At 39.3% G+C, this 51494-nt stretch overlaps 1 protein-coding gene and 1 pseudogene across 2 annotated transcripts; one reads left to right on the top strand and one right to left on the bottom strand.

The window, feature by feature from the left end:
• Nucleotides 1-3297: 3297 nt before the first annotated feature.
• LOC127231692 (serine/threonine-protein phosphatase 2A 55 kDa regulatory subunit B alpha isoform-like) lies at nucleotides 3298-3951 on the top strand (annotated as a pseudogene).
• A 2554-nt stretch (nucleotides 3952-6505) lies between these two features.
• Nucleotides 6506-40450, bottom strand: Clpx (caseinolytic mitochondrial matrix peptidase chaperone subunit X). Of its 2 annotated transcripts, XM_051197777.1 has the most exons (14): nucleotides 40149-40449; nucleotides 31649-31809; nucleotides 29700-29817; nucleotides 25225-25379; nucleotides 23325-23484; nucleotides 21729-21770; nucleotides 16054-16230; nucleotides 15304-15468; nucleotides 14222-14310; nucleotides 12596-12760; nucleotides 10920-11219; nucleotides 9684-9776; nucleotides 8783-8889; nucleotides 6506-6954 (listed from the first exon to the last, which is right to left on the bottom strand). In XM_051197777.1, the coding sequence occupies exons 1-14, from the start codon at nucleotides 40225-40227 to the stop codon at nucleotides 6864-6866; spliced, it is 1902 nt and encodes a 633-aa protein (XP_051053734.1). In that variant the 5' UTR covers nucleotides 40228-40449; the 3' UTR covers nucleotides 6506-6863. The 2 variants fall into 2 exon arrangements, with proteins under 2 accessions (XP_051053734.1, XP_051053735.1); XM_051197778.1 differs by lacking the exon at nucleotides 21729-21770 and having other exon boundaries at nucleotides 40149-40450.
• Between the last annotated feature and the right edge of the window lie 11044 nt (nucleotides 40451-51494).

The following is a 51494-nucleotide window of genomic DNA, read 5'->3' as shown; positions in this document are numbered from 1 at the left end:
AACTCTTCTAACAGAAAAGGACTTGGGACCCTATTGGAGCTGGAGTTCCAGGTAGTTGTGAATCACTTGGTATAGAGGCTGGAAATTGAACTCTGCAATCGCTCTTAACTGCTGAGTCATCTCTCCCGTTCCAAACATTCATATTTTTGGAGATTTGCTTATCTACCCAGGTTTTGTTAGTACTATTCTTGACATAATCCAATGTGGATATACATTTTATTTAATCATTTTCTGAGTGACTTATTTCAAATGTTGATTAACAAAGTTGCTGCCTTTTTAACATCAAGTTTCTTCATGAAGCACACTAATAGCATTTTATATGTTTGCAAAAACTTCTACTTTCCAAGTTCTTCAAATCCATTGTAGCCAGAGTGGCTTTTAAACAAAAAAGGCATTTCTCTGTACAAAATCTACCAGCAGCTTCTTAGAGCCAAAGAAAGAAAATGGGGCGCTGGAGAGATGGCTCAGTGGTTAAAAATATTAGCTGGAGGCCAGGCAGTAGTAACACAAGCCTTTAATCCCAGCACTCCGGAGGCAGAAGCAGGCGCCAGATTTCTGTGAGTTCCAGGCCAGCCTGGTCCAAAGAGTGAGTTCCAGGACAGCCAGGTCTTCCAGAGGTCCTGAGTTCAATTCCCAGCAATCAACCGCATGATGGTTCACAACCATCTATAATAATGACATCTGGTGCCCTCTTCTGGCCTGCAAGGAAAATGCAGAAAGAACATACATAATAAATAGATCTGGAAAACAAATGGAAACAGCAAGACTTAATTTTTGCTGTGGAGAACAAGCTAACAGACGAGAGAGGCATGGGTTCAAGGAAGTTTTTGCTTATTTGTTTTGCTTTTGTTTTTCAGGCTTTTCTGTATAGTTCTGTCCTGGAACCCACTATGTGTACCAGACTGGCCTCGAACTCACAGAAATCAGATGCCTGCTTCTGTCTCTGGAGTGCAGGGATTAAAGGTGTTTGTCACCACCTAGTGTGGCTTCTTTGCATTGTTATGAGCGCTACTGCTACTGTAATTTAGATGGAGGTCAAAGGACTAGTGGGAGTTGGTTCCCTTATTCCATCACATGGATCCTGAGGACTTAACTAGGGTTGGCAGCAGGCACTTCTGAGCCATCTGGATGACCCGTTTTGCTGCTATCACCTGATCTGAAAAATATAAGAAAACTGATAAGATAGAGGGGCACACATTAAAGAAATGTTCTAAAGTAAGTTTCCAGCCATGTTTGCTTCCATTTATTTCCTCAGAGCCTGCACTTCTCAACAATGTAAAAAATGTACATCTAATCATGTCTAACTCTGGGTTGAAACTTTAATCACATTACTTTCTGTAAAAAAAGAAATTAACATTTAACCTGGCCCCCAAGGAATTTTTTTTTTTCTTTTGAGATAGGGCCTCACTATGTAACCCCTGGGGTGGCCTAGAACTGTAGGTAGACCAGGCTGGCTTTAAACTCAGAGAAATCTGCCTCCCTCTGTCTGGGTTAAAGGTGTGCACTACCATGCCTGGCACACATACAAGGTTCTGGCTGGCTTGTATTAGAAACAAGAGTCTTAGTCTGGATAAGGCTGGCCCCGAGCTCAAGACAATTCTCCTGCCTCAGCCCTCTGAATGCAGAGATTATAGGCATAAATCACCACACCAGGATAGACTTTTTAAATGTAAGGACAACTAATTCTATATATATATATATTAGCTGCTGTTTGAAATAAACAAATGGCACTTTATCTTCATCTTAGTAATCTTACAGCATGGCTAGAAAGACATAGGTGGGCTTGGGAAGTTTGCCAAAGGAAAGAATACTTAGATGCTGCTACAATAACTCACAAGGTAAGAGAATTTCGTCAGAGGCAGGAACAAAAGGACTAAAGACTTTCAGGAATGAATGGGTTTTGTGCATTTTTTATTCTTTTGGCTCTTTAGTCTTTTTGGTTGGCCAGTCACTGAGCTCCCAAATAAATCACACACAGAGGTTTATTATTACTTATGAATGCCCAGCCTTAGCTTGGCTTGTTTCTGCCCAGCTTTTCTTACCATAAATTATCTCATCTACCTTTTTCCTCTGGGCTTTAACCTTTTCTTACTGCGGTAAATCTTAGTTTACTCTTACTCCGTGTACTGTTGTGTACCTGGGTGGCTGGCCCAACATCCTCCCCTTTACTCACTGCTCTCCCTTCTCATTTCTCTTATTTATCCTCTCTGCCTGCCAGCCCTGCCTATCCTTGCTCCTGCCTCACTATTGACCACTTAGTTCTGTCAGGACCATCAGGTGTTTTAGACAGGCACAGTAACACAGCTTCACAGAGTTAATCAAATGTAGCATAAACAAAAGTAACACACCTTAAAATAATATTCTACAACAAAAAGGAATTACCAGATCCAAATTATTTGTGGAGTACTTCCGTTTTGGTAACAAAGACTGTTCAATTTAAAGACTGGTGAAGAAAGTAGTCACAGAGGAGGGGTTTGAGTTCCAATATCTTCAGCTGAGTGAGAATGTTAAATGGACATCTTAGGTGTACTGATAGGAATTTTTCTTTCTTTTTTTTTTTTTTTTTGAAAGTGGAGTCATCTGCTCCTGCCACTTCTGCCACCACCCAGGGAAAAGGAGCCGAAGTGAGGATGACCCAGCCTACTTCCCTTCCTCTGTGCCCCCCCATCAAGTGCCAGCTGCCACAATTCCCACCCTGGACCCCATATCCCCAGGTCAGGGGGCTGAGCCCCAGTTGCAGACCCCAAGGATCCTGACAAGGTCACCATTTGCAGCAAGACATGGCTGAAGGAGAAAATAATATTCAGTGGTGATTTTTGCAGGTGAAAAGAAACAGTAAATAATGATGTAAACAAACAAAATCCAAACATAGAAGATACAATGTTTACAGCACCTTCCAGAGAGCCACAAGCCAGAATCTGACTTCTTGAAAAGCTTATACACAATCAACAAAATTAATTACCCCACCAAAAAAAAAAAAAAAAAAAAAACTACTTCTGTGCTTTTGTCTAATAATGATGAAACAATGGGAAGTCAGTGGAAAGGACAAAATACCAGAAAACTATAACTTGGAAGAGGAAGATGGAAGGCACTGCACCACAACTTCCAGTCTTTTAGGAGACTGATCCAATGGTAGAGGGCAGTCCATGAGAATATTTGCAATACACCTATCACATCAATTCAAATTTCCAACAACAGTGATTATCAAACTTACCTGCAGATGATTTGTGGAATAACTTCTGGCATTTGGAAATTAGAGACAAAAGAGTTTTAATATTGTGGCTACCAAGCCAGATAATGTGGAAAAAAGCTCAGGTGATCACAGTAGCACAATTCTATCCCAGCAGCGTAACACATCTGTGTTCAGCAGTAAGGACTATATTAGGTTATGTGACACAAGGGCACCTGCACTCTGTGACATGCCTCCTAAAAACTGAAACCTGAAGGACTCAACAACAGGCTATTCTTTTCTGAAATCATATCCTCTATTGCTGATGTAAAATTCAACAATACGGGTTGCTAAATGATGACTAGAGCATTAGTCAGAATTTGGGACTTGAATAGAAAAACAGGCCGGTGGAGACATACTGTATAAATACTGCACATTGGACAAATCTGATTGTTAGTGGAATGGATCTTACAGTGTTGGCATGACTGGATCCTGCAATAATTTCTTCAGAATGACAGAAACACAAAGCAAACGATAAAAACCCTACAAATACCATGGAAAACACTAAGCTTCATATAGCTTTGAAGCTGTGTAAAATTTGTGTAATCAGCAAGTGAAAAATGAATTGTCGACAGCCTAGACTTCAAGAAAATCCTTCACATAGTCTGGCATTCCAAAGAAAACATAATTGCTGTACGAACTATAATCTACACATATTTCAACACAAAGTAAATTATGTAGGCCTTCCTAGCAGAGGGGTCACGTCCTGCTTAGTGCGATAGAACAGTCCACTGTGCCATTCTACAACACCCTTGGGAGACACATGGAGAAAGCTGTATGGATGCATCATAGGCTGTTCTCAATGTCTGCCAGCCATGTAGGGGAGAGCAGGGCACTTTAATGACTTCTTGCACCATTTTGCCTGGTGGACTAGACTGTTGCACTGATGTGTTCCACTTTTTATGCCTTCTGTTATGTCATCTTCAGTCAGGCTTTGAGATTTGATAATGTATCCTTATTTTTTTTTTCATTTGCATGGTACACTCCTCCCTTCTTTGAAAATTACATAGAACTCATTCTTATAGTGGATTGCAGCTGTCTCTGGCTTCCTGACTCCCCCATTCCAGGATCCCTTACTCTTGCCCTTTCCATCTGGCCTTGGTGGGAACAAAAACAATCAAAATGGGCTAGTTTGGGGTCTGTGGTAACGGGTGTTTTGTGAACAAGAGTTTTAATAAGAGTTGGTGTAATCACTTCTAGCCATGTCTGGAACTAAAACCAGAAGGGGAAATTACTACTGAATAAAAGTAATAAAGGATGAGGACAAAAAGATTAGTAAAGGAAGTCATAGCTATTGCCTATTTCTGAATTCCTGAGGCTCCCTAGTTTTATCTTACTTCGGAGATTTTTATTTTTATCCCCATTCTTTTTGACAGGGTTCCTCTTTGTAACAGTCCTGTCTTGGAACTAGTTCTGTAGACAAGGCTAGCCTTGAACTCACAGAAGTCTGCTGCCTCTGTCTCCCAAATGCTGGGTGGGATTAAAGACATGTACTACCACTGCCCTGCTACCGCCTATTCTTTTCTGATAAATTCCTAATTGTTCTCCAGACCCATCTGGATTAGTTACCACATATGGTGTTTATACACTTACGTGTATACCTATAAGGTCCTTGAAAAATTTGGTCAGTAATACCCAGTTCAGGCTCCAAACAGAACATTTAGGTATTTTCAGTAACATTTAAGATAAATATTAGTAAAAATAGGTTAGTAGGATCTACATCTAGGAACATGTATTGGAGGGGGGCCAGTCCTGAAACAAAGTAGCTCATATGATATCTGTGCTCTTTAAACTTGACACCAATAAAATTTTTAAAAAAATGACACCAATAGCTAGGCATAGTGACCCATGTTTTTAATCCCGGTTGTCAGGAAGGAGACAGGCAGTTCAAAGCCAACCTGCTCTATAGAGTGAGTTCCAAGACCGGCTGTAGCTTTGTATAGTGACTGCCCATTTCCAAAGAGTTAACCTTTACATTTTAAGTAACAAAAAGAAAAAGAAAATAAGAAAAGAAACAAATGGCCTACCAACTTTCCAGGCACACAGTCTAGGGCTATGTGGAGAAGAAGCCTGGTCTCAAAAGCAGAAGACCAGTCTGGCTGCTTGGCACTGTCAAGGCAGAGTGCTGCACCACTGTAGCACAGACACACCACCACAGTAGCTTTTCCTGTGTGTGTGTGGGGGGGGGCGGTTGAGACAGGGCTTCTCTGTGTAGCCCTGGCTGTCCTGGAACTCACGCTGTAGACCAGGCTGGCTTCAAACTCAGAGATCTACTTGCCTTTGCCTCCAAACCCTAGCACCACGGTAGTTTTTTTTATTCAGTCCTGGTTTTATCCAGGTGCCAAAACCTAAATTCCAAGAAAAATCATTGTTTGTGGCTGTGATTGTTTCCTACTCCATTTTAAGAGGAGTTTTAATCTTAAAAATGGAAATGATACTAAAATAATGGTATCAAAAAGCCCAAAACTACTACTATAGAGAGCAGGGACATCTGTTTCTGTTCCTTACTGCAGCTACCAGGGTTAAATGTGCAAAGATCAATGTGTGGCCCCATCCTACTTCATACCAAAAAACTTGACATCCCTTATAGAAAGCCAAAGTCTTCAATGATATTTAGTTTAAAAAAAAAAAAAAAAAAAAAGAATACTTACTGTTACCGTGATGTAAAGAACTTCAAATATGACTGAATTAAATGCATGTTATAAAAACTTGTAACATTTTGAAAGTAACAAAGGATACTTAATTTTGCAATTTTCATTTGAGTTTACCTCACCCTCATGTCTTTGTTTTGCCTTATAATACAAAGTAGTAATAAATGTCAGTGAGGACATTGCTTTGTACAGCCAAAAACCTGACAGATATCTAGCACCAATAGACAAAAACCAAATTCAGTACTTTATGAAAATTGTACACTATTAAGATATTTTTATTTAGTCTGGTACATGGCTGACACAGCATGATACTTAATGAATTAGTTGTCTATGATCTCCTGAATATTTAAATCAGACTATTAATTCCATCTACAAACAGATGGTACTAAAAATAATTCAAAGATGGCAAATAAGTAAGACAAGTCATCCAAGAGAATGGATCTGTTTTTATGGTACCAGCCAGAAAAGACTAAGAATAGACATTTCATCAAAATGTGGGGTTTTCAAGGTATTTTTCAATATCTGAAAACTACTTGGTCCAGTTTTTCTTTTTTAAATAAAAATTCTAATATTTCCAGGGAATGTGGGTAGAAAAAGGTACACTAAAGAATGGGATCCCAATACACAACTTTAAAGAATTTATTTTCTCATTTGTAGAGTAACATTATTGTAAAGTCCACAGTTACCTGCATTGCTTAAAAGAATTCCTAAGAATTTTGTTAAAGCATATTTTTAAAAAACAGAACCAAAATAATGTACATTTTTATCTCTAAACATTGTATCATTAAAGTCCATGTACTGTTTTCAGTATAAATCAATGTGATGTTACAATAATATACATGATCGGATTCTTTTTCTTAAAGGCTTCTGACCATGTATGATATCCAAGATAGATTCAATGCCTTTAATGCCAGACTGCGGAAACTGTTATGACCCTAAACAGAACAAGGGAAAACTGTATGTACAGGCAGGACTCTGACAGTTTAGCTGTTTGCAGCATCCGCTTGCCGAGGCCATCCATCCTCCTCAACTCCAGAATCATACTCCTCTTCAGAGGACTCTTTCGATGGAGCCCTGTAATGAAAAGCCATTTTTTTTTTTTCCAAACAAAATTAGGTGAATATTATTTTTTAGACTCAGATTAGTAAACTAATCTTTATAGCTAAATAACCCTTCAAAATAGAAAACTAGCATTTTTTTTTAAATATTAGAATTGCTTAGTGGTGAAATAGGGGGATTAAGTCATACAAGAGTTCAATGATTTCACTAATAAAGCGACTGCTGAAATGCACTGCAACTTATGAACCAAATCAGCCATTGTCTGCTCTCTAAACAACTGGGATACTGACATGCTCATCAATTTATGTGTTGTGTGAGGCAGCTTCTGTGCTGGGGGAGGTTTTGAGCAGCAGTAGTATAGAAATTAGGGAGAAAGCCTGCTGACTCCTAGGATAAAGCATAACTGTCAAATCTGTCAATTCTGTAAACAAGGTTTTGGACTTATGAAAGCCATTAAAAAGAGCTGAATGTGCTTAGTGCGTGCACACCAGTAATCCCAGCACTCAGGAGTTCAAGGCTATCATTACTAGCTAGTGACTTCAAGGCCAGCTTGGGTCCAAAAAATAAACACATAGGACAAGCCATGAAAAAAAAAATCATTCACCAATTAGAAAATTAGCATCAATATATTTTAATATCTGCATTTTGAATACCTAAAGTCTATTTTTTTGTTTTTTTTTTTTTCCACTTTTTGAGACAAGGTGTAAGCCTGGTTGTCTTGGAACTCTACCCATGAGGCACGCTGGCCTCAAACTCAGAGGATCTGCCTGTCTGTGCCTCATGGTTTTGTTTTGATACAATGTCTGATGATGTATTACAGCTTACCTCAAATTCATAGTGTAGACGGAGATTAAAATGCTGGCATTACCGGCATTCCCCTTATACACGGATATATGTCTCTTTTGTATACTGCTTGTTGCAGAAAAAGTAGAGGTGGGGTTGGAGGAATGGCTCAACAGTCTGTGATGATATTTTTGTTTGTGATCTAACAAAGCAGTTTGTGATGATACTTTGTTTATGATCTAACAAATAACGCTTTCCTAAAAATCAGAGTGCAAAGCTAGCTACTCTAGTTAGCCATAGAGGTCAGGTAGTGGTGGCACACACCTTTAATCCCAGCACTCAGGATACAGAGGCAGACAGATCTTTGTGAGTTCTAGGCCACTGTGAGCTACACGACAGTGATTCAGTCTATAGAGAAATACAGTTCACAAAAAGGTAATCTCAGCATTTGGGATTCCATGCCTTAATCCCAGCACCAGTATAAGGTGGGAGGAGACAGGAGCTCAGTGCAGTCTGAGGAGCAGTGCAGAACAGTGCAATCTGGAGGGACACACTGAGGACAGAATGGCCCCTTCAGGTGGAGGTGAGAACTCTCAAGTGGCTGGCTGCTTGCTTTCCTGACCTTCAGCTACAACCCCAATATCTGACTCTGGATTTTTTAATATTAATATCAACTAGAATTCCTGCTATAGTGGTCAAGAGCACTGACTGCTCTTCCAAATACAGAGTCCAATTCCCAGGACCCACATGATGGATCACAACCATCCATAACTGAAGTGCCATGGGATCAAATGCCCTCTTCTGATGCACAAATGTACATTCACACAAAGCACCCATATAAATAAAGTACATTTCAGAAAAAGTAGAGGCTAATTTTGAAGATCAGTTTTCAAAATTATATGACCTATTAGATTTTTTTTTCTTTTTTTTTTAAACACAAAATTCATTATTATTATCCTTACAAATAAAAAGCTACACAGGTTTTCAATGACAGACCGATAAGCTGAAGCAGTAAGGACCTTAACTTTTGGCTCTAATCTGGCTCTAGAGTATGTTTTACCGAATGTATCCTGGTTCCTTTTTTCCTTCTACTACGTCCTTGTCAACTTCCACACACACAATGTCAGAATTAGGAACTTCAAACATTGGTTCTAGTAACAGCTTTTCCTAAAGAGAGAAAAAGTAATAAATGAGGAGGAAAAGTATATTTAAAAATTCAATTTTAATCAATGAGAAAGCCTCCATATTTGCTTTATTAAAATAGCTTCTAATTACATTCAAGTCATTTTATAAATAAGTCAAGAGCTTACTGTTCTGCCTAGCAAGCACCATGCACATACACAGCCTGTAGTTTCACAATCACACGCTACTGCCTGGTGCCTGGTCTCTTCTATGACTGAGGGGGTCAACTCATAATCTCCTTACTTTTATGTCAATTAATCCTAAAATCACTTCTACCAAGTCCTTCCATTTCAAACTTTGATTCAAATGAACACTTACCTTAAGAAAACTTTAGAAAACCAATTTTTCCTAAAGGTAGGGACAAAGGGAACTGCTGACACAAATTTTCTAGCCATGTCAACTAAATCACCTGTTCTTCCAGTTTGCCTGGCTATGTCTGACCTTAGTAATAACCTTAAACACCAGGGACTCTAGGTTCAGCAAGAGACCCATTCTCAGTAAATAAAATGATTAAGGAAGACATCTGTAGGGGCAGGATAGCCCACATCTTTAATTCCAGCCCTTGGGAGGAGAAGCAAACACATCTGAGTTTAAGGCCAGCAAGGTCTGCAAAGTGAATTTCAGGACAGCCAGAGCGACATAGTGAGACCCAGTCTCAACACCAATCTACATGCATGTAAACAAATACACACATACATATGCTGGCAAGTGCAAAACACTAACTTTAAGATCAATAATAATCTAGGGGGTTTGTTGTTAATTTTGTAACTTCAACTTACCATTATGGACCGAAGACCTCGTGCACCTGTTTTCCGTTCCAGTGCCAATCTAGCTATGGCTTTCAAAGCATCCTCAGTAACATTCAGTTCACACTATATAGATGGAAAAAAGACAAATGAAAACATAAGCAAGTACTTGGTGATCTTTTCCTAATACAAATACATAGCATTTGATCTAACTATAGTGCCATTATCATTCTTCCCAATGACTATTTCACAGATAAATAAGTCCTAGAAAGCTAAGTAAACTGAGGCTCAGGAAAAGGCAAGAGAGATAGAGGCTAGGCTAGTGTGGCCTCTAGCTGACAGACCTTAGCCCCTTATGGATTAGACCTCATCATAGATGGTCTTTATGGCTATAGTGCTGGGGATTGAACACATGGCCTTGCCCTTTACCCTTCAGCTGTTCCCCCAGCTGTCTGAGTAAAATTTAAAGAGTGTAACACTCTTAACCGATTTTTAAAAAGGCAAATTTAAAAATCATTGTTTATGATACTTTAGACTGTCAACTTTGCTATGCAGTAGTGACACATGATTTTAATTCCAGCACTTGGGAGACAAAGGCAGGCAGATCTGAGTTCAAGGCCAGCCTGGCCTAGAAAGAGAGTTCTAGGATAGCCAGGGCTGTTATGAAGAGAAGCCCTTTCTCAGAAAAAAACAAAACAAAACCCACCAAAACAAGCAAACAAACAAACAAAACCCTAGAACATCATTCTCAGGCAGTATTTTTTAAATCAATTAACCAATGGTACTGTCACTATGATGAGTCACAAATTTGTTCCTTGGGCTGCGTATGTAGCTCAGGGGTAAAGTGCTTATATAAAACTCAAAATTTATCTGATTGGATGTGCTGGCTGGAGTGTAAGAACTAATAAAATGACTTAGGTAAATGTCTATAAAAATACACACAGTATGTGAACTGCAAAAGCATTCAGACTAGCAAAGCTGAAAGGACAATTCTATGTATTTGGCTTAGAAAGGCTGAGTGAGCTAGGCTGACACTTCTCTGTATATTTGTATTTTATGCTCCAGTAGTCATTTTTAATTCAGAAAAATAAAAACAACTTTCAAATGCTGAATGTAACACTTTGTGCCTTCTTAAACCTGTACTAAGTGAAGAAAGAATAAATAGGCTGGTATTCAGTTGAACAGGGATCTTTTTTAATATACTGGGCTAACTTAATAGACTTCTAATATCAAAAAAAAAAAACAAAAAGGAAAAATTAAAACCTTTACCTTATCCATGCTGAATAAGGCCTGATATTGAGGAATAATTGCATTACGTGGCTCAGTTAGTATTTGTACAAGTGTCTTTTCATCTAGGCTATGCAGAGGAACCACCACAGGTAACCGTCCCACAAACTCAGGTATCATGCCAAATTCAATGAGATCTCTGGCTTCCACATGACGGAGTAACCGATCTTTTTCTTCAATATCTTGATGAGTATTGGATTCTCCACTTCGATTAGCAAGGTCCGCAGCAGCTGCAGCCCTTCTGCCCTCTCCCAGATTAGAAGGTGTTCCAAATCCAAGATACTGTTCGAGATATGATAAGAAGTTATAAATAGTGGATAGATGTTGCAAAAGTCCTTTACATCTCTATGTCCCATATGAAACAGGGTCAGAGGTTAAGTACTTTGACCAATGCTTGTTTCTCTAGGCAGCAAAGCTAAGATTTGAATGCAGGTCTTAAATTTCCCATTAAATTCACAGCTAAATGAAATGGCCTAATTTTCAATAGGTTAAAGTTATGTGGCAAATCCTCTTTTGACATGTTAAAGAATCAACTTTAGCATTACTTTTAATTTTACATATGTCTACCACTAAATCCTTTTTAAAAGCCTGAAGAAGCACTAATAATTATTAATTTTAGAACAAGGGTCCTACCTTTATTACAGAAATCCAAAATACAAGCTTTACTTGTTATATTTCTCACACATGAAGGAAAGAAAATAGAGGAATCTCTATTAACTTATGCAGAATTTCAGTAGCTAGAACTAATAAATTGGCTAAAATAAGAACCTAACTATTTAGGTCTATGCTGAATGAAGCTTGATTACGTGGCTCAGTACCTGTGACCAGAGTGTAGGCTATGCAAGTACTACTAACTTAATACTTAAAACTAATACAGTAAGAGTTTAAGGACAACTTAAAGCAACTGTCAGAAAGTTATCTACAATACATCCACTTAGAAATGTTATGTAATATGCCAGTGGCTACTAGATAAAACACAAAAGCATGAGAAATACAGGGATGCTCTGGGTTTCTTGTCACCCACTAAATTATCACCATTATATTTTACTGTAACCAACTGACTACTTGGTGCTGGATGTGCACCCTGAAATACAAGCCCCAATTAAAATAATGGCTTTTTAAGAATGTTTTTACAAGAAACATCAACAAAACTCAGTAAAATCACAGTCCTTCCCATTGTTCCTTCTATTTGAAAAAGCCAGCAGTGATTTATGACAAATTTATGACAAATGGGCAACGAGACAAGCTGTTTGCTAGGCCACAGCTGCTCTAGTACATTTGTTCCTCCTGCAGTTAATCTCAAACAGGAGAAGTCCTTAGACAAAATATAAAGATTAAATTCATCAAGTTAGACTTCCAAAATGTTGGAACTCACTGAGCAGGCTGGTCAAATCATAATGATGTGCCCACCTGTTTCTGCTTCCCAAGTGCTGGGATTAAAGGCAGGCACCATTATGTATAGCTAATATCGGGGAATCTTACTACTTATTCAAACAAATAGGGATCTACTCTAAAATTTAAACAACTAGACATACATTAGATTTATTTAAAAAAAAAATTCAGTAACTGGTAACCAGTAGATAAGAGAACTGAAGCTTGAGTGTCCATCCTATGAAATTTTATGTTATCTCATGCAGAATTTCAAAGGAAATGCTTACTTTTTCATTCTTCCTCCTGCTGATGATTCTGTCTAAGCCATTAAAAGCACCAGATGCTACAAACAGGACATTTGTTGTATCAACTTGAACTGTCTCTCCACGGAGTTTTCGAGAATTCTTTTCTGGAACATTGACTACTGTGCCTTCTAGAAGTTTTAATAAACCCTGATAATGAATGAATTATAGTGTTATCATTATTATATACAAAGAATAGGATGTGGGTGAGAATAATACATGGTTATGGCCAATGAGTGTAACTAACAAAAACTCCCACATTTCTATGACCAAAATAAAAACCAGCTGCACTTATCACTTTGGTACTTCAAAAAAGAACTGCAATTCAGGAAATGGTCATCTAAGGATGTTGAGTTTGATGGTAGTATTCCTCTCCCCACCTAATCCCCTCCCCCATCCCACCCCTCCTCAAGTCACTAAGTAGCCCAGGCTGGTCTCAAACAGTGATCCTCCCACCTCAGCCTCTCCAAGTGCTGAATTACAGGCATGAGCCACCATACCTAGCTTGATGGAAACTCTTAATACAGAGAATGAGGGCTCTGTAAAATGGAAGTAAAAACAGTGCACATAATCAAACTTTCACATAAATTCTTTCATTTTAATTTAATATTATAGTCAGCTTTTGAGAGTATATTTTGAGATGCCTTCATAAAAAGATTATCCAGCTTGGATGCTCTGGACCACTGGAAGGGGGCAATTATCCACATATTTGATAAGTACAGTCATAATTCTTTATCTGTCCAAAAAAATTGGCTTGTCACAGCTAATTGCCATTAGAGATTAAGTTTATTAATGTGGAGAGAAAACAGATGGTGACTTATTATATGATTCTACAAGAAATGAAATGCTGTTTTATACCTTTTTTTTTTTTTTTTTTTTTTTTGGACAAATACCATGGAGGTCATCTCAAGCTTACTATGTAGGCAATGATGACACTGAACTCCTGATCCTCCTTCCAGGACCATGGAGGCCCAGGGATTACAGATGTGTGCCAATGTCTTTTCTTCCCTTTCCTTTTTTCTTTTCCTTCTCATCTCTCCTTTCCTCTACTTCTTTTGGTGCTGGGGATTGAACCCAGGGCTTTGAGCATACAAGGCAAGCCCTTTACACTATTGACCTTTATACCCAAAATTAAATAGGAGGATTAAGAAACATGGATGGGTTATTCATGTCTAGTCTTCAGTTGTCTAGAAATGTTTACAAGAGCCTTTGAAGAATAAAACTAAAACAAAGATTAATCTTATCTTTTTCTGTTTTTAAAAATACTTTAAATTTCCTAAGGAATGGACTTTCTTATTTAAAACCATTAATAACCTCTTTTTAAGATCTTGACCTACTTTAAATAACATATAAAGCTAGGTAGTACATGCCTGTAATCCCAGCATTCAGCAGGGTGAAGAATAATACTGCTGCAAATTTAAGGGCAGCATGGACTACTATGCAGGCCTTGTCTAAAAAACCCATAATAAATAAATAAAGTGGCATATGAATTTTAGGGTGGGAGAAATAATAAAACAATCTAATTGAATGTGAAACCAAACGTACAATACTTGGGAAGCTGATGTATTCCCTTCCTTTTAGTGGGCTTGAACAAAATATTCAACTGCTTACTTGCTGAACGCCTTCTCCACCTACATCCCGTAACTGATGAATGCCTGGCACACTGCCAATCTTATCTACTTCATCCAGAAAGACAATTCCTACAATTTAAGGAGGATTCTATTTATAATATGAAAAAGAAAGGCACAAGATAGTCTCAGTTTTAAAAGACTGGATAGCTACAAAGTAAAGTTAGTCTTTTTTGTTTTTTTACACTTAACATGTAAAGGTTCCACCATTAAGAATATCTTCTTCATTTTTTCATGAATTGATTCTATAGCATATAATTTGAGGATGATAACCAAAATGCTAACTGACAAGAGTCTATAGTCTACTCATCTATATGTGACTAATAAATACTTTTGGGGGGGGGAGGTAAGATACAGCATGAAGGAATGAGGCATTTGACAGAACTAGTAAAACTTCTCAGCTTATTCTTCCCTCTTTCCCCAAAATACACATTTATTTACTTAGTGTGTTTGCATGTATATGGAAATGCATGTGTCATAGCATGTGTAGTGGTTGGGGGAAAGCTTACAGTGTTGGCTCTCTCCTTCACCTATGTGGGCTCTGATGACTGAACTTAGGTCATCAAGTTTCCTGGCAAGTGCTTTTGTCTGCTGAGCCATTTCAGTGATCTATCACCTAGAGCCTTGTCTTAGAGCAGTGGTTTCAACCTTCCTAATGTTGTAAACCTTTAATACAATTCCTCATGTTATGGTGACCACAACCATAAAATTATTTCATTGCTACTTAATTACTATAATTTTACTGTAACAAATGCTTATTCAGTCTTGCCTTTGTCCCTGTTCCCAACCTTTCCCCACCCACAGCACTGGAAATCTGGAGAGGAGGAAGAACAAGAAAACCATTGGGAATATTAAAATCTAAAAGAACAGTAATAGTCTGTTTTTGCCCTACCTTTGCAACCATAAGACATAGCAAAGAAGCATGATAGAATGTATAATATAACATCAGGTGCTTTCCAATAATTAGAAAATGTTAGTTAGCCCTTCACTCAAATGAGAATTATACTACTATTTAATATTAGATTGTTTTCTAAACCCTTCCATAAGTTATACTTTACAACATACCTTGTTGTGCTTTCTCTACATTATAATTGGCATCTTGGAGAAGTTTTGCAATTACAGATTCAATATCTTCGCCTACATATCCAGCCTGAGTCAGAGTCGTACAGTCACAGATAGCAAAAGGAACATCAAGGCATTTAGCTAAAGTTTGTGCCAGCAGGGTTTTACCTACAAACAAAGAGTAATTAAAAAAAAAAAATACTGTCTTACAATTTTTCTACAAAAATAAGCTGTAAGTATATAATGAAACTTGAGACATTAATTCTTGTACCTTTTTCTACTATATTCAAATCTCATTTTTAATTGGTCCTTTTACAAAGTTAGAAATTTACATAATTAATGTGGTGCATGCCTTTAATCCCAGCACTTGGGAGGCAGAGGCAGGTTCCAAAGCAATACAGAGAAACCTGTCTTGAAACCAACCCCCCCCCCCAAAAAAAAAACAAAACTGTTTGTAATTAGCCCAAAGGGCCACACCATTATCTCAAAGTCAGTTTTCGGCCTAAATAGTGAACACTAATGATGTAGCCAGAACAACCTTAGACTTTTCTGTTTTTTGAAACAGGTTTCAAGTTGGCTTCACACTTGTGGCAATCTTCTGGCATCAGCCTCCCAACTGTTCTGATTATATGCATGCCTGAGCCAGAATCCACTATAGTTACAAGGTATAGGTTATAGTATCACTCTCTATTTAAAAACAACAACAACAACAAAAAAAAAATGAGTAGTAAGGTTTCCCCAAATATTATTTACCTGACCCAGTTGGTCCAAGCAGCAAAATATTACTTTTTTCAAGTTTTATATCATCATGAGAAGAATCCAATACCTCGCCTCCTCGTTTTTCCTGGGGCATTTGCTGATTAACCTGCTGCTGCATAGATGCTCCTAAGGCATTGCCATGTGGACTAATTCCAGCAATCTGAAGCAACTCTGGGGGAAAATATCAAAGGGATTACTAGAGCGCAGCACCTGAATTTACTTGGAAAATCGTCCATACAATCTTACATACCAAAAAAAAGCCACTATTGGAAACAACACAAATATGTCAGCACTGTTTTACCTAAAAGAGAATTTCAAATTGACAAGATTTGACAAAGATTCTTTGCCTCTAAAGAGCTGCACAATCTTGCACAATTTACTGATTCTGCTTCCTACTATAAAACAGCATTGCTGCCTGTCCTATTAACTTCAACCAATCAACTGTTGTTGTGAGGATACAGTATAACTGATTTCAAGATAATATGCAAAATTAAGATCTGTCTGTCTTCCTTTCTATGCAAATGCAAAGCTAAACTACACGGGGAGGGGGTGGGCAATGAATGGGACCAAGTATGGGAGGGCACACTTTTAGGAAAGCATAGGCTGGCAGAGAGCTCTTGTGAGTTCAAGGAAGTTGGGACCACCTAGTGAGTTCCAGGCAAACCAGAGCTATATGGAGAAAGAACAAAGAAAGGAGGAGGACCAGGAAATAAGAAAACTTGGGTTCTAGTCTCAATCTGGCTGACTCCTGCTTATGCAATCATGGAAAGTTGTCTAGCTTCCCTGACATGCTTCTGTTGTGACACAGGCCTTTTCTAGTCTAACCTTCCAATAAAAATGTTTCTTTTTGTATAGCAGGAAACCAAGTGTGTAAACCTCAGTATCAATAACCTCTTCTGAATAAATGATTTTTACTGGATCTTTCTGGGCCCTTCATCAGACAAAATACTTTACTAGGAAAGATGGTAACTGTTGGTGAAATCTTAGTTTATAAAATGAATGTTGATTTTTTTTTCTCTTGAGTAGGAGAATGAATTCACAGCTTTAAAGAGTATCTACCCCAAATTGCCCTCAGTTCTTGTTACTTAAGGTTTCTGTAGTTATTTGATACTTGCTAATAATTTTGGATTTTATATTTTACATGTACGTCTTGCATATATGTATACCATGTGCACGCCTATGACCTTGAGGTCAAAATGAGGGTACTGGATCCTCCAGAACTGGGATTACACATGGTCACCATGTGAGTGCTGGGAACTGAATTCAGATCCTCTGCAAAAGCATCAAGTGTTGTAAACCACTGAGCCATCTCTTCAGTCCCCTGAGTTAATTTTTAAGTTGCTTCTAAGAAATGAGTTAAGAATATCATAGTGTAAAGCTGGGCAGTGGTGGCACACACCTTTGATCCCAGAACTCAGGAGGCAGAGGCAGGCAGATCTCTGTGGTTTTGTAGACCACCCTGGTCTATAAGAGCTAGTTCCAGGACAGCCTCTAAAACTAGAGAAACCCTGTCTTGAAAAACCAAAAAAGGCTATAATCGTGCTGTCTAGTGATCATTTTAAACAGGCCAACAGAAGAGCAATAGTTCAGCAGTCACATCAATTATTTTTGTTCTATTATCAACCATCACTTTGAAAATAATCATGCTTAAGGCAAACAGTTACTGTAGTCATTAAGATTATTAATGCAATATATATATATACATATGTATGTATGTATGTATATATATATATATATATATATATATATATATATATATACACACACAGAATTCAAGTTGTAAAGTCCTTGAGAGTTAGTAATTCACAACATTATTATTTACATTAGCTAAAGAAAAGTCTGAGTTTGGCTGTTATTGGCAAAATTTTCATTTTAGTTTCTAGAAAACCTAATTAGGAACTATGGTGATAAGGGAAGAGACTGATTTTGATTTGGCTATGTCTAATGAAGAAAAATGATTAATTTCTTTAAAATTACAAGATATGCTGGACAGTAGTGGCACATGCCTTTAGTTCTGGCACTTGGAAGGCAGATCTCCTTAAATTCAAGGCTAGTTTGGTCTACAGAGCTAGCTCCAAGATAGCTAAGGTTCTTACAGAGAAACAAAACAAAAAAAATTACAACAGATAAATTATAACAAAGCTACATGACATATGTGTTTTATTTACTCAATCACTTAAGTTTAAAAAAAAATGAGGGAAGCAGTAGATTGTCCAGTAGAAAAAAGCCCTAGCTGAATAACAAGAAAAACCTTGTTAATCCCTGAAGCCCATCTGTACTGAGAGATGCCCTGGAATACACAGGGCAGGAGCAAAAACAAGAGAAAGATCCTGCTTCAGAGTGGCTCTGGAAGTGGTCCTCTGATCTTCATACATGCTATGTGGGTTCACAGATATATATAATAAAACAGGCAAATTATTAATTTAATTGGTAAAGATAATGTCTATTATTCTATCTTATGAGTATGTGCCCTACATTATACTTTGAGATGAGTCTACTTTCAGTTAGCCCTCCATTCCAGCTATTTCTCACTGTGTAAGTAATTCTCCACAATGAGAACTATGAGGTTAATGTGATGGTCAGAGGCATGAAACTCAACAGGTGTGTGACAATGGGTAAATTGCTTATATTTGTGTCCTCCAATTTTCTCATCTATAAAATAGGGGTGAAAATAAAAGTTTGTGTCTTGCATGTTTAGGAAAGATTAACTGATCACATACATATAAAACAGCATAGTGTCTACCTATAAGATAAGGATTATTTATTTATAGGAGCACTTTCTCTTATTACTGCTATTTTCTAATAGTTTCATTACTCATGCAAAGACTAGGAACATTGCTCCGTGGCAGGGCACTTGTTTAGTTAGTGCATGAGGCTCTAGATTCATTCTTCAGTACCACCAAGAGAAAAAAAGTTATTCATACAGTATAAATTCAAAATACGCTTTGTATTTGGCACTCTATTTAACAATGTTACAGCTGGGCAGCAGTGGTCCACACCTTTAATCCAGGAAGGAGACAAAAGTAGGCAGACCTCTGAGTTTGAGGCCAGTCTGGTCTGATCTACAGAATGAGTTCTAGGACAGCCAGGGCTACAAAGAAGAACCTTGTCAGGTGGAAGGAGGACCCAGGAGGGAGGGAGGGAGGGAAGGTAGGAGGAAGGGAGAACTGACAGACGAATAGAAGGCAAGCTGACACAAAGAAACAAAGGGAAAAGGAAAAGAAACAAAGAAACTGTTTTTGCTCCAATAATGGAGAAAAACCAATTGCATCTAAGAACTAAATCAGATTTCTAATTAAGAATACTTTTTAAGCCTGGTGGTTGAGGTGCATTCCTTTAATTCCAGTACTTGACAGGCAGAGGCAGGAGGATTTCTGTGAATTTGATAAAGATTGAGTTCCAGAACAGTCATGGCTTCATAGGGAAACCCTGGCACAAAAATTTCTTTTTAAATTATCTTATTATGATTACTATAAGCAAGGAGAAAAGGCTTGGGGTGGAGCACACAAGCTGGGAGATGTAGATGTGGATGTCAGGGGACAACTTTGTAGTTTCCTCCCACCTTGATGTGGGTTCTGAGGATTGAAGTCTGGCCGTCAGGCTTTACACATCAAATGCAAACTTTCTATTATATGACTTTGGTCTAATGCTCTAACTTCAGAACTTGAATTTCTACATAGGGCACAACTAAACTGTACATAATGATCAAATTATACTTAAATGTTTGAATTTTTGTTTAGGAGCCAATTGATACAATTACAAACTGCTTTAACAGGCTCCTAACTACTATTCCTTCTTAAAATGTAAATAATAGGTGTCTTGTTACCATAGTAGACACTTTACCAGTATCTTTAAATGTGCATAACATTAAATTGCTACATATCACAGGAGTATTTCAAATTATTAACTACAGACTTTCTTTTATTAATTTACACTACTTCCACTAGAGATCAGCCTAAATTTGTTAGTATTGATTCTGTTATATATTTAGATTTGAGAGTCTCTTTTTTATTTTTGATTAAATTTTTATTTAAATTAAAAACAATCTTACTTTACATATCAATCCCATTTCCCTCTCCCTTCTGTCCTCCTATGCCTCCACCATATCCCCATCCCACCCCCATCCACTCCTCAGGGAGTGGTGAGGCCTTCCATGGAGGATCAAAGTCTGTCACATATTTTGGGGCATGACCTAGGCCCTCCCTGTGTATCTAGGCTGAGTGTCTCTCTATAGAGAATGGCCTCCCAAAGTCCATTTATAACACTAGGGATAAATACTGACTGATTCCACTGCCAGCAGTTCCATAGACTGCCCAAGCCCCCCAACTGACACCCACATTCAGGGTGCCTGGTTCGGTTTTATGCAGGTTCCCCAGCTGTCAGTCTGGAGTCTCTATTATTTAAACTCAGGCCAGCCTGAGACTTGCAACATAGCTTGCATAGTCTTGAATTCACATCCTTTTGTCTCCTGAGTGCTGGGCTTATACATCTGGTTTAGACCTTACATTCTTATATAATCTAATTCTAGTACACTAATTGCAGTCATTTTCTTTCCATTTTTATGTGTATGGGTGTTTTGCCAGTCTGTATGTCTGAACACCACTTGCCTGTTTAGTGCCTATGGAGGACAAAAAGGTCATTGGATCCAGTCACTGAAACTGGATAGCAACCCTGCTCTTAGCCACTGAGCTATCTTTCCAACCCTACTAACTATCTTATTTTTATTATATCATTCATTATATATCAGTATTTCCACTTGGTCAAGGCATGGTGGCAAGTATCTGTAACTTCACTTTATAACTCAAGACCAGCCTTGGCTACACAACCAGATATCAAGTGCATACATGCACATACTTAGAAAATTTAAATTTAAGCCAGGCAGTGGTGGTGCACGTCTTTGATCCCAGCACTCGGGAGGCAGAGGCAGGCAGATAGATGTCTGTGACATCGAGACCAGCCCGGTCTACAAGAGCTAGTTCCAGGACAGCCTTCAAAACCAGAAAAACCCTGTTTTGAAACTCCCCCCCCAAAAAAAATTTAACTCGGGCAGTGGTGTCACATGTCTTTAATCCCAGTACTGGGGAGGCAGAGGCAGGCGGATCTCTGTGAGTTCAACACCAGGCAGGTCTACAAAACAGCTAAGGCTACACAGAGAAAACAAACCCTGTCTTCAAAAACAAAAGAAAAAACCTAGTGCAACCTGCTCTCATCTGTACTTACCTGCACATATACTAAATGTATATAAGTAAAAATAAATTTAAAATACCTAAATTATACAAATTATGAAAAGTTGTTCCAAATTTATATATCACATATAATAGACTCATTTAAATAATACACAAGAAAGATTTAAATACTCTTTCTTGGTAATATACAAGAAGAATATATCACTACTACTGGGATTCAAATCTCAGAAACCATAACCAATAGCTGGGTGTTGGTGGCACATGCCTTTAATCCCAGCCCTTGGGAGGCAAAGATCTCTGAGTTCAAGGACAGCCTAGTCTACAGAGCTAGTTTTGGGACAGCTAAGGCTGTTACACAAAGAGAACTCTGTCTTAAAAAACAGAAAGCAAAAAACAAAAAAGAAACAAAAACAAAAAAACAAACAAAAAACAAAAACAAAAAACCATAATGAGTACAGACAAGACCTGAGGGAGGTGACTTACTTGTAAATCTGTACTCATCCTCCCGTCTTCTTATTTCTAACTCTAAGAAAGGAGATAAAAAGGGCAACATGAAATATATATTTGTTTATTTTGGGGTAGTCAGGAATGAACTCTTCCAAACTCATTTAAAGGATGTAATCATTGTTCTCACCTTTTCACATTATGAGCAGTTTCTATGCAACACCCTTTCTATGTTAAGCAAAAACCAAGCTTAATGAGGGTTGCCCAAGTACTAATAGTCACATAAGGAAAATTTAAAAATTAACATCTATTTTAAGAGAATAATAATTTAAGTACGTTAAGAGTTGAAGTTCCTCATACTATGAATGTGAAGCCTTTTGCTCTTCCAGCACCTCATACAATTTAGATATTAATTTATTGACTAGAAAGAACCAGAAAACAGTTACTGTATGACTGGATCCTGCTCTTTGGACCTTATAAAAATAAAGGTCCCCCAGGGGGTAGTGGTACATGCCTTTATTCCCAGCACCCGAGAGGCAGTGAGAGTTGGAACTCTGTGGAATTCGAGGCCAGCCTGGTCTAGAGAGTCAGTTCCAGGACAGTCAGGGCTATTACACAGAGAAACCCTGTCTTAAAAAACCACCCCCCCCCCAAAAAAAAAGAAAAAAGAAAAATAAGGAAAAAGTAGGTCCTAAGCCCACTGTAAATATGACTTCTGCTTTCTAAAAATAAGGTCAACTCATGTTATCACATAACTACTTTGCAATAAGTTCAACAGGGTCTTCATTAAACCAGATATTATATATCTAAAAGCATTTAGCAGAAATTTCTCAAATTGATGACTAAAGGAACCTAAAATGCTGGATATAGACACATATCAGAAATCACGGCTCCACAGACAACAAAATAAAAAAAAAATCTAAATACTTAATTTTAATTTAACTTAAATTTATATAAAAAATGTAGTACTACTCTCTTTTCACAGTAAACTGAGATCACATAGTACAATGATGTTAGAATCTCAGGTCCTAAATAGGAATTACACTGAGAATAATTTATAAATTTGCACTTCACCTCACATTCTATTGCTGATGCTGTGTTAACTCTGTTAATCTCTGTCTTAGGCAATGAAATTCCTTTACCCAAGAGAGAAAAACTAGAGTTGTCCAGAGCACTGCAGTGATCTGTCCAAGGAAATCTCAATAATTCAACACTCGACTCTACTCCAGCAGCCTTCCAGTTTTGTTTGTTTGTTTGTGGTTTGTTTGTTTGTTTTTAGTGGTGCTATAGTGATCATGGCAGGAGCCTGTGGGTGCCAGACAGAGGAGTTCCACAGCTGACCTTCTCACAAATTTCCTAAAGAGTCCTCCAGAAACACATTTCACTTTGCACTCCCAAGTTTTAAGAAACAATACTTACTTACCTTAACTAAAAGTTAATGTACTCTGGCATTTCTTATTCTTATCTACTTAAAAAAAAATTTATGGTACTGGTAACCCACCAAAATGATTTCATCATCTACTAAGGGATAATTTAATATATTGCCCTACAGTAAAATGACTTTCAGATAAAAGAGTTACAAATAAAGATTAAACATGGTAACCTATATTTTGGTCAATTACCAAGAACACTGACCTCTAGGAGTTAATGATGTCTGCTTCTCAACCTCTGCTTGCTGTCTCAGATTAGCTGGAATATTATTATATATTCTCTTATAATGATTATACACGGCAACTGAAAGTACTTTCTTAGCAAACGACTGGCCAACAACATACTTGTCGAGGTAGTTATAAATCTGAAAAACGATTAGGTATGAACAGTTCACTATGAGCCATCATAAAAACAACACATTTACAAAAGTACACACTAAATAAATTTGCTTAGAGCCTCAAATTTGAAAAAAGAGTCCCATTAAAAATGAAGTGTCAGGAGCTGATGAGATGGCTCAGTGGTTAAGAGGGCTTGCTTGCTTCAGCAAAGGGGATGGGATAGAGGGCCCAGATGGTGGAGTGGGGAAGGAGGGAAGAGGGAACTGGGATTGACATGCAAAATAAGATTGTCACTCACTTAAATTAAGAAAACATAGAAAGAAAAAAGGGAAATATGTAAGGTCCAATAATGATATTAAATTATATATAAAAGAAAAGAGTGTCTGCTGCCATTGCAGAAGATTGGGTTTAGTTTCAGTTCCCACACCTCAGCACTGCCTGCAACCTCCTCCAGGGAATCTGACTGCCCCCCACCTCCTCAGCAGGTGCACTCATGAGCACAGACAAGCATCTGAACACATGCATACACATGCACACGCACCTACACATACATTTTTTAAAGTAATTTTCATTTACCTGGATAGCAACTTAAAACTTTTCTTGTTTCCTTTTTATAGGGAAGGGCAGTGCTGGGACTCAACCCCAGGGACTTGGATGTGGCCTTGTATGGTCTACCACTGAGCCACACAACTTAGTTTTGCTAAATAAAAATTAAAGTTCTGGTTCACACTCCTCTAACCAACTGTTTGGAACCAGACATCAATTTCTTGAGTTTTTAGTGAAGAAGGCACCTGGTACTACATGTCTGTAATCCTATTGTGTGGTAGGTGGCAGCAGCAGGATCTCAAATTCAAGGCCAGACTGAGTGACATAGTAATACCTTGTCTCTATCATGTATTTTCTAGAACTTTGGCTCAGATGCACAAAATCTACAAATTCTCAAGTACATAAAACTTTCATTATTTTTGTGTGACCATTACTTTAACTGTAATTTAAAGTTTTTTCAAATCTCACTCATTCCTAACAAATTACATCTCTGAATTATTAATTTGTCACAATACACATGGAGACAACACAGCAGAACACAATCAGGCAGAGCGTGAGAAGTAGTGTTAATTATGCAGACCAGAACAGAGAACACAGAGCCAATAAGCTTCTGAGTTCTCACAAAGTACACACCATACATTCAAAAAACTAGTGTATAATCTGTCATATTTCACAGGACCAAATGACACTGGTGTTCATACCATCAAAAGCATGGAGACACACACAGGGCAGCCCCTGAAGTTATCATCACACACACACACACACACACACACACACACACACACACACACACACACACGAGAATATGTATGTGCACTTACATTTACACACACACATTAAATTAAGAAACTCATAGAGCTAAGCACAGCAGCATATACATGTAATACAAGCACTTTAAGGTGAAGGCTATAGGATCAGAAAGAGCTCATCTTCAATGACACAGGGAGTTCAAGGTTAACCTGGGATACATGGGATATGGGTCTCAAAACAAAGCAAAAACAAACAAAAAGTAAAAACTTAGTAGGGCATTGGTGGCATATGCCTTAAATCCCAGCACTCGGGAGGCAGAGGCAGGTGAATCTCTGTGAGTTTGAGGCCAGCCTGGTCTACAGAACTAGTTCCAGGACAGACTACAAAGCCACAGAGAAATAAACAGAACGAACAAAGCAATGGAATGTCTTCAGGATAAAATGCCTCTAAGTGGGAGAACAGGCATCTACCTTTTTGGGGGGTGGAGGTGGCTTCTGCTGGAATGCCAATTTAACAGCCTCTGCTGCTGACTCTGGTTCTTTAATTATGCTTTTCTTTGAGTCCGCTTCTGACAGCACAACGAAAAAGTGATGACATTTTTCGCACTTGACAAAACGGGTGGAAGCTGAAAGAGGTCAAGAGAAAAAAACTTTAGGAATAATTTCAATAGAGTTCACCTTAAAAACTTGCTGTAGGGCTGTGGATGTGGCTTGGTGAAACAGTGCCTCAGCTAGGTGACTTTTTGTCTATTGGCTGCTTTGTGACTGCTTTGTGGCAGCATGTGGTTGTAATCTCAGCATGGAGGTTGAGAAGGACCAAAAAAGTTCAGGAAAGTAAGACCCTATACCCAAAAACAAAAAACAAAAACAAAAAAAAATCAACAAAACTGGGTAAGCAAAATAACTAACAGGCTCAGGTATGTGCTTCTAAGCCTGAATCCAACCACTGGAACCTACATGGTAGGAGAGAAACAACTGCCAAAAGATGTGCTCTGATCTCTGCATATGAACACATAAAAAACAAACAAAAAAGTATCAAAAACAACTTAATTATTTTATTCATTTCCACTAGTTTCTTTTCCTGATCTAATATTAAGAGAGTTGGTTGCTATTCAGCTGTCCATTACCTAAAGATAATTTTTAAAATTAGTTTGAGAATAGACTATTTGCTGAAATACTTGAATAAACTGTTACAAGAGTGTAAGGTTTCCTATATTTCTCATAAAAGTTTTCAATATTTAAGGTGAAGTTTTGTTTTGTTGTTTGTTTGTTTGTTTTTCAAGACAGGGTTTCTCTGTGTAGCTTTGGAGCCTGTCCTGGCACTTGCTCTGCAGACCAGGCTGGCCTACAGATGCAAGTAGATCTCTGAGTTTGACGTCAACCTGGTCTACAGAGTAAGCAGGGATATACAGAGAACCCCTGTCTTAAAAAAAGAAAAAAAAAAAAAAAAAACCTCAAAAAATAAGTCCTAGTATTCAGGTTTTTTGTTTTGGTTTGGTTTGGTTTGTTTTTTTGGTGGTGTGTGTCTGCATCTGGGCACATGTGTATATGCACCTTCATGCTTGAGCACACATGTGCATACACAGGCCATGCAGAGAGATTTGGGGTGGAGGTGCAGGCAGAAGAGGGTGTCCTCTGAAGCGGATGCTAGACCTAAATTTGGATCCCCTGGAAAGAGTAGCAAGCTTTCTAAACCTATGAGTTGTCTCTCCAGTCCTATGTTTTGAAAACACAAAGCCAATTAAGAATACATGCTGAGGCCGGGCATTGGTGCCACACACCTTTAGTCCCAGCACTCGGGAGGCAGAGGCAGGCAGACCTCTGTGAGTTCCAGGCCAGCCTGGTCTACAGAGGGAGTGCCAGGACTGTGCCAAAACAATACAGAGAAACCCTGTCTCCCAAAAAGAAAAAAAGAAATAATTCATGCTGGGGTAAAAGAGAAGAGGTAGGTTATCCCAAACTAAAGATGTATAGAAAACTCTTACAGAAACCCACTACTTTGTAAGCTTAGTTTTAAAATGTAATTTTGGGGCTCAGACAGGTGGTTAAGAATGCTTACTGCTGTTACACATGACCTGAATCCAGCCCCAGCACCTAAATGGCAGTTCACAGCAGTCTATACACCCATTTCCAGGGGATCTAACAATCTCTTCAGGTTTCCTGGTCTCCTGCACACAGGTGTTAACATATAAGCACATGCAGACACATATACACATACAAAATTTTTGTCTTGGGCCGGAAAGATGGCTCAGTAGATTAAGAGCACTGAGCTCTTCCAGAGGACCTGAGTTCAATACTCAGCAACCACAATGTGGCTCATACTATCTGTAATGAGATCTGGCATCCTCTTCTGGCCTTCAGGGATACATGCAGGCAGAACACTATTTTTTTTTTTTAAAGGGCGACTCATATATACTTTGTATTTAATGATCACCTGTAAATGTTTAAAGAAATATTAAGCCATCAAATCCACAAATTAACACAAATTCAAATACAGAATCGCCATTCCCCATTAAAGAGAAAACAGTGAGTGCAAGTTCACAGCTGTTCCTGATGGTAAACAGGGCAAGGATTAAAGGGCAGAAGTGTCTCATCCAGTTCAGGCTATGTGACAGGAAACTCTGGCTCAAAAACAGAAGACCAAAATATTTCTCTATGGAAATTAGGTCAAAGGGAAAGAGATTAAACATCTTGTCTGTGCTTGATATTGAAAGGCTGCTTAAATTTAACTTGAAGGCCAGGCAGTGGTAGCTCATGGCTTTAATCTCAGCACTTGGGAGGCAGAGGAAGGCGGTCTACAGGACAGTCAGGGCCACACAGAAACCCTGACTCAACAAAGCAAAACAAAAATTTAACTTGAATACTGGATTTTCAATACAAGTTTTCAGTGAAGCACGCTCAGTGTCCAAGTTCAACGACTCTGTTCAGTATCCAGTATTCAAGTTCAGTGACTCAATTTTACTCATTAAAATACTAGGCAGTGACATTAATTATAAGGTATAATTTTTTATCTCTTAGAAATACCCTTAAAGGGAGCCATAACATTCCTATAGGCTAAAGGCCTAGGCAGAGCAACAGGGGAAAAACGGGTCAGTAGATGACCCAGAGGGTAAAAAAAAAAAGTGCCAAGATTGATAACTTGTGTTTGGTCCCTGAGAAGCACATAAAGGTAGAAGGACAGAACTACCTCCACACTTTATTTCCATGTGTGTGACACCACACACACACACACACACACACTAAATAAATGCAATAAATTTTAAGGGGAGTGGGGAGAGAAAGTCAGTAGACTGCTGGTATTCCCTTTTTCTGTTTCTGGTGGGCCATAAAATGAATGGTTCTTTTTCATCACAAATTCCCACTGCCACAAGGATCTTGTCCAAGTACAATGATCTTGAGCTAAGTAACATGGGCTGGATGTTCTGAAACCATGAGCCAAAAAAACCCTTCCTCTTTTCAAGTTGTTCTGTTAGAGAAACAAGAAAAGAAGCCAAGATAGATGCTGAGCACATATAGTAGCTGAACAGAGGCTACATGGTCCACAAACCCTAAAATATTTACTGTCTGACCTTTTCCTGTATATGCTTGCAGACTGGTGCTATACTATGCTGAAAAGAAACAAACGGTGAAGCAAGCATCTGGACAGAGATCCATTACCTAGAATATAGTGCTTTTCAACAATAGAGACAACGTCATATAAAAATAAAGTCTTCAAATATTCATCTAGCCAAAGAACACCCACAAACTGCCAAACACATCGGAAAATATAGACATTATAAGTTATTGGCAAAATTTAAATTAAAGCCACACAATGAATCATAATGGTAGTATTCTTACAAAGCTGGGGACAGCAATTCCCAGACTCTAGAATTTTATTGTATTATGTCAAATTTGTCTAGAAAATATCATTCAGTTCCACCACTTTCACTTTATATTGTGAGCCAAATTAAATTTTATTCAGATTATTTACTAATTAAACCTATTAAGAATCTTTTTATATTCAAACTGTGCAATAAGAACTACTCTAAAATTATTATACTAGCAGCAAGGTATGGTGGCCCACACCTTTAATCCCAACATTCAGGAGGCAGAGTCAGGTGGATCTCTGAGTTTACGGCCAGCCTCAAACAGAGTGAATTAGTTCCAGGACAATCAGAGCTATGTAGAGACTATCTTTTTTAAAAAAAAAAGTCTTCCCAAATCTATAAAAATATGCCAGGTATAGTACTCTTCCATATGGTACTGAATTTATACTATGATAAATATGAAAATGCAACTAAAGTATTGATATTAGAGTTAAAATGTACAGTAAGGCATGACTGTAATCCTATACTTGGGAAGATGAGATCATAGAGTTCAAGAGGCTACGAAGCAAAATGGTCTCAAAACATGGGTTAAGAAGGGAAGAGACAGGGAAAGAAAAATGAAAGAAGGGGAAGGAAGAGGGGAGAAGAATAAAGGAAAGAAGCCTCTGACAATGATGCATAGGAAGCCTAAAGTGATGCAGGGTAATTTCCCCTACAGCATTTAGGCAATGAGTCATTTGATATAATGCCCTCTGCTCTTATAGTTCAGGGCACTATCAGAAGTAGGACCACTGATGAGCAAGCTTTCCTAATATTGAGGGATTATCTCTTCTGGTACATCAGTCCCCAGAGAATTAGTATAAATATAGTATAAAGTTTTGGTTTTCCTAAAACCAAACAAATACACACATGAAAACTGGCAAAATCAAAATTTAAAATGAACATTTTGAAGCAAATTAAACAAGCAAATATTTTATCTCCTACAGTTTAAAGTCCTACCTATTCTAGGTATTTTTAATGTTTTAGAACATTCAGAGAATCACTAAAGTTCAATGCAAAAATAATTCTGGTTGGTTTCTAATTTCTATACATTCAACCAATTACATAAAAAGGATGGGGAAAGAAAACTCAAATACTTACACACAAAAGTCTCTACATGTGTACACAAGTCGCCACATTTAGGACAGCGAAGTTGGTTTCCTCCTTTCCCAGAATTCCCAGAGCCTGATTTCTTACTGCTTCCTTCATTCACTGATTTCTAATGTTCACAAAAGAGATAGTCAATCATTGCTTTCAGATGCCACTTTCATTAATTTGTATTAATCTCATAGTTTCCAGGCTGAAATTAGTAGTTTTGTATCTACTGCCCCTAGTGTCCAAAGATCTACCATATAAAAATCAAATCAGTTCTAGTTAAGCACATGTAGTTACCTGAAAATCATTTTTAAAAAATATAATCTATATTAGCATCAATATTAAATAGCTGAAATTACATGGAAAGAAATGTCACTCTATATAAAGTAATTCTCTTGGATGAAATTAATCAAGAATTATTATTACAGGAAGAAACTTTTTACATTCTTTTTTTGGCTCTGTAGCCAGGGTTGGCCTCAAATATAATGACAATTCCTTGCCTTAACCTTCTGAGCACTGAAATTATAAGAATCAACCACCAGCCTGGCCTACCCTGATAAATTCTATTCCATCTCATTTAAAATAGTCATCATTTTCCCTACTCCCAAGTCAACACTAAGATTAAACCTTAACTATTACAACTTTTGAAAATCTCATTTAAAATGGGAAAATTTTACCTACTACAGAGTTATTGCCAGGATTATGTATGGAAATGAAAAATGCCTAGGGCTGTGTGTGTGTGTGTGTGTGTGTGTGTGTATATATATATGAAATCAGGTATAGTTAAATTCACACACTGAACAATAGTAACATGAGCTCAGTAAATCATCTACTTGCTAGTTACATTACAACTGAACAGCAAATACTGAAGATTTTTAGATAGAGGACAAACTGAGGACTATTTTTTTAATCTTTATTTTAAATTTTTATATGTAGGGCGTTTTGCCTGCATATGTCTACACAACATGTGTGCAGTGCCTGTGGAGGCCAGAAGAGGACATCAGATCCCCTGGGTTAGAAGGTTGTGAGCTGCCATGTAGGAAGCTCAACCCTCTGGGAAAGCAGCCACCCCTTAACCACTTATCCACCACTGAGCCATCTATCCATAAAGTGAAGTTTTAAATGGTTTTTTTTAACCTTTATTTTTATTTTATGTAAATGGATGTTCTGACTACATGTATGTCTGTAACCATTAGAACACCCAGGACTAGGACTGGGGTCACAGACAGTTGTGAGCTGCTATGGAGGTGCTGGGAACTGAATCCAGGTCCTCTGGAAAAGCAGCCAGAGCTCTTAACTACTGAGCCATCTCTCCAGCCCCATCAAGTGAGGTTTATACCAGCATAAGTTGAGTTGTGTATGAAAGCAGAAAATGACTAGTCCTCACTCAATCTTACTATGGTAATTTAATGACACTTTACTGCTTTCGGATGTTAAAACTTATTTTCGGATGTTAAATGCTTATTAAGTACAATGATTATGCAAGTATTTATTGTATAGTATAAATTAAGCACTGAATAAGCTGAACATGGGTGGGCATCCAGGAAACTTAAGTGGGATCAAGGCTTGCCTGGGTTACACAGCAAGTTGCAGGACAGCCTAAGTCACACAGACACTGGCTTAAAAAACCACAACAAATAATATACAAAATAATATTAAATCAAAATTTGTGGAATTATATTTCAGATCTTTTTATGTAATTCATGTTTCCTACAGAACACTTTTTTTTTCTTTTCTTCTCTGTATTGCTTTGGATCCTATCCTGACACTGTAGACCAGGATGGCCTCGAACTCACAGAAATCCAACTACCTCTGCCTCTTAAGTGCTAGGACTAAAGGCATGGGCCACCAACGCTCGGCTTACAGAACACATTTAAGCTAACATGTAACACTATTATTATATTTAGCTCTTTGAAGGTGGGAACTGTATAGATGCCAATAAAGACAAAAATAACCTTAGTTCCATCGCCAGAGCCATCTTTGTTTGCCCCATCTTTTGAAGCAAAGTATGCTGGTGTTTCGGAAAAGTTTCTAAGAGGAGTTCTGCACAAAATCTGAGTGTCCAAGGTCCCCAGTCTTCTTAAAATTGGCACATGAATGCGTCCACAAGAAATACCTGGAGGAAGAAAGAAATCTATTAGTTTTCATACCAAATACTAGTATGTCTTAATAAATATCCAGTAGAGACTGGAGAGAAGAGTGCTGGCTTCTAGCCTGGCATTGGTGGCTCACACCATTAGTCCCAGCACTTGGGAGGCTGAGGCAGGCAGAAGCTCTGTGAGTTCAAGGCCATCCTGGTCTACAGAACTAGTTTCAGCAAAGGCTCCAAGGCAATACAGAATGCTGGCTTCTTTTCCAGAGGACCTGGGTTTGAATCCTAGCACCCACAGGGAGGCTTACAACCACCTGTAACTACAGTTCAAGGAGATCCAATGACCTCTGGCTTCTGTTGACAACAGGCACAAACATAGCACACATAAATGCAAGCAAAACACACACAAATAAAAATAAATGTTAAACAAAGTTCTGGTAAATAAAAGCTGAACAAAACAGGGTTGAAAAATGCTAGCTGCCACAGCAAAGCTACATATGAAGGGAGAAAATAACCCTATCAGAGGCAAAGGCCTTTCAGAAGCAAGCCATGCCTCTGAATGATTCCAGCAAAATTCAATGTTTTCAGATCAATCCTTTAAAAGTAGGTAAGATCAGACAGGTTGTGTTAGTGCACGCTTTTTACCCCCAGCACTCGGTAAACAGACATAGGCAGATCTGTGAGTTCCAGGTCTACAGAGTTAGTTCCAAGACCGGCAGGACTGTTACACAGAGAAACCAGGTCTCCAAAAACAAAAAGTGAGCAACTATTATGTAGATCATAATAACCCATGGCTTTTTAAAATGACAGGCATTTGATACTTGCTTTACCTGTAGGTGTTTAGAAAGGGGTTTTACATGAGTTTTCTGTGTACAACTTCTACCCTTGAGAATAAGCATATCATAGCAACTCTTGCCTCTTTAGATACCAAGGGCCAGTATCAAGTATCACTTGTAGGGCCCTGCATGGACCCTCGAGGCACCTTGAGCAAGCCTGAAGCTGTTAGGTGGAACTCCTTGCCCCAAGGCTGTTGGTACTCTTCCAGTTTTGATAACACACACCTCATGACAACACACACCTCATAGGAGCTAAGTCTAAATTCCTGTAAATTTCCACTGTGCTGTAAGTCAGTATTTAAGCCCATTCCAGCCCCTTAATAAACGGCATTCGGCCTTCCAACATTGCGACTGAACGAATGACCCGCTGTCTTATCTCTTTATTTCAATCTCTAGGCCTTCGCTCAATTTGTGGAACAGATCGTAGCACAGGCACTACAACTTCTTTCAAAAGTTACATTCTTTTCCACTTCCATGAGGTTCTCAGTAGAAAAATCTGAGACAATGATCAGAATGGTGGGTATTAGGGTTCAAGGAATGGATAATTTTGGTTGGACGGAGTTTCAGTTTTACAAAATGAGTTATCAGCATGAATGGTGGTAATGGCTGAACACTGTAAATGTACAGCTAGCAAGATGGCTCAGCAAGTATTGGTACTTGATGTGCAAGCTTGAAGAATGAAGTTTGATTCCTGGAATGCCCATAAAGAGGAAAGAGGACAAAGATGTCCTTTGGCCTCCACAGATCACACATCACAGATACACATAAATAACAATAATTTTAAAACATTTAATATAGCCGGGAGTTGGTGGCACACGCCTTTAGTCCCAGCACTTGGGAGGCAGAGGCAGGTGAATCTCTTTGAGTTCGAGGCCAGCCTGGTGTACAGAGCTAGTTCCAAGACAGGCTCCAAAGCAATACAGAGAAACCCTGTTTTGGGAAAAATAAAAATAATAATAATAAATAAATAAATAAATAAAAATAAAAAACAAGGCTAGAATGGTAGTGCAGGTTTGTAATCCTAATACTAATAGTGCAAGTAATCCTAATAGTGCAAGAAGATTAGTTCAAGGTCATTCTCAGCTCTGTATTGAGTTTTAAGCCAATATGGACTAAAAAGTCTAAATTCCTATTTCTTTTTTTCTCTCTGGGTAGCCCTAACTGAACTAGAAGCCAATATGGACTAAAGATTCTAAATTCCTATTTCTTTTTTTTTCTCTCTGGGTAGCCCTAACTGAACTAGAATTCACACTGTAGACCAGGCTGGCCTCAAACTCAGAGATCTGCCTGTCTTACCTCCTGAGTACTGGGATTAAAGTATTATTTGTATTATAATAATAAAGTATTATATATTATTATATAATAAAGTATTATTGTAGATATTATATTGCTCTTGAGTTGTCTTTTACCACTTTTTTTGTTTTGTTTTTGTTTTTGTTTTGGTTTTTTTTTAAAGATCCTATCTTCCTTTCCTATTGGCCAACAGTGCTTTATTATTAACCAGTATGAGAAACATATATACATAATGGCATCTCCCATCAGATAAGGTCTCCACATGTAGCCCTAACTGAATTAGAACTCAATAGGTAAACCAGGCTGACCTTGACTTGACTGGTGGAGATTTCCCCCTGCCTTTGCCTTCTGATTATTGGGGAAAAAGGTGTATACCACCATGCCTAACTTTTTTTTCCTTTTTCTTAATTTATTATTACTGTGTATCTATATATGAGGTGCATATGTGGCATAAGCCACAAGTGTGGAGGTCTGAGGGCAACTTTGCAGCTAGTTCTCCTGTCTTTTCCTGGATTTCAGGGAACAAACTGAGATCAGAGAGTTGAATGCCTTTGGTAAAGAAAATCCTATTCCATTACAGTACTGTAGGTCTACTAAGAACCTTGCATAAACAAACACATTGCAGGTAATCACTAACTACGGTGGCTTTCTAGCAGTTTACCAAAGTGTTGTTAGGAGGTACCAAGTAACAATAAAAGTGGTAGTGGAGAGATTAACAGTTAAATTTAAGAAAACAATTTTTCTTACTTTATTCTTTGTAAAATTTTGAACTCACTCTTTAAATTTTTTTCTTGTGACCATGGATTTGCATGTCTAAGTATACAGTGCTTCCAAACACAAACACCAATGCAACCACCCAGTCATCTCTGAAAACACCAGCATTAAAAAATAGTTTATGTGTCATTTAAACTCCTGAAGTTAAGGATTTCTTTACTGAAACTTTTAGTATGATACTATGGTGGTTTTAACATGCTGTAATCTATGACCATAAACAAGATGCCAAGCTATGAAAGAGGTGGTTCTCAAACTAAAGTGTGTGTCAGTATTGCCTGGTGGGTTTGTTAAAACACACTGCAGGGAAGGGACTGTTTGCTGGTTCTGCAGAAGGTTAGAGGCAGGACCCAAGAATGACCTTCTAACAAGGTCTCAGGTTGATATGCTGATGCTGCCAATGCTACTGTCTTGGGACTTTACTTCAAAAACAACTGTACTTAACAAGGTAGCCATTCACCAATTATAAAACCACAGAAAATATAAGGTACTACAGCAAACTAATCAGGAGGCTCAACTCTTTTTGTGAGTCCCCTACATAAAGTCTACATACTCTAGTGAAATGTTTGAACAAATTTCAGATTTTGAATGCATATTATAAAATACATAACAAAGAAAATTCACTGTATTATGCTAAAGAAGAGAAAAAGGAAAAAAATTAAGGGCAGGCTCTAGTGGTGCATGTCTTAATACCAGCACTTGATTCAAGGCCAGCCTGGTATACAAAGAGTTCCAGGACAGTCAAGACAGAGAAACCCTGTCTCAAAAAAACCAAAAATAAATTAATAATAATGATCATGATAATAAAAGCTTGGTGGCACAGGCCTATTACAACATTCAAGAGGCTAAAGCAGGGATCAGTGAGATGGCTCAGCAGGTAAATGACTACGTCTAACACTGTTCAATTCTTGGGACCCATATGGTGAAAAGAAAGAACTATTCCACAATTGTCCTCTGACCTGCATAACAGTGTCACAACATATATGCACAGGAGCACACACAGAAATACATAAAATTTAATTATTTTTTAAGGAAATGGGGAGGTTGTTTTGTTTTATTTTGGGTTTTTGAGACAGTGTTTCTCTGTGTAGCTTTGGAGCCTGTCCTGTAACTCACTCTGTAGACCAGGCTGGCCTTAAACTCACAGAGATCTGCCTGTCTCTGCCTATTGAGTGGCATGCACCACACCACTGCCCTGTAAGAAATGTGGCTTTGAGGGAAAACAAGGGCAAGATTTTTAGGTCCAGGCCAGCCCAAATTATAATATGAAAATGTATGATTCTGATTGGTGACAAATTCATAGATAATTCTAAAACTATCATCTGTTATCTACCTTGACAATGAAAGAAAATGCCATCTTTCAGTTAAAAATTAGTGGAAATAAGGTTTAGAAAACCAGATTCCTATCTATGGACCCTTGAAAGTCCTGTGAACTTTAGGTGAAAAACCCCTGAAATCCAGGGAAACATGTCTGTACATTTTGCAATACTGTTTGGCAGCAATGCTAAAAGTCAGTTAAAAGTTAAACCATCTATGAACATCTGTTATACAGATAAAGCCTTGGGAGTTTCAGAAAAGCTGTCTTTTAAAATAATAGCATAGGAATAACCATTTTTAAGCCTATTAAGAAGTAGGTGAGGGCTAGAGAGATGGCTCAGTGCTTAAGAGCAGTGACTGCTCTTCAGGAGGACCCAGGTTCAACCCCCAGCACCCACATGCCAGCTCACAACTAACTCCAGTTCCAGGGTATCCAACACCCCTGGCAAAACACCAATGCACATGAATTTTTAAAAAAAATGTAAAAAAGAAATAGGAATTAGGAGTAGGGGCACAGATCTTAGTCCCAGCTGCTTTGGGGGCTGAGGAAGGAGAATGGCAAGTCCAAGGCCTGCAAGGGTTACAAAGGGAATTCAAGGTTAGCCTAGAGAACTTTGGTGAAACCCTGTCTAAAAAAAAAAGAACAAAAAAAAAAATTTTTTTTTTTAAAGGACCAAGCATAACTTGGTGGCAGAGCCTAGCAGCATGTGTAAGGTCCTTGGTTCATTTTCCCACTATGGCAAAAACAAAATAAAACAAAAGGAAATATGAGGAGCCAGGTATTGCATGCCTATGATTCACAGCTGATGCAGAAGGATCATGAGTTTGACAACAGCTCAGATACAGTGAGTTCCAGGAAAGCCTCAGCTACATAGTAAAACCTTGTCTCAAAACAAGCACTAAGAAAATACTTTACTCAGTTTTTTAAAATGGGTACTTTATCTACATGTAATCTATGCAACACATGTGTGCCTGGCACTGGAGGAAGCTAGAGAGGGTGTTGGATCCCTATAACTTGAGTTATACATGGTGTGAGCTACTATGTGAGTGCTGGGAATTGAACTCAGTTCTCTGAAGAGCAGCCAGTGCTCTTTTTGGAGCCATACTTCCACCCCCAATTTATTCAGCTTTTAAGCATTATAATTAGCATATACACTTAATTTTGGGGTGGGGTACAAGATTTCATTTTACAGTTATTCCATTCTACTCTATTCTAGTCTATGGCCCATACTATACCTTTGTTTTCTGAAGTCAAATTTCATGTAACCCAGACTATGTGTGAATACCCTATGAATCTGAGGTTGGCCTTGAATCCCAGATCCTCCCTCTACCTCCCAAATACTGGCTCACCCTTAGCTTCCTGTAAGAGTCTACAAGACTTTACAAAATGATCCAGTGTATTTTAATTAGCAGGGAAGGATAAAGAGAAATTGCAGAGTTGAAGTAGAAAATTAAGCTGAATCCTCTCTTACAAGTTTGGCCTCTAACCTCAAATACAAATTGAAAAAGAAACAAAAAAAAAAAAAAAAAAAAATCTGAAATTTAACAAGTGCTTACTGTATTTTAGTTTAGGCATAGATTTTTGTTGTATGCACTAGTTATTGTTTTGTGAATGCTAAATACTGTTTAGTAAGGAAAAATAACATCATTACTGTAACATTTGATAGATTTTGAAGTCCATTCTGCTAGCCAAGAAAAAGAAATCTTTAATACTTTAATACTTTGAAAGCCAAAAATATAATTTAACAGAAAAGCACTTGCCAGGTACACTCAAGGAATCAACACTCATTACAGAAAAATAAGTTTTGAAAAGCCAGACTAGCTTGTGAAGGCCTGACTACAGGGGCAATATGAAGAAATCATGAGTTCAAGGCAGCCTGGTCTACCCAGCAAAGCTGCTAAAATAAAAATGTTTCACCAGTTATTACCTTTGCACTATTTAATCTATTATAATTTGACGACCAGAAAGAAAAAGATGGAACTAGGACTAAAAATTAAGATAGCTACACTATATAACCATGAAAACTGTGGTCCACATGTTTGACCTTTTCATTCACACTTTTTTTTTTTTTTTTTTAAATAGTATTTGCTGTCCTGGAACTCTCTGGAATCTCATCAGGCTAGCCTCAAATCAGAGATTCGCCTGCCTATACCTCTGCCTGCTGGGATTAAAAGTGTGGGACACCACCACCACCTGGTTTATGTGAATTTTAAATGGCTTGACATTATGAAATCACTTTGCATTTTAAATGTGCATTCAGAAGTACTTGATGCCAATTAAAAAAAAAAATCAAGACACGGTTTCTCTGTATTGCTTTGGAACCTGTCCTGAAACTCAAAGCTCCACCTGCCTCTGCCTCCCAAGTGCTGGGGTTAAAGGTGTGCGCCTCCAATGCCCAGCTGAAAGAATTATAGAATTGCATCTAACTTTAATTTTTTACTTCTTCCAACCTAATCCTCGAGGAAAGGGTATCACTTCAGTGTGTAGGTGGTGGTCCACTACTTTAATCCCAGCAGTCCAGAGGCAGATAGATCTCTGAGTCTGAGGCCAGCAGGTCTACTGAGGGAGTTCCAGAACAGCCAGAACTGTTAAACAGAGAAACCCTTTCTCGAAAAAGCAAAAAAGGGGGAAAAATTGTTTTGTGTAAAGCTCATGATCATTTGCAGGACTGTTCTCTTTCCACCTTGTTGGTCCCAGGGTTGAACTCACAACAAATGCCTTTATTTGCTGAGCTATCTTTATAGTCCACATTATATCAGCCGGTAGTGGTATCACACCTTTAATCCTAGTGCTTGGAAGCACAACTAGGAGCTGAATTCCAGGGCAGTCTGGTCTACTGAATTCCAGAGATCTGCCTGCCTCTGCATTCCAAGTAGGGGTATAACAAGAACTTCCTCCTGTCTAAAACTCCCAAAACACATTACCCTTGTTGATGCTGTTGTCTACTTTACCAAATTCAAACATGAAGAATTTGCTGCCCCTAGCATCAAACAGTAATACCGTAAGCCTTCAACAAATGTATACCAAGTAAATGAGTTAAAATTAGTATTTTACCTGGGTGTTGGTGGCACATGCCTTTAATCCCAGAACTCTGGAGACACAGGCAGGTGAATCTGAGTTCAAGACCAGCCTGGTCTACAGAGCTAGTTCCAGGATAGGCTCCAAAGCAATACAGAGAAACCCTGGCTAGAAACAACCCCCCCCCCAAAAAAAAAAGTTTTCCTCAAGTGTTTACAAATTAGGCCTCAGTAACTGGGCCATCTACTTGTTGAGGTGTGGCAATGCATGACTAAATCATATACTTACGTGTCACTTAATACAATCCTGCCCACATTACCCCATTTCATGTGTATCATAAACTGTCAATTACACATTTAGTAAGAAATGATTTTATAGTTAATCCAAAAACTTGGGAAAACTGCTCATTGATCCAAGGGTCATTATGAAAAGACATCTATAAGATCACAAAGTCTAACAGGATACGCATAGATTTGAGGAAATGGAAAACGGGTTTCTTTCCCGTAATTTCTTGGCAGGTATGCATTCTGTCACAGGCCCTCATGAATAGAGAGGCAAAGTAAACAAGAGCCATTCTTGGGGACAGATCCCGGCTGTCAAACTAGGGAAGCGGTAGAGACTGTTGCTATGTCTAAGTATTTGAAGAATTTCAGTGGTCATTTCCCATTTCCCCAGCTGCTTTCCTAGGACCCCGAAGTTTTCCACATATCTGGAAAACCGTGAACTGTGTTTATGTCCTGGTGTCGCCGACCGCACAATGACAGTGACACCCGAGCCGCTGCACTGCCTGAGTCCAGGGAAGTAGCCGGACAACCGGGTACCCGGAGGTCCGCAAAAAGTGACAGGCCCGTGTAGGGCTGAGCGTGTCACTTTTTAACGACCGAGTACAGCACTCGGCCCCTCTCCCAGAGTTGAGGCGAGATGACCCCATTCCAGCCACAAACTCCGGAGGCCTGAGAGCGCACCGGCGGGCGACAACACACGGGAGTTTTCTTCAAAGTCAGACTGCCAGCTACTTCTCAGAGGCTCGCAGCGTCTCGCAATCCTCATGCCCTCCTCCCCGGGATCCCCACCGGTCCACTTCCAGGGAGCCCAGAGCGGGCTCCGGCGCGGGACTACTTCGTTACCTCTCTGCGCGGAGGTGAGCGAGGTGGTGAGCAGCCGGGCGGCCGCAGCGCCGCAGGTACAAGCGCCACAGCTGGACATCTCCGCGGGGCCTAGGCCGGGGCTTCGCGCCCTGCGGATCTCGGGGGTTCAGCGGCCCGACTGTGCCGCTCGAGGGCTGTGCGGAATGGCTCCGCTCCCTTCTGCCGGTTCTATGCTAGCGCAGCGTTTCCGCCACCAGGGATCCAGGCCCGGGCGATCGGAGAGTCCTACTGCTGTCTACTCACCAGAGTAGACACCTTCCCTCCTCCCCTCCCTCCTGCTCTCCCCCATCCCCCGCCCACCCCAGCCGGGGAGCGTGCGCGCGCCTGCGTCCTAGGCCCGGGAGGGGGCGTAGCACACGACGCGCATGCGTAGAAACTAACGTGAAGCTAGAGAATGGGGGCGGTAACCTGGGCACCAATCAGCGCGCAACGGCAAGCGGCGAGCCCAAAGTTTTACGGTCTCTCAATGTTTCGGGAAGTATCATTACTGCGATGTTGAAAAGTTTTAGACCCAAAGAAATGCATGTCGGGAGTTGTCCCTATGCTTCTTAGAAGCTGGAAAAGTAAAAGCGAAAGGAAGTGAAGACTTTTTTTTTTTTTAAGTGCTCCTAAGACTAAGAATGTAGTTCAGTGGGTGGTAAAGGCCCTAATCCCACACAATAAATACATTAATAAAACTAGCGCTTACACTTCAACAAGTTCCTTCCCTCATGGACCCTATAGCCTGGCTTCTTTTATGTTTTCTATTTCATTTCCTGCGTGGAAATGTCGCATAATCCCACTCCCATCCCCAGCAACAACTGTTGGATAGGGACAGCTTTTCCTTGTTCTTACAAGCTTAATGGTTTTGTTGATTGTGGAGGGGGAAGAGGTAGAAGTCGGGGGTGGGTTTGAGAGGGTTGTTTGGTTTGATCTTTTTTAAGACAGGGTTTCTCTGTGTAACAGTGCTGACTTCCCTGGAACTTACTCTGTAGAGCAGGCTAGCCTGGAACTCAAAGAAATCCACCTACCTCTGCCTCCCCAGTGCTGGAATTAGAGGCGTCTGTATGGTTTTTGTTTGGGTTTTATTTGGGGCTGATGACAGAGTAATTATGCTTCTTTTGTACATGAATCTGTTCAACTGTAAACAACAAATTGCCAGGCAGCCCAGACCTTGCAACGTAGTTTAAAATGACTTTGAACATCTGATGCTTATGTTTCCACCTCTAGATGACAGAGTTTCACCACACCCTGCTGGAACCTTCAGATCAACACCAGTTCACCCAATTTCTAACCAGAAAAGTGACTTACAGTTCCCCAGGTAAAGCGCCAAGAAGAGAAATTAATTCCAAGTGGCCTATACCACAGGGTTTTTTCTTGGGGCACTTACTCCTGATGATTTCTCATTTTAAAGTTTCAGAGGTAGAAGATAATTCATGTCTTCCTTCACTAGGACCCACTTCTTCCTCAGATGTATTCGTTTGTACAGTTTTGAAGAGAGACTGAAGTTCTCTCAGGACGCTTTTTGGACCGTGTTCTTAGTCTCTCAGAAGCTCTCCCTCCATGGTTGCTGTGAAGGAACCAAGTGCACCTTCTCTGCATTCTCCCCACCAACCACTCTAACCCAACAAGAGAATTAAATTGTTTTAACCTTTTTTATTTGGAAATACTGCTTTAAAGCAGTATCGGGAATTCATGATTCTAGGACAAACCTCTCCTTTTAGAAATGAAACAACCTGGCTGAGAGGTGGTGCTATATGCCTTTAATCCCAACACTCTGGAGGGAGAGATGGGAGAATCTCTGAATTAGAGGCCAGCCTGGTCTACAGAGGAAGTTCAAGGACAGCCAGGGCTACGCACCAGAGAAACCCTGTCTCAACCCACCCCCACCCCAGGGTGGTGGTGGACCATTTCTTTAGTCCCATCACTTGGGCAGCAGAGGCAACATGCATATGGTGTCCAAGGAGTCCAGAAGATGATGATAGTGTCCAAGGAGTCCAGAAGATGATGTCAAATCCTTTGAAACTGGAGTTACAAATGGTTGTGAGCAGCCATGTATGTGGCTGAGAAGTGAACCCAGATCCTCTAGAAGAGCAGCCAGTACTCTTAGCTGCCAAGCTTTCTTTTCACCACCACCCTCCTCCTTCTTTTGATATAAAAGTATTGACCACCACTCATCATCATTTATAATTAGGAAAACAATATACACTTGGATAGCATTGTAATTACTAAAAAGTTCATTTTTGTTGGATTTTGCTAAACCAGTAACTCAAAGATTGAGCCCACATATAAGGGACTGATTTGGAGTCCAGAATAAGCTAGTCAGGTCAATAATTTATATTACAAGATTTTGTTTACCCGCTTGTGCTAGCAGGACCTGAACTGCCAACTTCTCCAGCCCTGTGACTACATTTTCATGAACCAGATGAGATATTACATGAATCATAGCCCTTTAGTACACAGGTACCAACTTTCTATAAAGGAATGGCTCACTTAAGTCTTTAAAACAAACCAGGATTTGTCTAGTCTCCTTGTCTGGGGAGAGATTTATTGGTAGTGTTGAAATTTTGCTCTTCATGGTCTGTCTCCCATTGGTTGTAGGTGACAATTAGCACTAACCATAATATTAGACAAGCATGAAGCCTTGAATTCAGTCCTCAGAATCCACATTAAAAAGCCTGTAAAACAGTTGGGTGTGGTGGCCTGTGCTTATAAACCCAGCATTCACGGTCTCACCTACTCACAATCTCAAGGCCAATGGGAGACGCTGTCTTAAAAACAAGATGAAGTCTCCAGGGGAACAGTGCCTGAAACTGTCCTCTGGCCTCCAAATGTACTTACAACCATCACATATATCAGCACACCTACTTATGCCCACATGGACATGCACACACATGAAGTTGTAAATGAATGGATACAAATCTTCCCTAATGTTTAGCAGGAACTTTTTTCCAATGCAGAGGATGTAGGCTATAGTATCAAATATTTCTGATAGAGGAAACAAAAAGCCTCAAAGTACCCAGTACTAGGCTACAAAACAAACGGAAAAAAAAACATAATAAATCTCGATACTTTCAAAACCAACACATTAAACTTCATTTTCATTAGATCACTGATATTTTTTAACTAACAATTGAAAAACAAGAACCATAAGCTTCCAAGATGGCTTAATGGGTAATTGGTATTCTGAGTTTGATTCCCAAGAGCCACGTGGTAGAAAAAAACATCTACACATTCTATCTGCACACACACACACACACACACACACACACACACACACACACACACACACTGAATGAAAGAATAAATAAATTTAGTAATAATTTAAAAAAAATGTGTTGGGCAGTGGTGGTGCACGCCTTTAATGCCAGTACTCGGGAGGCAGAGGCAGGTAGATCTCTGTAAGTTTGAGACCAGCCTGTTCTACAAGAGTTAGTTCCAGGACAGCCTCCAAAGCCACAGAGAAACCCTGTCTTGAAACAAAACAAAACAACAAAAAACAAAAGAAAAAAAAACCCAAGATGGGTCAGTTAAGAGTGCTCATTGTTCAGACAGAGTATCCTGGTTTGGTTTGATTCACAGCACCCACATCAGGAAGCTTCCAATCACCTACAACTCTAGCTCCAGGATGGTTCAATGCCTCTGACTTCCAAAGGCATGCACAAAGACACATACACATATTAAAAATCATTTTTAAGACCAAGAGCCAGGCAGGACATGGTAGCCCATATCTGAAATCTCAGTACTCGGGTAGAAGCAGGAGGATCAGGAGTTCAAGGTCAGCCTGGGCTGAAACCCAATCCCAAAAACAAATCTCAGTACCCAGGAGGTAGAAGTAAGCCTGATCTACAAGAGTTCTAGGACAGCCAGAACTACATAGTAAGACCATTTCTGGAAACAAAAGGTTTGATGTGAGGCACAAATTGTAATTCCAGCACTTGCAGGCAGAGTCAGGAAAATCACAAGTTCCAGCTAGGGCTACATAGCAATACCTTGCCTCAAAGAAGGAAGGGAGGGAGGACAGACAAACAGACTGGACCAAAAGAAAGAAGGAAGAAGGAGGTAGAACTACATTTGGTGGAAAGGTAAATATTAGGAGACAAATTTTATTAACTTGTATAACAATTAATCTTAGTGTCCAGTAAGAGATTCCTAGTGGTTGCCCAATTAGCAGAGTGTAGACTTTGCTCTAGAAAGTACAAAACACAGTTAGCTATACAAAACTCAGGTTAAATTTTCTCATCAATGTGAACAAGGGTTATGCAGCTCTGGCATCAGGCCAGGGAAGGTTTCCTCACATGGCAAAGCTAATTTGGTAGTTTCAATTTGTCTTCTAAAACTATGCTCTGTATAAGTGGTGGTGCAAGCCTTTAATCCTATCACTCAAGAGGTAGGGGCAGATGGATGTCTATGAATTTAAGGCCAGCCTGGTCTGCAGAGCAAGTTCCAGAGAAACCCTGTCTCCAAAAAAAAAAAAAAAAAAAAAAAACTGCTCGACATTTCAGAATGTCTGGACTATTGTCATCAGCACTCAGGAAGCCGGGGATAAGACACTGGCTTCATTCAAAGCTCTTTCGTGGTTATAGCTGACAGTAGTATAGATGGAAAACCTTGTAAGTGATGCTCAAACTGGGGAATTTATACCTGGATGTGATGGTGAATGCCTTTGATCCCAGCACTAGGAAAGCCTTGTGATCTCTGTGAGTTCAAGTCCAGTCTGGTTTATATACTGAGTTTCAGCCCAGCCACTACTACACAGTGAGGCAATTCTGTCATAAAAAAAAATAAAAGAGACTGGGGGATCACTGGAGTACTTCTGTTCATGCAGAAGCTCTATTTTGGTTCCTAGCACCCACGTGACTCACTGCTGTCCCTAATTCTAGTTCCAGAGCATCAGGTGCCTTCCTCTGACTTCTGTGGGCACCAGGCTAACACATAGTGCACATACAAACACACAGGCAAAATATTCATGCACATATAATGCAAATGGGAATCATAGTTCAAATACCATCAATGTTCTTTCAGTTTGCTTGTTTTTTGAGACAGGATTTCTCTTTGTAGCCCCGGATGTCCTGAAACTTGCTCTGTAGACCAGGCTGGCCTCTAACTCAGAGATCAACTTGCCTCTGTCTCTCCAGTGCTGATATTAAAGGCCTGCACCACCACTCAGGCTGAAAGGATCATTCTTTAGGAATTTTTAAACTATTTAACAGAGGTGCATGCTCCATTTTACACATGGACACTCCCTGCCCTGATATTCACAGGTTGGAACAGGCCCTTGTTCCAGGGTTATGGCTGAGCAGCTATAAGATAGAACAGAGTTGGGAGTCTGAACAAGAGTAATGGAGTCCCAGAGGCATACTATGGCTTCTCTCTCACTTGGCACAGCACAGATAACCTCTGGTCAAGTTCCTACCAGGTCAGCCTCTTAAGTTTTTTAGTCTGAACCAAAGGACCATTTGAGATTTCCTCTGTGATAAAAGTAGATTTTTTTTTTAATCAAGAAATGGATGGGAAATACCATTGGTCACATCTTATCAGCTCTTTGAGACAAAGCCCTTCCACATTACACCTACTTTTACCCTTTACTGACAGGGTAACGATGCTTAAAAAGAAAGTCACAGCAATTTTCTAGCTCAAATAGTTTTAATGGAGCCATTGGGTCCTTTTCTAAAGTTAGTTATCTTGTGTAAGCTACATAGCTTAAGAAACATAGCTTTGTGTGTCTTCTTGCATAAAACTCATGTTTTTCTTTTTTACTCAGTTATATCTCCCAGCATTGTGAATATCATGAGTTGCTGGGAAAATAATATTTGTATAGGCTAGAGTCAGCACATCATCCAACACTAAATTTTTCAAATTAACATGTGGGTAAAGGTGTCTGCCGCCATGAGTTTAAACCCTGGCACATGCATAGTGGAAGGACAGAGCAAGTGTTGTCCTGAAAGTTGCGGTCCAAGCTCCACATGCACAGCATTGTGTACCTACACAAGTAAATAAACGAAAAAATAAGTAATTAAACAAATGCTAATTTGACCAACATTATATGGTGATTCAGAAAAGAGACCAGATAGAGCCCAAGTCTTCTGATTTAAAAACTGTACTGCTTGGAGCTATCAAGACAGCTCATCAAGCAGGGGTGCTTGCCACCAAGATTGATGATGGCCTGAGTGCAATCCCTGGAACCCTCATGGTAAAAGGAGAGAACCAACACCTAAAAGATGTGCTCTGACCTTGAAACACCTCATTACACACAACTATGGTTTTCAAATCTCACCTTCTCTTTCACCAACAATTCTAATGCTGTGTCTGAGAGCCACATATCAGATTCCATATGGGTCTACCAGGCCCTCAAGCACAAGGTAATGATAAAATTGATCAACTATTGGCAGGAAATGTGCTAGAAGCCTTAAATTTTCATTTAAAAAAAAAACCAGGTTAATAGCAAGGGTTTGAAAAAAGATTTTTCTATCACTCGGCAACAAGCCAAGGAAATTATAAGAAAATGTCTTACTTGTTATTTATATAATCAAACTCTATTACTTACAGGAGGTAACACAAAGTGTACTCAAAAAAATGAAATTTGGGAAATGGGATATGTTTAATTTTGCAGAGTTAGTTTAAAAAAATAAAATATGCAAACCAGGTGATGGTGGCAAACACCTTTAATCCCAGAACTTGGGAGGCAGAGACAGGCAGGTCACTGTGAGTTCGAGGTAGCCTGGTCTACAGAGCCAGTTCCAGGATAGGCTCCAAAGCTACAGAGAAACCATGTCTTGAAAACCAAAACAAAAAAAATTAAAATATGTACTTCATACCATGGACACATATTCACAATTTCAAAGGGCAACTGCTTTGAGTTCTGAATAAGCTAATTCTGTAATTACACATTTATTGACCATGAAGGGGTTACCTATACAAATTAAGACTAACAACCCTCCAGCTTAAGTCTCTAATAAAATAAAACTTTTTTTTTGCATTTTACAACATAAAGCATATTACAGGTATACTACACAACTCTACAAGATAAAGAGTTATAGAAAAATCTAATCATACTCTAAAAGATATACTTAATAAAAAAGAAAGATTATAAAGACCCCCAGAGATAGATTGCAGGATGTTTTATTTTTATTTATTTATTTATTTATTTATTGGTTTGTTTTTTTTCAAGACAGGGTATCTCTCTGTAGCTGTGGAGCCTATCCTGGAACTTGCTCTGTAGACTAAGCTGGCCTTGAAATCTGCCTGCCTCTCTCTACCTCCCAAGTGCTGGAATTAAAAATGTGCATCACCACTGTCCAGCCACATAATACTTTATTAACTTTAAAATTTTAAAATGCTAATGAGAATGAATGACAGCTATGAACAGACACAGAAAAAAATATGCTGAATTTTAAATCAGCCTGTATACTTTAAAGGTGTGTTGACCTCAGAATGGAACCCAGAATATGTGTGACATTGGGGAAGAGGTTTTGCTTGTTTCCACATGCAAAGGAAAGCTATGGATGCCATCAAAATTGATAAAGCTTAGATTTGAACAGGAGAGTCCTCTTGATTAAAAGAGGCATAGCATCATTATGACCATTGAATCTAAACTAACATAGAAGACTAACAAATGCCTTCCATTTGATCAGATATAACCTACTGAAAAAAAAAAAAAAAAAACTTCCCAAAGTTAGGGTTGGGGCAGGGTTTTGTTTTGTCTTTCCAGGAGAAAAAAAGCATCCAACTAAGGACTCTGAAGACCACTGGACAAAGGACAAAGGAGACATCTGGGAAAAAAATCGTCCAGAGAAAATGACCCAAGAAAAAGAGTAAATTGGCCTAATGGTATACATTCCCAACAGGATAAAATTTCATCAGTCTTCCCAAATGTTTGTGTCTGCTGTTCTCTGTAGACATAAGGCAAATGGTCTTTTTTTTAGTCCTAGTTCAATTAAAAATTAAAGCTAGCTTTGGAGTTGGAGCATGGCTCTCTCCTCTAAACCCAAGCATGCTCATTAAAGGAAAACTCAAAATTTCTGTCTCAGAAGAGCCACTTGGTATGGGACAGAAGAAAAACTAAACTTAGGGATTATTCTATTGCCATTAATCTCATAATTTCTTTGACATTATTTTGACTCTTTAAAACTTTTCAAAGATATAAATATCTCATAATTTATTATATATATGTATGTATATATATGCTTTCCATTATGATATTAATGGCCATCTAGAGTACTAACTAATTCTAGAAAAAGGCTTCATCTAGCTTCCTGTACATGATTTTGGGCTTGAATGTCTATTAGGTAACTAGGAATTAAGTTTTTGTACTCTGGATGTACTTAACAAATCATAGTCCTTTAATCTCGTAGAGATCTGCTGCATATGACATTTAAGGTGTTTAAATTTTCTACAACGAGCCATGATCATTCCTAATAGCAACCTTCGACGTCTCTAAAAGGAAGATGGGGCAGCATAACAAGGATTCCACCTGGATTGTGGTAATGCCAGTAAGAAGACAAATGCCACCCAAAGATCAGCTTTGAACTACAGACTGCTCAGGACAATTTCAAGGTGGATAGCTGAGATGGCCCAGCCTCACAGACATACACCTTTAGTCCCAGCACTCTGGAGGCAAGCAGATCTCTGTGAGTTTGAGGCCAGTCTGGTCTATAGAGTGAGTTCCAGGACAGCCTCCAAAGCTACACAGCTCAGAGGTTAAGAGATTTGTTTTTGTTGCAGAAGACTCAAGTTCAGTTCCCAGCACCAGGTCACTATTATAACTCAGGCTCCAGGGACAGATTCCCTCTTCTGACTTCCAAAGACACACCTACACACACTTAGCATACAGTTACATAAACACACAACACCCCCCCCAACACACAAATTCTAAAAATAAAAAATTCCTGGAGTGGCTGGTTGTGGTTCATGCCTGTAATCTCACCACTGGAAAGGCAGAGGCAAAGGATTGAAAATCCAAGGTCAGCCAGGAGTATACAGCAAGATCCTACATAAAAGAGAAGCAGCCTGGGGGTTCTTATACACCTAAGTCCCTGCCCCAAAGTGACTAGGACTCAGGAATCCCTCTCTCTCTCTCTCTCTCTCTCTCTCTCTCTCTCTCTCTCTCTCTGAGACAAGGCCCCATTATAGCACAAACTGTTCTCAAATTCACTGTACAGTGGAAAATGACCTTGAACTTCTGATCCTCCTGCCTCTACCTCCCAAGTGCTGAAATTACAGGCAATGGCTACTATGTCTAGCTTGCTTGGTGTTAGGAATTGAAGGAGACCTTCATGCATGCTAGGCAAGCACTCTACCACCCGAGCTACATCCCCAGCTGAGGAATCTGTTTTCTATTGTTAGAGTTGTGGAATGCTGAGGTTTATTTGCAGTGAGGAGGGTCTCCACTATGGTAACACGAGCTTAAGTTTCCTAAGATCTCTCTTTTTGGCTTTTCCCCACCAGGGTGGCTCCTCACCTTTCGTGTTGTGGGGAGATGGAGGAGACCACAGGGAGGCGTTCCCCACTCTCCAGTGTAGACGCTTTGGGCTGAAGACGACCTCAGAAATTGAAGCAAGGGCCTCCATCACCCCACTGTTTTTAGAGAAATGGTCAGCAGATGGCACTAGCTTACCATACTTCCCTTGGACTCTGGAGAGCCTGTGAATCAGTTCAGTAAGCTAACCCAGTGGAACCCTGATGTTGCAAATCCTGAAGACAGTGTCAGGAAACACTTATTTAAAGTTTTGTTTTCTTTTGTTTTTTGACACAGGTTTTCTCTGTGTAGCCCTGGCTGTCCTAGAATTAGCTCTGTAGACCAAGCTGGCCTTGAACTCACAGAGATCCGCATGCCTCTGCCTCTCAAGTACTGGGATTAAAGGTGTGTGCCATCACCATCCAGCTTGTTTGAAATTTTTAAAGAGCACACAACATGAACTAAAGTTGGAAAATTCACACTTCACGTTTTTAGAACTGCAGCCACCAAGAAGGCCAACAGTATCACTGTAATAAATAAAGCAAAAGAATAGGCTGGAGAATTCATAGATAAGGTAATTTACAGCCATTGATTTTCATCAGCACTGCCAAGACCATTCAGTGGAGAAGTGTTTTTCAGCAAGTCATGCTGGGTCAACAGGATAACCACAGACAAAAGAATGAAGTGGGGTCTGTACCATATACTGAGCCAAACTGGCTCAGAGACAAAGGCTGATGAGTAGCTCTTACAGTGTAGTACCTAGCATGCATGAAGCTCTGGGTTTGACCCTCACTACTGCATAAACAGGGTGTCAGCTCCAACTTTAGTCCTCTCAAGCTCCAGATTCTGTTCCAGCCTCCACAATCAGTGGCTTTGCCCTAGCACCCCAAACACTTGAGCTCTCCAAACTTGCTGTTTACGAACAGAGCAGGGGGCTTAGTCCCTCTGTGTAGCTTCCTGCCTATGCTTCTTCCTACTGCTGTGCCACATCAGTCCTGGTAAAATTCACTCTCAGTACCGAGTGATCGGCCAGCATAGCACTGGCTGAGAATAAAAAACTGAGGGCTTTTCTGAGGTGAACATTTGGTCCAGAAAATAAGCAGACGCCACAGTGGAGAACAAGCCATGAGTCAGCGGCTGTTCTGTGTTTGCTTGTTTGTTTTGCTGTGCTGGGGAAGGAACCTGGGACTGTGCATATGCCAGAGACAGTTCTAATTGAGTATAAACTGCACTCCCAGGAGCTAGGCAGATTCTGTTCTGAGAGGGTGGATCCAACACAGCAAATAGTGGCCAAAGAAGCTCAGACTGACCAGGAAAACATGGGAAGATTTTTTTTTTTTTTTTTGGTCTTGATTATAAATAATGCCCTATCTTCTGCCCCTGTTTCCTGACAGTTTTGAAATAGTTGGCAGAGATGGTAAATTCATCCCATCCCAATTCCACTCCCCAGTTCCTGACAGGTTGGTTGTTTGGTTTTGATTTTTCAAGCAGGGGCTTATGTAGCCCAGGATATCCTTACTTTGAAGCTTAGGCTGGCCTTGAGCTCCGGGTTCTCCAGCCTCCTCCTCTCAAATACTGGAAGACAGTTTAGACTTCTGTGCTCCCCTCCCCAGCTGTTGCTCTGGCAACAGCCACTGGCCTTTATTTACTACTTTAAATCCTTTAAAGCAAAACCAAACCCTATCCCTGTAGACCAGTTGTTTCACTCCAAGGAGAGATGTTACCCACAAGGTCTGCAGTCTGGAAAAGTGGGGTGTCTGTAGAAGAAATTGAAAACAGAGAAAGAGAAAGCCCAATGTTTGGAGCAAGGTCAGCCAGACCAGCTAAAGGAGACAACAGACTTGGGAGATGCCAAAAGGACCACTTGGCTAGAATGCCAGATCCTAGGC

Source organism: Phodopus roborovskii, unplaced genomic scaffold (assembly GCF_943737965.1).
Source record: "Phodopus roborovskii unplaced genomic scaffold, PHOROB, whole genome shotgun sequence".
Lineage (NCBI taxonomy): Eukaryota > Metazoa > Chordata > Mammalia > Rodentia > Cricetidae > Phodopus > Phodopus roborovskii.
This window is presented reverse-complemented; position numbering and strand designations above follow the sequence as displayed.

Coding starts and splice junctions, on each gene's coding strand:
- Clpx (XM_051197777.1), bottom strand. CDS start 40,227: ATGTCCAGCTGTGGCGCTTGTACCTGCGGCGCTGCGGCCGCCCGGCTG. Junction 29,818..31,648: donor GCTCTGGCGATGGAACTAAG/GTTATTTTTGTC, acceptor TGTGAACATTAG/AAATCAGTGAATGAAGGAAG. Junction 12,761..14,221: donor GTGGAGAAGGCGTTCAGCAA/GTAAGCAGTTGA, acceptor ATTCATTATCAG/GGTTTATTAAAACTTCTAGA.